The 62,535-nt window shown below is 35.0% G+C and overlaps 1 protein-coding gene across 4 annotated transcripts; it reads right to left on the bottom strand.

Annotated features, from left to right (window-relative positions):
- Nucleotides 1–27,667: 27,667 nt before the first annotated feature.
- Nucleotides 27,668–54,089, bottom strand: LOC145804324 (uncharacterized). Of its 4 annotated transcripts, none has more exons than XM_082898014.1 (2): nucleotides 53,791–54,089; nucleotides 27,668–28,372 (listed from the first exon to the last, which is right to left on the bottom strand). In XM_082898014.1, exons 1-2 carry the CDS (start codon nucleotides 54,070–54,072, stop codon nucleotides 28,370–28,372), a joined length of 285 nt encoding a protein of 94 aa, XP_082754140.1. In that variant the 5' UTR covers nucleotides 54,073–54,089; the 3' UTR covers nucleotides 27,668–28,369. The 4 variants fall into 4 exon arrangements, with proteins under 4 accessions (XP_082754140.1, XP_082754139.1, XP_082754137.1 ...); XM_082898013.1 differs by lacking the exon at nucleotides 27,668–28,372 and adding an exon at nucleotides 28,458–28,611; XM_082898011.1 differs by lacking the exon at nucleotides 27,668–28,372 and adding an exon at nucleotides 28,879–29,008.
- Nucleotides 54,090–62,535: the final 8,446 nt, after the last annotated feature.

Raw genomic sequence — 62,535 nt, 5'->3', positions numbered from 1 at the left:
CAAAAAATTGACCCAGTTTAAAAATTAATACAACTTTAATGTTTTATATATTTATTAAATTTGATTTTGCGTTCTTCAAATTGTAAAACATAAAGAATTATTTTGCCAATTTGTGAAAACCAAAATTGCCAATTTTGTGAAAACACTAAACTAAACAGGTTTTGGAATTTGGAATAAGTTTTCAAAAGCCCTAAACCAAATAAGTTTTGGGTTTTGAGTTTTGAATTTTTGAATGAGTTTTCAAAAATCCTAAACCAAATAAGTTTTGGGTTTTGAGTTTTGAATTTTTGAATGAGTTTTCAAAAATCCTAAACCAAACAAGTTTTGGGTTTTGGATTTTGAAAAACTGATTCAAAAATTGAACCAAACGGAAGTGTTTAACCCTTAAAGCAAACTAAATTTTGATTTTTGAACTTTGTTAAATCTAAATTTTTTTAATTATTTTCAATCTAAACTATTTATCTATTTCTATTAGTAAGTAAAATCAATAGAAAAAATGGTATTTTAATTATTAAACTTAATAAAAAATGATATTTTATATATAAAACAATGAGTTTAATAACTAAAATATTTTTTTCTATAGGTTTTACTCAATAAAAAAATAGGTGAATGATTTATACTAAAAAAAAATAAAAAAATTTGGATTCAAATTGACAAAATTGAAAAGTTTGGGTTTATTTTATTACAAGGCTCAAACCTTGAATTTTTTATTTTTTTTTTAAATTATCTCAAAATATTTTCAAAAAAATTATTGTTCTATATAAACTCTATATAATACATTAATTAAATACGGATCCTATAACAATTTTATTTATATTCTTGTGCACTAATTTTATGTACATACTTTTTTTTCAAGAAATTTGAGTGATGCTTGTAGCTCTTTCGACATCTAAATAATTTGAATTCTTTTTTAAATAATCATCTTAATTCTAATTATATATTTCTTATAATATCATAACTTGTATATAATACACATCCTTTTGAGAGTGTATAACCATAAAACGACATTTTTGGGGAAATCACAAAAAAAAAAAAAAACTCAAGCTCTAACTATTGTAATAAAATAAACTATGAGCTTTTAATTTTGTCAATTTAGACTCCGAATTTTTAATTTATTTTTAATCTAAATCATTTGCTTATTTTTTGTTTAGTAAAATTGAAAAATGAGTATTTTAGTCATTTAACTCAATGCAAAATAATATTTTATATTTGCCTATGTGAAATTTATTGACTAAAATACTATTTTTTCTGTTGATTTTACTTAATGAAATATGAATGATTTAAATTAAAAATGAATCAAAATATTAAAATTTAAATTAATATAATTAAAAAATTATTTTATTAAAAGACTTAAACTGTGAGATTTTTTTTATATAATTGTCCCAACTCAAAATGATTTGATAGTCTTGAAATAATAATTTTCTCTCTTAAATCCCCATCCTTTTAGCCTATCCAATTACGGACAAAACACAACCATAAAATGAAAGGACCACCTTGGCACATTAATGTATTGTGGATATTTGTGAATGGGAAAAAAATAAAAAGACAAAAATTAAAATTTTACTTGGTTTGATTTTATAAAAATTGTTATTGAATGGGTTTTTATTTATCTTTCTTGAAATTTTGCATAGTTTTTTTTTTTTTTTAAATTCACTTAATCTATATGTTTTTTAAAAAGATTTAAAAATAACTAAAATATGAAAAAAGTTCATTAACTTTTTTTCTATTAAAAAAATCCATCTAAAAATACACAGGTTTTTTTAGGGGAAGACGGCTATCCTTGTACTTTGTAATTTTTTTTTTTTTATCATAGTAAAAATCACATCAATCATGCAGCTCTAGTTTGGAATAAACCACATAAATCTATATATTTTTCATGTTTGTTTGATTTATCATTTCTTATTATTATTCTTATTTATATTTCGTGTCTCACCGATTCTAATTTATATCAATTTCTCACAGAATATTCTCTATTTCTCACACAATTTCTTCTAGACTTGTCAAAATGGAATTAAAAAAGTTCTATCAATACCTCACGTGATGAATATATCATCAACAAAAATTAGTTGAAACTACGGTTTCAAATAAAAATATTATTGATAATGCAATTTGATCAATGAAGGATGGGTCGGACTGATCCACATGTTCCACGAGTTTGTAGGCCACTTCAAGCTTATTTAATTCCACATTAACAAAAGTGATCGAAAAGGCAACCCATGTGACCCAACTTCTTAATATATTCTAAACCCACTATCTCTCTCTCTCTCTTTCTTCATGACAGCCACTTTTTTTAATGACAGCCACTTTCATATATAATACCACTTTTTTAATGACAGCCACTTTCTTCATGACAGCCACTTTCATATATATATTTATTCCGGCAAATGATACCACTTTTTTAATTTCTTAATATATTCTATATTTTAATAATATGAGTGGTCTCACTTGTTTCCACCACCCCAATACGCAATATCAACTCACAGATTCACACACCATCACTGGTTTTTCAAACCATTTGTTGGTGTGAATCCAATCTCTTCTAAGTAAAGCACTATACTTAGCATTGTTATCGATAACGAAGAATGTTGTCATGCAGTCCCTGGTTCCAACACTCAGGTTGATGGGCAGAATACCTTGGGCCATCTATTTGTCTCCCGTAAAACCAGCAATGGCTGTACTGGTTGGGATTAGTCTGGAGTTCTTCTTTCCTAATTTCTTCAACGAAGATTTTGAAAGTAGGTTTACTGCTGCCCCGTTATCCACCAGCACCCGATTCATCGGTATTCCATTGAAGAAGGCCTTGATATACAAGGGTTTGACATGCTGTGTCATAGACGCCGTGGGATACTCAAAAAGGTATGAGAGGTTAATACTTATCTCTTCCTCACTCCCATCTTCAGTTTCCATTGGTGTGGCTGCTTCGAATTCGTCTTGCACCGTACTTACTAGTGAGTCTTCACTGGAGACTGGAATTGGGTCAACCTCCTGACCTTGGTTTTCATCTTCAGCTTGAAACTCCTGCAGTAATATAAGTACCATATTCACTGACACCGGAGGGAACGAGCCAAATTGGACAATTGGTTGTACCTGCTTTCCCTCTTGGTCAACTTGTTCAATTACTATAGAAGCGTCTTCCATGCTGCATTCTGGCACTTCTGTGTTAACAACTTCCTTCGAATAGTCTGTTTCCGTTGGTTTTTCGACCAAAAATGTCTGTTCAACCATGAAGGCTTCAAACATTTCTTCCTCAACGACCCTTTTCCTTTGGCTTGGGATGACCTCATCTTCTATCTCACTATCACTTTCCATCAGAGCTTTTTCCAATCCTACCAAACTGGATCTTTCCTTGGCCTTTAGCTCGAAATGAACTTTGGCCAACTACTCCCTGCTATAACTCCTTTTGTCTGGGAGAGTTGATTTCAGACAATGGTCTAGATTTGAATCTCCTCCTCCCTCTGCCTAGTTCTTTGGCTGAACCAATGAAGAACTTTCTCCATCTTCCTTCAGATCCTTCAGGTACTGAGTGTACCTTCGTTGGATCTTCCTTCTTTGGGACCTAGAAATCACTGGAACCATATTTGGTTCTTTTATTTTCGGGTGCTTAAGTAATACCCAATTGTTTGGAGCCACCAAAGGAGGTTTGACCATCCTACCTAGGTTCCCAACCGCATTTCTTTGGGTAGACATCTCCTTAGGTTTGTTCTCCAGGACAAACCAAACTAGAACTCCATATACCTACGAACCTACTGACCCAACTGTCAAACTGTTCCTTTCTTCCTTCAAAGCTGGCTGTGAAGGCCACTGCTTGGCCTTGACTCCCTGCCTCGAGCCTGACTTAGGCCTTTGATGAAGGTAGCCACTTTCCATCCTACGTGAGGTTGGTCTAGGAGGCCAATCTCTGACTTTGATCTCATAAACTAAACCCTTCTCCGGCCTCCTTTCTGTAATAATTAGGTGGTCTGGATTCATATAAAGGCCTCTTGCCTTTAGAATGCATTCTAGCAGCTGTTGGCTTAGCCATTAATGGCTACTGCTTAATGCTAGTTGGATATGGCCTTTTGTTATAAGCACTAGTTGGTTTAGGACGCCTTTGCACATCCCTGTAGTATTGCTTCCCATCAATTGGAAGTCTTTTCAACCACTTGTAACTCAGCCTGCATCTGGGACACACTCTTTGCATAACAGCTGCCTCCAAAGAATCATCATCCAGTGCCTCTTTATCAGAGTCCTCCCTCTGGTCTGAGAAACCTTGTCCAATAGCTGGTAGATTTCCAGTGTCTTTCTTGACAGTTGTCTGGCTGGCAACATGCATCTGCACATTGACTTCTTCTAATTCTTTCAAGGATAAGTTTTGGAAGTTTGGCATGATAACATTGGCTGGCACTTCTTCAATTTCTGGAAATGGGTTAGTATCAATCCCCATGGCCTTTTCTGCTTTAGCTGGGAATTTTAAACTCCCTTTTCGAATCTGCTCTTGGATCCTATCTCGAAAAACAATGCAGTTTTTAGTTGAGTAAAACCAAGAATTATGCCATTTACAATACACTTTTCCTTTAAGTTCCTCTGGAGATGAAATTTTGACTCCTTTTGGTAACTTCAGGAAATTTGCAGTAAGCAAACGATAAAAAATATCATCTGCCTTTGTTAAATCAAAAGAGTATTTCCTATGAAGGTTTTCTTTTTAAACTGCTGGTCAATCGTTGTGTCTTTATGAATTAATGCTTCACAGATCACAGGTTCTTTCCCTACAATCTCTGCTACATCAATCTCATAATTAGGATCTCTATAATATGTCTTGTATGATGCATTACTCCGATCTTATTCTTCTTCCAGTAATGTTTCATACCTAGACACCTTATAGGTTAATTCCACTAAGTCTCTAAACTCAATTGAGTCAAACTTCTTTCGAAGCCTAAACTCTAGACCATTTTGAGCCAATCTCACAAATTCAGGCTCTGGTAAGATGATCCTATATTTATTTCGTGCTCTTTTAAATCTGGCAATAAACTGAGTAGCCTTCTCATCAGGCCTTTGACTCAATCTTGCCAAGTCTGCCATGGAAACCTCTGGTTCTGTTTGGAAGAATTGGGCATGAAATGCCTCTTCTATTTGTTGCCAAGTTTGGATATACCACACAAATGCTCCTCCAGTTAGAGAATTTGGAAATAATCTTAACTTCATATAGTCATTATTGGTAAATTCACCGCACTGAGCCGCGAATCTAGCAATATGTTCTACCATTGACTGGTTCCCATTCTCATAAAAAATGGCAAAATCTGGTATCCTGAAACCTCTTGGGTATTCATGTACCCTATCTACCCATTCTGGATATGGTTTCCTGTAGACAGGAGTCTGAACCCCTCGAGCCATTGGTCCACATATCTCTCTAACAATGTCAGCAATTTGGTCCCTATGGACCATATTTTGTGCCTGTTGAACCACTACTGGAGGAACAAACACAAGATTTGGTGGACAACCTTGTGCTTGGAGTCCTCTTGGTCCATAGGGTGGTATATTTGGGACTGGTTGTCCCTGTGGTGCTGGCTGCTGTTGAGGGTATGGATGACCTCTTTGAGCCTATCCTGCGAAAGGTGCTGGCACAGGTGTTGTGTCTCTTCCAGTTGTAGGAAAACCTTCCAACCCCCCGGGTATAAATTCGAATAAAGGGTTAGTGAACCTGTAACGACCCAGAACCGTATACTATGATTACCAGTAATTAATTATGTGTTAGCATGATTTAATTGAAGATTATCTGTTGAACTTAGAAGAATATCTGTTGAGATGAGAACTTTGGGACTGAAATTGATGACCGTAATGGGTTCGGAAAACGAAATTGAACACGCCTATGTGATACCGGGAATTTGTAGAACCATTTGGGAAAATAAATTGAGAACTGAATTTCGTCTGATTCGTTAAGCCTTGTTTGGCTCAAGATAATGGCACAATTCTATTTTTATGGTATATATATATATATGTATATAGATAAAGATGTTGACCATGTTTTGACTCAAAACCAAAGAGAAGAAAAATCTGGAAAGGAGAGAGAGAGAGAGAGAATTCGTGAGAAAGGGGAAGAAGAGGAGGAAAAAGAGAATCAAGCTTAAATCTTCCTCAATTAAAGAATCAAGGTAAGGATCTTCTCTAAATTCTTGAAGTAAGGTTGATGCATCAATGATCTCATGTTAAATAAGAGGATTGAAAGGGGAATATGTGTTTAATTTGAGCATGCATGGCATGAATAGATGATTTATGGTTATATTTGTCATATTTTGAGGAAGAACCTCCATGGATATGAAGAAATGAAGCTTTTACATGAATAGTTATGATTCTTCACTTTAAATCATGGTTTGATCTTGTGCATGATGCATTTGGGTTTGTTTAGAAGCTAAAATGTTGAAATCAAGTGGGTTCCAAGTGTTTTGGGACTTGGGTTTTCATCAATGTTGAAGTGTTTTTGCAAAAAGGAAAGGTTAAAGCTTGAGAAGAGTCCAGAATTTCAGATTTTCGCGCGGTCCGCTCGAGCGGAGGTATTCTCGCTCGAGCGTGAAAATAGGCCTCCCAGCAGTTTCGGAAAATTGTGCAGTCCGCTCGAGCGGACAAAGTGGCGCTCGAGCGGGGACCTCTTTTTCAGGAAATTTTGAGAGGTTGAGTTACTTGATTTTACCATGTTATTGACATCATTTAGCATCTCATAATCATAAAATAGAGTAAAGAAAGGATAATATGGCATGTATTAAGTGATTTAATGATAATGTGTATGGAGAAATGTGTTCTAATGTTGATAATTGCAGGTCAAGAGGCGAAGACCGTGCAATCGGTTTTGGAAACCCACTGTGAGTAACATTTCTGTAAAAGATATGTTAGTATGATCTATGTTTAAAAGTGCTACGTTATGCTACGGTTTTGAAATGATAAATGTTTTCTGTGAACGAATGTCCAGTTTGCAAATCTAGTATGGCATCCATAGATAGTCCTAAGTGGACCAGTTTACGAGATCTCGGCATGTGTTTAATCGGTGTCCGGAACCGGTTACTCTAGTCGTTGGACGACAAATGTTATGTTCTATGGAGTATGCCATTATGTATGTTCTGATATGAGATGATTATGTTTATGGATGATTTATTTTATGGTATATGAATGTGGAATCCGTTCACTACCCCTTTACGTTAATGTTACTTGCTGAGCTTTAGCTCATTGTTTGTATATATGTATTTATAGGTGAGCACCCTGGGAGTCAAGCCTAGGCGGGGTCCGAGCCGAGCCGCCGTTTTGAAGCCTACCCGGTGTTTTGGTGCCTCCGAGTTGGGGCTAGGCCTAGAAGGCCGTTAGGAAGCTTGGTTTTGGCTGTGCATGTGGCGTGAGCCTATGTTTTGTACATGAATCTTGTTTATATGTGATGTACAGTTAGTGGGTAAATTAACCACATTTTTGGCATGTAATGTATGTTCATATAAATGCACAGCTCTTTGGACTATTAGTGGTTATTGTTTTCGCTTCCGCGAGCCCCTTTTATTTATGTTTTGTATAGCAAGGCCTGTGGTAATCTAGGATTACTGGCCGGTCTCGTTACCAAACTTCTAGGGGCGAGTTTGGGGCATGACAGAGTGGTATCAGAGCGCACGAGTTAATTTACCCACACACGTATCCATCAGAGCTGTAGGGTGTCATAGAAAAGAAATAGAGCATGGCATATATGTGTGCATGTGTGTGTGTGTTTGAAAGAGAAAGAAACGAGAATTGTACGATGAGGCAACAGAGGAACTGTTATGTGAAAATGAGATGTTGTATTTTCTATGGGTTCTATAGACCAATGGAGGACGCCAATGCAAGAAATGCAGATGAAACAGGACCTTCTGATGCTAGAATGACTCGATTAGAAAGAATGGTTGAAGCTCTGACTGGATTGGTTAGACAACAGCTAGAACAAAACCAACAACCACAACAAAGACAACCTTTTCCACCACCTCCTCCACCACCTGTTCAAGTGGAACCGATCAATTATGATGACATCATTACAATGACACAGAAATACAAGAAATTGAAACCGCCAGAATTTGCAGGAGGTATTGAGCCATTACAAGCAGAGGCATGGGTACTTGAGACTGAGAAAATTTTTGAAGTGTTTCCATGTAATGATACATATAAAGTTCTATTAGCCACATTCACTTTGAAGGAAGAAGCGAGAAGATGGTGGATGCTCATTCGAGATATGAATAGGGACTTAACATGGGATCGATTCAAAGAGACGTTTTATGAAAAGTATTTTCCACAATGCATGCGAGATAGAAAAGTATCCGAATTTGAACAGCTGAAGCAAGGAACCATGTCAGTAGCGGAGTATGAAGCGAAATTTACCGAACTAGCCCGTTACGCTCCTCATATGGTTGATACGGATTACAAGAAGGCAAGGAAATTTGAGGGTGGCCTACATGTTGAGGTACTTGACAGGGTGAATGTGTTGAAATTAGAAAAATATGTTGATGTACTTGACAGAGCCTTGATGGCTGAAACAAATATTGCTATCTTGAACATGTCCAAGTCTATAACTACACCTGAACCAGAAAGTAAGAAATTCAAGAAACAGAAAGTAGAAACAGTTAGTGAATCCATGGGCTCCGTGAATGAAAATTTGACTTCAAAGTTTAGTGACAACACAAAAAGGGAAAGTGGTGGCAGTATAGGTGTTCCTACTTGTAAGGAATGTGGGAAGCTACATTGGGGTATTTGTCGCCGTGGAACTGGAGTCTGTTTCAAATGTGGACAAAAAGGACATATAGCTAAAGCTTGCCCACAAGTTTATGTAAGAAATGAAGGACCCATTGCTAGTGGAGTTAACTCAACAATGACACCAAAGACAAACGTAACATCTGCTCCTGAGGGGAATACATTGAGGCAATGAAGGGTTTTCACCCTAGTTTCAGAAAAGACACAGAATACTGGAAAAGCGAATACAGGTATGATTTTTTATTATCTACTGTAATGTTAGCACTGTTCTCTATGCGATGGCTATGTTACTTATGCGGTGGAAATATGAACCTATGACCATGACGGAATAATATACCTTTGTTATTACTTGTTAAGGAATGATTATGTCTATATGACTACTTTTATATTGAACATTTCTGACGGAAGAATTATCACGTACAACCGAAATTTCTGATTTGAATATTATCAGCATGAGCTAAGTTTGGAGGACCAAACTTTTTAAGTTGGGGAGAGTGTAACGACCCAGAACCGTATACTATGATTACCAGTAATTAATTATGTGTTAGCATGATTTAATTGAAGATTATCTGTTGAACTTAGAAGAATATCTGTTGAGATGAGAACTTTGGGACTGAAATTGATGACCGTAATGGGTTCGGAAAACGAAATTGAACACGCCTATGTGATACCGGGAATTTGTAGAACCATTTGGGAAAATAAATTGAGAACTGAATTTCGTCTGATTCGTTAAGCCTTGTTTGGCTCAAGATAATGGCACAATTCTATTTTTATGGTATATATATATATGTATATAGATAAAGATGTTGACCATGTTTTGACTCAAAACCAAAGAGAAGAAAAATCTGGAAAGGAGAGAGAGAGAGAGAGAATTCGTGAGAAAGGGGAAGAAGAGGAGGAAAAAGAGAATCAAGCTTAAATCTTCCTCAATTAAAGAATCAAGGTAAGGATCTTCTCTAAATTCTTGAAGTAAGGTTGATGCATCAATGATCTCATGTTAAATAAGAGGATTGAAAGGGGAATATGTGTTTAATTTGAGCATGCATGGCATGAATAGATGATTTATGGTTATATTTGTCATATTTTGAGGAAGAACCTCCATGGATATGAAGAAATGAAGCTTTTACATGAATAGTTATGATTCTTCACTTTAAATCATGGTTTGATCTTGTGCATGATGCATTTGGGTTTGTTTAGAAGCTAAAATGTTGAAATCAAGTGGGTTCCAAGTGTTTTGGGACTTGGGTTTTCATCAATGTTGAAGTGTTTTTGCAAAAAGGAAAGGTTAAAGCTTGAGAAGAGTCCAGAATTTCAGATTTTCGCGCGGTCCGCTCGAGCGGAGGTATTCTCGCTCGAGCGTGAAAATAGGCCTCCCAGCAGTTTCGGAAAATTGTGCAGTCCGCTCGAGCGGACAAAGTGGCGCTCGAGCGGGGACCTCTTTTTCAGGAAATTTTGAGAGGTTGAGTTACTTGATTTTACCATGTTATTGACATCATTTAGCATCTCATAATCATAAAATAGAGTAAAGAAAGGATAATATGGCATGTATTAAGTGATTTAATGATAATGTGTATGGAGAAATGTGTTCTAATGTTGATAATTGCAGGTCAAGAGGCGAAGACCGTGCAATCGGTTTTGGAAACCCACTGTGAGTAACATTTCTGTAAAAGATATGTTAGTATGATCTATGTTTAAAAGTGCTACGTTATGCTACGGTTTTGAAATGATAAATGTTTTCTGTGAACGAATGTCCAGTTTGCAAATCTAGTATGGCATCCATAGATAGTCCTAAGTGGACCAGTTTACGAGATCTCGGCATGTGTTTAATCGGTGTCCGGAACCGGTTACTCTAGTCGTTGGACGACAAATGTTATGTTCTATGGAGTATGCCATTATGTATGTTCTGATATGAGATGATTATGTTTATGGATGATTTATTTTATGGTATATGAATGTGGAATCCGTTCACTACCCCTTTACGTTAATGTTACTTGCTGAGCTTTAGCTCATTGTTTGTATATATGTATTTATAGGTGAGCACCCTGGGAGTCAAGCCTAGGCGGGGTCCGAGCCGAGCCGCCGTTTTGAAGCCTACCCGGTGTTTTGGTGCCTCCGAGTTGGGGCTAGGCCTAGAAGGCCGTTAGGAAGCTTGGTTTTGGCTGTGCATGTGGCGTGAGCCTATGTTTTGTACATGAATCTTGTTTATATGTGATGTACAGTTAGTGGGTAAATTAACCACATTTTTGGCATGTAATGTATGTTCATATAAATGCACAGCTCTTTGGACTATTAGTGGTTATTGTTTTCGCTTCCGCGAGCCCCTTTTATTTATGTTTTGTATAGCAAGGCCTGTGGTAATCTAGGATTACTGGCCGGTCTCGTTACCAAACTTCTAGGGGCGAGTTTGGGGCATGACAGAACCCCCTTGTGCCAGGTATGGCTTCGAATATGGGATTTGGAACTATCCTTATGCCATTTTCTTGTACTAAGCCAGATCCACCAGTTTGCATGGTTCACTGTTAAGTAATGAGGCATTTTGACTTCCCATAGGCCTCGAAAGAGGCTCATACCAAGATTGAGGTGATGGTCTTCCATAGTTTTGATTGCTATTTTGACCATTAGAATGTCCATTAATTTGCATAGGCTGTTTATCTCTAGCCAATCTTTGCTGAGGGACATTTGAAATTTCCTCCATGTGTCTCGTGTTTGTTGGTTGGTGGGTATTCATTCGATCCAAAAAAGATGTTGCCCACCTTTCCATTGTATTCATTAACTGTTGTCCCACGGCATCTACTAGGCCACCCCATGGATTCATTGGCTAAGTAGATGGAACAGTGGATAGTCCAATTCCCTGGCCTCGTCCAACATTATGAACATCTGGTACTTGTTCCGCAGTGCTGGTCTGTTCGACCATAGATTCTAATAAAATAGGTGTCTCCACAGGATGTGTTATCACATTATCCTCTGGATTAGGTATTTCTACCTCTCCATAAATGCCTTCTTCCAAGCGTTCATTTTCTCCTTGTCTCCTACGTCTAGCCATTTCAATTAGTCCCACCGGGCGTGCCAAAAATATATGTTGGCTTTTTGGCTTTCGAAGGTTATTATTGTAATTGTGAGCGTGCCAGCAAGAATCAATCAGTCCTTACAAAAAATTAATTGCCAACCAATTATCAGACGATTCTGTTTTAGTTCTTTCAGCCTCAATGAAGAGGACTTTCACTGGTGGCTTGATTTAGGAGAATTAAGTAAACAATAATCAAATGAAGAACAATTGAAGCATTTCATTAAAATGAAAAACTTACAATGATCCAATTCAGCCTTGTAGAGGTTTACAGCAACAATCTACTTGAAACTACTCCTATGAACGAAGTGCAGTGCAGGAATTAAAGTACAGAATGTAAAGAACAGGAAATGTAAAACTGGAAAGGAAATAAAGTAGAATAAACTGGTTTTTTGGATCTGAGTCTGGGGGCTTTTTCTAGGGCCTTCTCTGCTATTTATACTTCTCAAGGATGACCATCGAACTGCACTTCTAACCGTCGAATCGTTCCTCCATGATCACTGATCATGTTGCCTTATAGTTAGCTCGACTATGCCATCACTTGCAGTTAGGCTTCCCTCCTAATTTTGAATTTGAATGTGGGTAACCGTTGGAACCACATCACTTTGCATCTCTTTGCTGATCCAATGCTATGCAGATCTCATAAGAACCAATGCTAACTGCCACGTGTACGGTCACGATTGAAGACTTGAATAGTCCTCCCGTATTGCCCTTATTCTGCCACGTGTTGAATTGTAATTGGCTTATACAAAATATGTAGCCAACAATATCCAATGTATATTTATAAATCTATATATTATCATTTCCCATTCTTCCAACTCTATTGACATGTCAATATTTTGAAATGCTTCCATCATTCAAAATTAACTTTGGATTGGGACTAATATCCTCATAGCCTCAGCCACCACCATCACCTCTTTAGCCCCGTCATCTCTCTCAACCTTTCTCTGGTCCCATCCACCCAGGGGCAGAACAGTATAGGGACAGGCAGTGGCCACAACCCCTCCCAAGTTTTGGAAAATTCAAATATTACCCCTATATTTCATGATTATTTATAATATATAACGAGATTATTTATAAAATATATAATGAGATGATACCTATTTTATAAAATCACTCACTAATTTTTTATTTTATCAGTATTTTATAATATATAATGAGATGATTTTTAACTATTTTTAATTTTAAAATAAAAAAAAGGACTTGCTAGATTTATTTAATTTCATCCATGTGAAATTATGTTTTCACAATGTTTGTATAAAAAATTGTTTTTAATTAGTCATATACCATAACTAAGTCAAATCTTTTTATACACACACCTTGGCCAACCCTAAACAACATTTCTGGTCCCGTCCCTACATCCACCCTCCCCAATCTCTGCAACCTTCGTCCTTCCCTTTTCCAGCCCAGTCGCACTGCCATCGCACGACGTAGAGAGAAAATCGCGAGTGAGTGAGAGTGGGTGGAGATGGGCAGTGTCAGTGTGGGAAGATGGTGGTGATATGGATGGGCGGCGATGGTGGAGTCACTGACGGTGGAAGTTAGGGTTAGGGTTGGATTTAGGTTAGGGTTAGAAAGTTCAGAAGATTTTTTAAAAATTGATGGTGTGACTTGAGAAAATATCAAATAAATCAAAACATGTGTGGTGTGGTAAGAAAGTAGTGTGTAAGTGTACTTAGAGATTGTGTGAAGTGAAAATATAGAAGAAACTCCCAAAAGATAGTGAAGCGGGAGGGGTCAAATTGGTGAGCGAACCAAAAAAAGGGGCTCAGATGGATGGGTCATTGGTTCAACCGTCAGGTGGAAGTAGTCGAACCTTAACGTCATAATTAATAATATATAATTAAAAAAATAACTATAAATTATAAATAAATAAAAAAATATATATTGAAATAAAAATAAAAATTATTGCATAGTAATAATATTTAATAAAATCATAATTGATATTAAAAAAAAAAGTCACTAATTTTAAAGAAATTAAAAAAATTTAACTTTTCCGTATATATAGATGCAGAGGCGTTGATGATATAATCGACGGATCCAATGCTTCTCTCTGCAACACTCCACAACTGGAAGATGGGTTTGGTTTGATTGAGGAGATGGCTTTCGGTTTGTTTTTATTACAAGTCGTTGTCTACTCCTCGTTTCTGTGTATATCATTATTATTATTTTTAGTTGTATCTCACCATCATATATATATATATATATATTTCTTCAATCTTGTTTTCATATATATATATATATATATATATATATATTTGCATTCTGACAATAATGACCGAAAGTTCGTGTGAAGTTGCTTTCTTTAATACACTAATTAATTTGGTTAATTTTAGGGCTGAGAGTAGGAAATCCTTGGCTATATATATATTTGATTTATATATAGCCAAGGATTACAAGTGCTACAATTATAATTGTTTAATTTATTTGGAAAATATGTTTTTATGTCCTCCTGATTTTGATGATATACCTTTTTGTTCTAATTTTCTCTCATAAAACACAGAAATTCAGATATTATTATGGAATGCCCACTTAAGTTAATGGAAGCTGCTGTTTCACAACCTCTAGGAATTTGTAATGAGAGTAGGAAATGTAGATTCAGTGATCTACCCAACCATGTTGTGCACCACATCTTCTCCTTCCTCTGTTTTACAAATCTCTTCCGATTCAAGTTGGTATCAAAAAGATGTAGAGAATTGTATTTGACCAATCCATTCCTGACTTTCTATGTACTCAAATTCAGGTTATATTCTATTTTTCTAGATGGCAGACTGGATTTCTTGGATAGGTTACTGGTGGAACGTGAAAGGAGGAAAATATGTCGCTTTTGATTCGATCTGGGTCCGAAGTAGGTGTGAAACTCTATCGCATCATTACATGGTTTCATGTGGCAGTGGAGTGTAATGCTGAAGTACTTGATCTTGAGCTCCATTATTATGAAGGCAAAAGCGGTAATTTTCCGCTTTGCTTATTTTGTTGGGAATCCTTGAGGTCAGTAGCGGTGAATTTGCATGGTTGCTTTCGTTGATTGCCATTCTCTCTTGGGTTTACTTGTCTCCAATCCTTGTCAATAACATCGGTTAAAGTGGACAAGTCCTTCGGTGAGTGGATCTCATCCAACTGTGTCTTTCTTGAGGAATTATGGCTTGAGAATATCGAGGAGATATGCAAAGTTAGCATCACAATTCCATCTCTAGTGCGTTTTACGTTAGTGGAATCTTGTTCCTCCCAACTCTGCCATCCTAGAATTGTAGGTGGGAAATTTCAAGTCATAAATGTGGAGTGGAGATTCAATTCCTCTATAGGCAAGTCTTTGAAAATTTTTGCTCCGAATCTTAAATAGTGGATGTGGAATGGAAATCCAACAGATGATAACCGTCTGGAACCCTTGATGCAATTAGAAGTTGCTCGACTTTTTCTTGAACCCAAGGAAGATACTGATAAGAACTTGCATAAGATTCTTCTTGGTGTTAGCAAAACTAAAGATCTTGATGTACGTGACCTTATGATTAAGGTAAATATACTTTGCTTTATGCTCATATTGGATTATTTATGTGCGATGTAAAGTCCAAATCTTGTTAATTTTCCATTTTCATAGGGAAAGTAAGGTTGTTTCGAGAATTGACTATTTTAGTTTTTTTTTTTTTTTTTTTTTTTGACTTTTTACAAAAGGACAAAGTAGAGAGGACTTTTTTGTAGTTACTTTTTGGCTATTTTAGCCAATTGTCAAAATAAGTCTAATATCATTGATTTGTTCTGTATTTTTTTCCCCTCCAACACTATAGTACATTTGTCCACAAATAGAATCAACTGGTCAACAATTTTTAGCTTTACTACTGTTATTGTCACTCTATGTATATATATATTTATTCCCTTTCTGTAAACAAATCAAGGGTGCTTTTGTTTTTTTGGGAAAAATTCACTTTACCCATTCATGGTTTGAGACGGGAGCACTTTACTTTGTTATGGTTTAAATATACAGACAAATTGCCCCCCATGTACTTTTGGACTGATTTGTAGTCTAACATCTGCTAAAGCTAGTAATCAAAAGACTATTTTAGCCTTTAATGAAAGGACGTTTTTTCTTCCCTCATGTCTTCGTTGCATAGTTGGACTTGACTGACTAAACTGCTTTGTTGGGTGAAACTAAAAAGAACTAATTGGGGGGAGAACCTAGCAGTTGCAAATTAGTCCAAAACAGCAATGGAGAGTTTGCCCATATTTGAACTACATTGAGATAAAATGTCCCGGGCTCTAGCCTCGAACCACAAGGGGATAAAGTGAGTTTTGCCCTTATTTTTTGTTCCATTATTACGTACAGTGACAGCCTTCTCCTTAATCTTTAGAGCTGAGCTAGCACTTGCTATAGGGAAACTGGTCAAGAATCTTTCTTATTTTTCTGTTTTTCTTTTTCTTAATACTTACAAGTTTGTTTTCATAATGTTGTAGGTTTTGTATGAGCAAGGTTACCGATGTCCTAGTTTAAATCATGTACGTAGATTGTATATGTACATTAGCAGTTTAAACGATGACCTAGTTCCAGCAGTGATCTCTCATCTTTTTGGAATGCCCAACTTAAAGACTTTAAGCATAAAATCTTCCCCACCGTTGTCGGCTAACACCAATATAAGCAGTACAAGAATACATTGCAACATGACGTGTTGTAAATTATTTACCAACTACTATGTGAAGCCCTCTTTAAGGTTTCATCGCAGCATAAAATCATCAACACCCTCGGCTAAAAACAACATAAGTAATATAGTTCATTGCACAACCCCTTTCTCTCTCTTTTGAAGATGGATGATATTTTAAATTAGTAAATTTTTTCCCTATCTTGTTGCAGGCATCTGGGTTTAATGCAAGATATTGGGAGTCTCAAAACCTGAGATTTATTCATCATCTGGAGATGGCAGAGATAGGGTTGTCTAATGGTGGAATGAATGAAGTGGAGCTAGGATTATTTTTGCTTAAGCATGCCAAAAGTTTGAAGAATATGATTTTCTTTCACTTGCCTTCCTCTCTGCCATCAGATATTCGTATGAAGATACACAATTGCGCTATGGATTTTGCTGCCACAGTTGTTTTTCAGGACGTATGAATTTCTTTGAATGGTTATTTATTTTTATATATGTAAAGTTGTTTCCTAGAGATAATTATGTTCTTTAGATGTTTATGAGGATTTTTTATAAGTTAAGTTGGAGACAGTTTGAAGTTTAGAATTATTGGTGTTAAAGTTGGGTTGAATTGTGGTAGTAATGTAAAATGAGCGGGTTCAATATCATGAGTTGAAACAGAGATGCTCTGCAATGTTGATGAGCATTAACGTTCCAATTAAGTTATGTTTCTATAGCACAAGGTAAGTCACCATATTTAAAAAAATGAGAAATGTTATTTGCCATTAGATTTTTATTTCACCATTGTTTCATTACTCATCTTTATTATTATGTGATAAAAGTCTTATATGAATCATTGTATTTTGAAAATGGGAAATCATTTTTCAGTACGTACCATATGTCTCAATTATGACGACGTGATTTTTAGTTATGATTTATTTTGATGTTCTAATTATATATAACAATTTCACACCAAAGGTGAAGCGTTCTAAGGAAAATATTCTGGTTATATATAACAATTTTCTTTGTTTACTATGTGATTTGTTATTATCACAATACTGGAAAAAAAATATATTGATAATACTTCCAATTAAATCAATGCAATGATAATACAAAATAATAAATGCAACGTAGCAATGATAGTATCATAGTTCTTCAACAGATATCATCCAACCAGTAGATCAATTAACAAGGCAAAGGCTTGGTTTGTTTGACCCTTTAGAATCTTGTTTCTGTATGTTGTTTTTAATATAAATGTTTTTTATGTTCTTAAAACAGAAAAAGACAGAGGCTTAGCCTAGTGAAAATGATTAATGAAAAAGACAAAACTAACTAGGTTAACCGGTGATAGAGTAGAGTTAAGAGTTTTTCTCTGCCAAGACAAATTTCATTAAAGGTCTTTCTAGTTTGGATAGAGCATTTATCACAACAAAGTGGATGGCATTTTTGGTAGATGTGTGGCAAAAAAAATAAACCATCTTTTACTGTAGAAAACTCTAAGCAACGCTTACAGTATATAGATAAATATGACATAAGATAGATAAACATATGATAATACAATGAAAGTCAATGAATTACAATCATAACAAAGATCACATACAAAACATAATTCATCCCAAAAATAAAAAAGTTATCAAATAATTATCAAAAGGGGTCTCTCATTAACCCACAACAATGAATTCTTTCCCATTTTACAATCAAGGCCAATTTAATCTTCAACTTTAAGTCCAACTTAGTCCAAGCTAAATTAAAAACAATCTCCGAGAAACACCCAAAAGACTTCATGTCTTCTGGAAAACAACTGTAGTAGCAGAAGCCAAAGCACAATGATGCAACTTTGCATGCACATTTTGTGGCAAAGGGGGAGAATAAAAGATGGCCATCTTTGTTATTTCTTTGGCATGCCTAAGCAAAAACAATGCTAGCTCCAAATCATTTTTACCATCAAAAGCTCGATCTCTGCCACAAGCAGATGATGAATAAATATCAAGTTTTGAGACTCCCAATATCCCGCATCAAATCCACAAACCTGCAACAAGATTTTGATACATGAAAATTGTTACTCAATCTCGGATACCATCCTACAGGTACAGTGTGTTTGTGTCCCAATCAGCATGCATCCTATCCTGAAGTCATAGGCAAAATACCAGTAGTGGCTCAACCAATAGGCAGCTTAGGTATTTTCCCAGGGCCCCAATAAGAGGAGGCCCCATTTTTATAGCTTTAGGATACTATAGATAGGCCCTGTTTGGTAGAAATTGTGGCAAACTAAATAAAATTAGTAATCTAAAAACATAATATGAAAGGCACTTACTCCAGCTTTTCAATAATCAATTTTTTCAAGCTTACTTAAATCATACGACCCAATATCAAACAATTTGGCACAAACTCCTGATATAAAAATAAAAATATTATGATCACACTTTGTAAATTTGCACCAAATGAGGCCACATTAGGTATGCAATAGATAAAAGTAAAAGCACAGGTAAAATTGTCTTGACATAAACGGGCAAAAGAGAAAGTGATAAAATCTCAAGTATATCAACTGTCACAAGAAAAATGAAAATGAAAGGTCATCAAAACATAAAGATAAAAACCTAATCACTAATTTTAGATCACAAAAAAATTAGTAAATTTAATTATAAATAAAAAAATTACAATGTAAAAATTTACAAAAGGGCCTCACTTAAAATTTAACTTCAAAGCCTTAAATATGTTTGAGCTCCCTCTGCAAAATGCATGCCCACGTGTGCACACAACACACACACTGCAAAGTACAGTTTTACTTACATGGGTGATAGTAGAGTTTGGGGACGATTTTATGCTTAAAATCTTTAAATTAGGCATTCCTCTAAGAAGGGAGACAAATGCTGGGACTAGATCATCCTTCAAATTGCTAACATGCATACACAGTCTGCATATATTACTGAAGCAAGTAGGCAAGCAACCTTGCTCATATAAAACCTACAAATTGTGAAGGAATATTTTCATCTTGAAAGAAAGAAACAAAGAAAAAGAGACAACCAAAAAAAAAAATTGAGCTAAAACAACAAGAATAATAAAAATTCATCAATTCATGCAAACTATTGAAGGTTAGACTAGAATCTGACAATAATAATAATAATAATAGAGTAGCTGCAAAACTAAAGGAAATAAAAGTTGAGAATAGCAAAAGGAGTCAAATAAATTAATAAATTTATGTGCAGTGGTTACTCTAGAAATCCATTTATAAATTGAAATTATATTGCAGAGACTATTTATTTAACATCCCAAAAAAGAAAATACACAGATTGTGACTACAACTTAACAGAAAGCATTAAAAAAAAAGGGTCATCAATAATTAAAGTAAGGTCATCTAAAGTAAGGTCTTGGATCCAACTTATACCATGAATTGCCATCTGTAAGTTCTCATAGGTTGGGTTCAAGAAAAAGTTGAGCACCTTCTAAATTCATCAAATTTCCCAAACAATTGTCGTTTGTTGGATTCCCCCTCCATGTAAAATATTTAAGATTGGGAGTAGAAATTTTCAATGACTTGCCGGTAAAGGAATTGAATCTCCACTCCAAATTCACGACTTCAAGTTTCTCACCTGCAATGCTGAGATGGTCGAGTTCAGTAAGAGACGAATTTAATAATGTAAAATACACTAGCGATGAACTATTAATGTTGATACTGTTCATCTTTTCAATACTCTCAAGCCTTAGTTCCTTAAGGGATTTGCACAAGGATGAGATCCAATCACCAAAAGACTTGTTGAGCATTTTAACGGATGATACTGATAAGGATTGGAGATTAGTAAACCCGACTACGGAGGGCAATACAAGAGAGCAACTGTTCAAATTCAATGTTAAAGACCTCAAGGATCCACAAGAAAATAAGCATAGTGGCAATGAAAACTTGGTATATGGTGGATAACCAAGGAGTTCGAGCTCAAGCACTTCCACATTACATTGCACTGCAATATGTAACCATGTAACAACACGATAGATTACACCCACGTAGCCCAAAACACACCAACGAATACATAAGTTACATATCTTTCTCCTTTGATGTTGCATCAAGGACCTACTTATCGCATTCATACAGATCAGACGTTGGCTAAGGTTTCATCCCATCAAAAGTCAAAAATGGAGTAGTCATGCATAACTCTCTACATCTTTTGCAAGTGAACATGAACCGAACAAGTTCTTTCATTGTCAGGAAGGAAAGAATGTGATGAGCAATATGGTCACGAAGACTGTTGAATCTGTCATTTCTCCTCCCAATGCACATTGTCAGACCTCGTGACATAGCAGTTGCCATTAACTTATATGGGCGTTCCATGATATTTGAATCTCCTCCTTTTAGCACTAGATGGACACAAGGGCACGAGAAAACTTGTTAAAATCAAGAACACATAAATTGGAGAGAAAAAAACTTAGAATAACAAGAAGAAAAACATCAACCATAAGAAGGTCGAGAATTTTGAAAAGCTTTATCCATCTTTTAATCCAGATTCCTTAAATTACGTATTCTTACTTCTTGCACCTGATTCAACCCAATTAAATTTAGTTTGAGTTCAATTAAAACCAATCATATAATATTATACTCTTTTTTAATATATCTGACTTCCAAAGAACAAATAGTCTAAATTACATTTAAATGGTCTTCTATTATTTTAGATTATGCTTTGTTAACCTTTTTACTTCTTTTTCCTAATTTTTCAACTTTATTACTAAAAAAGAGATTATATTAACCCTTTTTAAAAATTTTAGATATGATTTTTGAAAATGATATTTTAGAAAAAGTAAATGTGAAACAAGACAATAACCCAAACATGCTTTTAACTTATAATTTTTGCTTTATAGTAAAAAGCAAAATTTATAGAAGCTGCTTTTAATAAGAAAGAACCAAAATATGTAATCAACTTTAGTTTGCATGTGTGTTAGTTGGCATGTGAGTATTAGTTAGTGGTGAGTTAGTTAGCATGTGCATGGCTTGTGAGTATTATTTAGCGATGGAACTTATGACTATAAATAGGTGTTGTGGTGTCTTGTAACACTATTGATCAATTTGAAGTAAAAATTTTCTAAGATTGCCTAAGAGCTTCTCACTCTAGGATTTCTAGAGTATCGCATCTCTTCACTATTGCCTCTGTTGGTCGCCGTTGAATATGACCAAACCATCTCAATCGATTCTCTCTCAACTTATCTTCTATCAATACTACTCCTACTCAATCTCGAATACACTCATTCCTAATTCTGTCTTGCCTAGTCTTGCCACACATCCACCTTAGCATCCTACATACCATATGGATATAATTTCAAGTTAATATTAAGAATTTTGGGTAGAGTTACTTTAGTGTGAACAAATGGGATATTGCAATCAATTAATCACATGCACATTGTTCTTATGGCTTCGACTAAAATGTGTATGGAATTTATTCAGCCTCTTTATAAGCCTATAGATCTTGAGCTAGATTAACCAATGTTAAGAGGCTTTCCTATGGCAATTTTCCCCCGACAAGCATGGTGATACCCATGGTAGACGCTAATCGATGTAGAAGAGTATCTCCTTAGGGAAGTCATTCTGAGTCTTGTGTTCTGATTGCACCTTCTTTTGTCGTGTTTTACCTCTTTGAGTCGTGTTATTCCTAGTTACTCGTTCTTGTGTTTTCCTCTTCAAGAGTATTTCCCTTCATGTTTATTCGGTATAATGCTTAGAATACATCGAGTAACTAGTACAAAATTAAAGTTTGATTGAGTTAACATTTTTAATGATCTTTTTCACTAGTACAAAATAAGAATAATAATCTTAAAATTCTGGTCTAATTGAAAATTTCTAGATCACAACATCTTTGGATTATCCTCCGGTGGCTTTGATTTCTCTTTTCGTCTTCTTTCTTAATGGAGAAGTTGAGACAACTTCCTCACATGCTGTTGATTTCATTTTAAGCCTCATTTGGGAATAGGCTTTTTTAGTAACTTTTTGGCCTTTTAGCTAAAATGTGATGTAAAAAAAACTAGTATCTTTAGGATGACTTTTTGGCTTTTTACGAAAAGATGTGCAAAAAGTAGAGAGAAAAGGGAATCTTTGACTTTTTGGTATGGGTTGTTGACTTTTTGATTTTTTTAGTAACTTTTTGGCTTTTTGGCTAAAAGGGGCACTTGCCAAACGAGGCCTTAGATAGATATTCATGGTGTGGGTGTTTTAGTGGTTTAGTGGTTTAGGTGTTTCTGATTTTCAACATACTTCTCTACACATGAGAAGCCCTCATTCTCTTCTTCTAGTTAAGGAAGTCAGTATTTTTCAAATGGAAAATGATATCTAAGCCCACTTTTTAGATCCATTTTCTGGACCCAATGATGTGTAAGTCATATGATAGGTTGATGATTAGAAAAGATATGAGAGAAAGTATTACCTTTAATGTCCTAATTGATTGCCACATATTGGACTTGAAAAGTGATTCTAATTTTTTTGTCTTGAATAGCAATGTTCTTTTTCAAGTGCTTAGTTTTGAGGACCTCAGCCAAAAAGTTATTTCCGTTGTTGAGAACTTTCCAACTGAGTTTTGGAAAATAAAGCTAAACTATGATGTTTTGTAACTGTTTTGGTAGATGGATGCGGAGATAGGCCGGGTTATGATTGTTCTAGCTAACATATCGCGAAATTTTAGTCTTACCATATCTGACCGAGATTTGGTTCACACTTATTTGGTCCCGTTGGTTAATGGCATTGGTGTTGGTAATCTATTTTTCGAATCTCTACTATTTGAGGATTGCACCACATGAGTTCCAGTTAGATCCTTGTCAGATGGACCTAGACTTGTGTACTATTTTCGTAAGAGCAGGTGCACTGTATTTTTGCCTACAAGGTGAAATAGATTTGAACCCCGACGGACAAAATTATAGACGGCAGATGTGCGTAAAAGGGGAACAACCCGTGACCTAGGGGTAGTTTATGAGGGGGATTATCTGCTAGGAGAGAAAGACAAGTATATTCAAATGGAGATTTGAAAAACTGATTGGTATATGGATGTCTTTAGGGCAGTACCTCAAGTTCCAAATGCAAATATTCCAGAAGGTTGGAAAATTTTGAAAATTTATACGAAGACACCATTACAAATCGAAAATGTTCAAAGAGCTGATGATCAAGGTTTTGACATTCAAGTCGAAACACAAAGGATTTGGGGATGTTACACACAATACACTTTGGATGGGGAGTGACTGGACAAGTGGACACGACATACGTTTTCAATAGAGTTGTGAACATCAACATCAATGAACTTGAGAACACCCCATCTTTAGGGTTTTCTCACTAGATTTGCCTATGAACCCTACACACCTGAATCAAGCAATGGTTGATATTTATAACTGGGTAGGAAGCTTATACTTCTTGTTTGCGCATGAACCAGCTATTCATATTCCAGGACAATATGAGTGGCATCAATGCTCGTCAATGAATGATGTTGTAATTGGAGCACAAGTCGCAACAATCTCAGCTCGGTCCGTCACATACTATCACTTTGATAGACATGAAGGTAAAAAGACAAATTGGCTGATGAAAGTGTATCGGGCTACTTATCTTGGAATTGAGCAACATCAATTAGGACAAGACAATAATCAACCGAATCCAGAATTGAGTTGGAAGTTAATACGAATTTATCGGAATAAGTTTCAACTAACTGTTTACAACGGTGATGATGATGTGAACCCCAACAACTCTGATAATAACTCAAACGGTGAAAATGGCTTTGATGGTGAGGAGGTAAGTAATTCTAACAACTTGATTTCTTTACTTTTTTTTTTTGTCTTCTTTTCATATATGTGTTTTTCTATGATTTACATTTTTAGTTGTTTCGATATATGGAAAGCAGGTCGCAGGAGCTGTTGATATTGCTAGCCTCTCTCTTGCTGATGATGTAGAAGAAGAAGAAGAAGAAGAATGATGGCGTAGAAGCAAATAGTGCATGTGAACTGGTCAGAACAATGCAGACTGTTTGGGTACGGGAAAGATGGAGCTTGTACTTGAAATTGTAAGTAGGAATTAGAACTTCATCAGCCATAGGATACTCTCCAACAACCTTTGATGACAAAAAATGTACAATTAGATTTTTAAGGCGGCTTATTATAATGTTATTTAGTCAATGTTGGTTTCTATTTCAAAGTTCCTCATCTTCTACATTTTTTTTTTTTTTTCTCGTGGTAATGGGGCTCAATCAAGGCAATTTCATGTAGCTTGCATGCAGTTAAGTTGAAAATTTGAGTAATCTATCTGGGTAATTTGGCTTTATTTGTGTAACAGGTGAAGAAAGCTTTGGGAGGAGTAAAGGTTGAAGTCACAAACCAAGGAAATATGTGTAAAAAATGTCATACATCTGGTTTGACTTCATTGTACAATACTAAAAAAAAGCACTTTTTGGAACCGCTATAAACTGTGGCAAATAATAAGAAAACAGTCGCAAAAGACCTTTTGCGATGGCCCATGCGACGGCAAATGAGAGTCACAAATGTGGGGGTGACAAATACTTTTTGCGACGGCAAAGCAACGGTCGCAAATTATTCGTGACTGTCTAAACTACTTAGTGCATGTGAATTGGTGACAATTTCTATCCAGTTAAAATCAGTCACCATAAGGTCGTCAGGATCCACATTAAAGATTTGTAGGGAAAAATCAAAGAGCAGGGCAATTCAATAACATACAAAAGGACCAAGAAACATGATGCGAATAATTACCCCATTATTTGATTCAGAAAAGTAAATTATGTTCCAGATAACTCCAACTAACATGTAAATAAAGAAAAAGTATGCGCACATTTAAGATTGAATTTATTGGACAAGAAAACTTTTCAAGTGGGATCATGCCATTAAGTCAAGTTTCTTAACTTTCAATTATTAAAGGCTTTAATGTCTTATTCACCTAAAAAAAAAAAATTATTAAGGCAAAATATAGAGACCGCGGGCATAATTTGCCCAACAATATAAGTGCATTGAGCATTTTAAGCTCCCAAAGTACTCCAACTAGTCTTTCAGATTTATCAGACCAAGGAATGTGTAAGAATCCCTATGTCAAATGTTGGACCATGGAAGCAGACTTTCCCTTTATAAGTAGATGTTATAGTGACTTCGCTTCTTGGCTATGGTATTTATGTACCACAGGTTATCCTCTCACAGAATTTATCAATGCAAAAAAAAAAAAAAAAAAAAAAAAAAAAAAGAGAGAGTAAAAAAGATTTGACATCTTTTTATTTGTATATGAGTACGACAAAATGCAGCTTTACAACTTACTAGTGCAGCTGCCACGCCAATGACTATTTGTAGCCTTGTTCTCCAATTCAAGGGAGTCTTAAGAGAATCTGCCAAGAGCCACACTTTGATAACAGAATCAAATTAGGCAAACATGTAAATTTTGTGCTCCAAAAGTTACCATTCAGATGCGCCTTCAGGGTTCCATTTTCTATGTCTTCAAACACTAGAAACCTGAAAAGGGAACAGTTAAATACATCAAAACGAGAAGTTTCTCAAAACAACAGTTAAGGCCCTTTAAGGGTTAAAATCTTTGTTAACCCAGAAATAAGGACAAAACGAATATATTTCAATCTAAGCAATGGGCAATCTATGAGACTTATAATTTCACAGGATATCACTAATACTAGATTCCCATCCAATTAGGAGAAATATGAACTACTCATGTTGTTTGCTATGAAACTTATAATAGCAATCTATGAGACTTATGTTGTTGTAATGCAGTCCCACTAGCCAATTAGGAGAAATACATATGAAACTAAGGGCAGCATACATCTCACATAAGTATTCACCTGCCATGTCAAGTCCAACAACACTTATCATGTAAGGTTTTGTTCTGAGCTTTGACATGCACTCAGCAACATTTCTTGCTACACCAACTAGTATATAATGCACCTAAATAAAAGAACTCCACATTATAGGCAAGTAAAAGAAAATTATAAAGAAAGTATTTCCTATTTTACTATCAAATTGTTCACCTACAGTTTGAATGAATTAAATTGAATCTACACCTACCTTCATGTTATGATGAAAACTTAGTGAAACCATGCACTAGAAAACAGCACATAAATTAACTAGAGAAAAATCTCAATCCTATATGTAAGGTAATAATCAAGACAAATAGAAACACTAGCGAATAATAAAATTAACAACTGCAAAATCTAAACACAATCTAAAGGAATTCAATTGCAATCCATAGCAACAACTATAGGTATATCAACGAAATTAATCAAAGGTCCACAATTCTATATATATCACCATTGACCTATATATGTAGCAATTTTTGCATATGTTGAAAAAAATATTGATGCTCAGAAATCACAATAAAAATTATCAAGAATTGAAATATAAATATGGCCTCAATGAGCAACAATTGAAATATAAGAAGTAGATAGAAAGAGGAAACACGATGTTGGAACACAGTCCTTTTAAAGCAAGGAGGCTTTTAAAATGAACATAATTGACATAATCTCTATCCTAGTATAGGCTAATACTAGAAGGAAGCAACAAGAAGAAATTTGACTTCACTATTTAGAATTTAGCAATAACAAAGGATTACAAAAGTGATTTGCATCACACTCCAAATAGATGAGAACACTTGCCTTCTCATACACATACACACACACACCTCACTGGAAATTGATGAAAAGCCACACTAAGAAGACTTCCTGCTCAGAGAAGTGAACCCACAACAGGGGCTGATAGTTAAAGTTCTATGGAGAAGTGAACCCACAGCACTTTGCAACCCTTCAAGAATGGCTAAGAAGAGGGAGCTTTAAGTTAACATTTCCATAGGGAAAATGAAGCAAACCAATAGAGGGAAAGCGGAAAGACAAAATTTCGCAGCAGCAGGGGTTGTTTTGAAAATAGATAACTATTGCAACATTTTATCTAAAATCCAGCAGCTAATCAATTTGAAAATAGAACTGATCCTACAACCTGCTTCCACCCTTTTTGAATTTTAAATCCTAAACCCATTAGCCTTCCACAAACAAAACCATTTTTTTTTTTTTTGGGTAAAAGCTTCATTAGGCATCAACACTCAAATTGGAAACACAACTTTTTCTCATAAATATAGGTGTCACTTTATGACTAAACTCTCTAACACCATTGGTTGATCACATTCATTTAAGTTTCAGGTTCTATTAAGATGATTACTTAAAAATTCAAGTTGTGGTCTAAAGAAAGGCAGCCTTTTCTAATTCAATCAATTAGAACATGTTCAAATCTCACACATAATGTATTGTGTGTTCAATTCAATGCATGCAGAATGTAGATAACATAACAGAATTAGATTTTTTTCACTTAAGTGAATCACAAAATTGAAACATTATCTAATTATTACAGACATAAGAAAATTATTTGAAGGCATTGTTTCAAATTTTAATCATTCTTCATCATGATGGCTATATTTTCTTGATTATTCTAGTCTACAGATTTCCATTTTCATGGAGCATACAAACAGAGCATACAAACAAGTTCTTAGTCCATTTGGGTTTCATAGTGAGTTAGTGACTACTAGTTGGGCTCTGGTTTTTATATAATTAATCAATCAGCATGCTGGAATATTCTGTGAATGCATCACAATCTCGTGGAAAGGAAATAGGAAAATAATAATGCAAGCAGCTACAATTGAAAGTTATGTAGAATTATATGATCAATTCCAATAGTACTAAATTTAAATTTCTTCTCTGAGCATTGCCACATCATTCTTGTAAAGTTTTTTGTATGAATTTTAACAAATCGAGGCTCAAGTAACATAAATCCCTTATTATCAATCATCTATCCAAAGCACCAAACAACTAACCTAGAATTTAATATTTCATCATCTATACACGATTATAAACATAAATTGAACTTTAGCAGTAAAGTTTACCTTGTAGAAGAAATGGTGGCAACACTAGTTTGGCCAAATGAGTGTGCAAAAGATGCTAGGGTTTCAGCTTGAATTTCGATTGAATGTTTACTGCAAAACCTAGAACTTTAACTCAAAGTCTGCAAACCTAAGGATGCACAGAGAGATCATAAATAATCCAAAATCATAGATAGAATATGTAAAGCTAGATAAGTAAATTGCTATTCATATTCTGGAAGTGTCACACATGGTAAAATGGGAAGGCAGACAATATTAACAACACAATAGCACCATCCCTTTTTAATAGAACACAAATATTGCACAATATATTCACTAACGTCTGATCATACCTGCAAAGCCAAAGAAAAAGGAATTAACAATATATTCACTAACGTCTGAACATGATTTTCGTAAGTTGGCAATATCAATGAAAATAAGAATTAATACTTAAATATCTAATTCATGATCTCAATACACACCATTTGAAGGAAAAGAAAAAGAAACACTACAAGCAACAAGCAATTATTAACATAATCATAATTCTTAGCCTCTTTCCTCACAACATCAAGAACATAATCAATAAACTCACTGTTCAAAAAAAAAAAAAGAATCAATAAGCTCACTATTCAGATTATGGACTGCTCAATGTTTGTTTCGAATAGTGGCATACTGTTCATCTTCTTTTGAAGCTTGTTGCCCACTAGATGCATCCAGCACCTATAATCTTTTCATTCTTCTCTTTCTCACCTAGGTTACCAAATGGACTGTTAAAGTTATCAAGACCACATGAAGACAAGCTTGCCTACACATACGATTGTGCCTACATATGAAGAATTCCATGTAATAAAATTGTGTCTACATATATGAGAACTCCTCATAACTAGCAGTATTTTCAAGGGACATAAACCTGCACTACACAATAATATAATACATTACAGGTACTTCCTGTGAAACATACAGAAAGGGTTTAAAATCAGATAAAAACTATGCAGGGTACATTTTCCTATCCTCCAAAAAAAGATCTTATCAGACCAACCTGTCTGAGCTTAGAAATCCGTTGTTTATTTTCTTTTTATTCTTCAACTGAATGAAACTAAGTTACTGTTTGACTAATTATTTATAGTAAAAAAAAAAAAAAAAATTTAAAAATGAATAGAGTTAACTTGTTGTGTTCCTAGATAAATGAAATGCAAGTAAAAAAAAATAAAAACATTAAGTAGTTTGATTGTCATTTGGCTTTTTGCTGTTGTTTACCATTTATTTAGTTTCTTTTATATATCATTGCTAACCTTTCCACAAATTTGTAAATTTCTTGTAAAATTAATTGGTAACAGCAAGATTTTGATCTTATTTTACAATGTAATCAGGAAGCAAGAGTTATTTGTTAGTGAAACTGAGCATATACATATATATATATATATATATTTCTCATATTTGTCCTATTTTATTTCAACACTAGACATTTTATCTTCCAATTTCAAATTTGCCAGTTCTTGCCTCAACGAATTCAAACTTGTTGATAATCAATGAAATAGCAAATTCACAGATGCTATATATTGAACTCACAAAACAACAAAATTCCCCAAATGCAGCAATAATTGAAGACTGAATGGTGACAATAGGAACTAGTTGATTTCACAAACATGAACAATATACATACAGAGCAATTCAATTTTCCAATTTGGAGTAGGTTCAAATGAATATTCGATGTAATAGAGTAACTGAATTCAAATCAACAATAAAACCTAAAAACTAGTAAAATCCATTAAAAAAAAATGCCCAAGCCATAAAAATGGAGAGAAGATGAGATTACAGAGAGAGTGAGAGAGAACTCTATACCTATTCATTGCCCTTGGTCATTGCTCCATTTCAGAAATCAAAGCTCTAATCGCGAACAGAACAATAGCATCACATTAGATTAAATCAGATCATCTAACGAACTAGGGCAAAGCAATTGCATCAGACTATCCAGATCACTAAGGCCTAAAATCGATTCAAATCAAAAGAGATCCAAATCATACGGCCTCGATCTCCTTCTCTCTCTCTTCGATTCTCATATGTGCTTTGTATATAAGAAGTGAAGAGAGAGGAGAGCGAGCCAGAGAAACCACGATCGATCACGATCTCTTGGATTCTCCTCTGTGTCTAGACAATTGTCCTTCTCTCTCTTGGATTCTCCAAATCACAATCGAGCGAAATCAGATTTGGGAAACGAGAGTCTAGGCAAGTTTTACATAATCGGGGGTTTAAATAAAATGGAAAATAAATAAAAGAAAATAAGAAAAATAAATTGCGCACATGAATGACAAGTAAAAGGAAGTGATCTTTTTTCCTATTCCTAATTTGCTTCGGCTGATTTGTTGTGGCAATAAATTTTTTTGTTTTTTTTTTTTTTTTTTTTTTTAAGGGCCAAACAATTAGTCGCAAAAAAAATAGACGCAAAAAGCTACATTTATAGAAGTGGTAAGGGTCTAGTTTATGATTCTTAATGGAAGAAATTACCTTTGTATTATGCAACTTCACACATGTCTTGAGATTCTTTTTGCATGTTCCTTGTCTGACTGGTTTATTGTTCATGTTTATTAGATTCCCAGTTAATGAAAGAGGCACAATGAAGTATGTTGTCGAGTACTTTGCAGAGATTTATGGGTTTGTCATCCAACATACTCAATGTCCTCATCTAGAAGTTGGGTACCAACAGAGGCCAAATTGTTTGCCTATGGAGGTCAATACTCGAACTTCTATCCCTCTTCCCCCCTATGTGGTGATGTGCCAACTTTTGCATCCCTAAAAATGTTACATTATATTAGTTGTACTTGATTTGATTCTCTATTGCACTTCATGGCTCCTGATCTTGCTAATGTTGATGAAATGATGTTTCTATTTGTAACTTGAGTATGTGCTGATCTCTATCTATTAAAAAGATCCTTCTTTCTTCTTCTTCTTGTTTTTTTTTTCTCTCACTCTCTTAGACCATCTAGTTTCATGCAGGAAATACTCTGCCTGAATCCAGCTAGAAGAATATCAGCTCTTGATGCGCTTGCGCATGCATACTTCAAGAATGATGATGATGATGATGATGCTACTTCAAGAAGAAGAAGAAGAAGAAGAAGATGATGATGATGAAGAAGATGAAGATAATGTTGGTGATGATGTTGATGATGATGATCCTTGATTCCAAGTCCATAACTTTTCTTTGCTGTTGTTGTTTTGTTGACAGACTATCTCTAGGTGATCTTTCTCTCATTCACTGTAAATTTTCTCCTAACTCAAAAGGTTTTGTTGCAACCAATTTGTGCTAGGAACCGGGTTTTATGCAATTAGATTGTAATTAGGTTTTATAAACTCAGATCTCAATCTAACTCAACTCGACAAGTTTGTCAACATCCCAATCCATTGGATTCGGCTTCAAAGAAATATTTTGTGTCCCTTAAATTTCTTGTTTGGCAACATTTTTGTTTTTTGTTTTTATTTTTTAAGAAACATGTAATCTTGTTTGATGACTTGCTCCTAAAACTACTTTCAGGATTTTTTTTCCCCTTCAAATTTTAGTTAAAAAATGGATTCCATTAGGCCTGAAATATATATGGAGAACTGAGGCCTTCAGAGGATTATTTAAAGGCAATGGTACTAATTGTGCACGTATTGTTCCAAATTCAGCAGTCAAGTGCTTCAGCTACGAGCAAGCTTCTAAGTATGATGGTTTCTACCTATAGTTCCTTCACAAATATAAAAGAACATTGATTAGATTTCTAGTGTTGGATGTTCTTCTTTGGTTCTGATTTTTTTTTCTTTTTTAATTTGACAAGAGATTCCAAAATTTAATTTTAAATGGTACTTACTGTGTTTGTGGAACATGTTTTGTTTAGTGAATTTAATCTTTTTGGTTATGGCTTTGATGAGTTTTATGTGTGTAAATATATGTATGTATGTATTTATGCTAAATGGCCATATTCAAGTCTTCTATATGATTTACTAGGCTAACTTTTATGCGTATTAGCTATCTAGGTTATACCTACTATTACTAAGTTTTTTTTTTTTTTTTTTTTTTTCTTTGTCTTAGGACAATACTATTACTAAGTTAGTTGCAGTGCAAAGTTTATCTAATACATTTGAGGATAGAAAAAATAGCTTGAATTAATCACTTCTTTGCATTCGACATTAGTAGTTTGGTGAGAAAGCGAACCGAGAGGAAATAGTAAATTCTATATTACATAGATTATGGAATCTGACGCATCTATAAAATTGTTTAGTCGTTACCATTATCTTCTCCCCTTATTTGATGCCTTAGTGGCACGTTTGTTTTGCTGGTGTGGAAGGTTCGGGGTAGGAATTTCATTCTACTTTCTGTCCATACCAGACCTCGAGACAGGATTCTAGTGGCACACAAAAATGTGGCAAGTGCAGGATTGAAGTACCTTTGAAACATGGGTATCTGTAACTCATTATGTGGTGATTATCTAATACTCATTCCAATAGGAATGAACTAAAAGAGAAGAATGTAAAAAGTTTGCCCTGCAAACTACTGAAATCCACAATCAGCATGACAAAAGCTTAGGCAACATTTGCAAGAAGTATAGGAGAAAATGACAAGAAACAAAGAATCTTTGTTGCCAACGCATACGTAAGCAAGCTGTTAAGGAGGGGTTGACACCAAAAGTTTAAAATTTTCTGTCGACAAAGGGTCGAACACGTTCAGAAGAGGGTCAAGAATAAATGAGGTAAAGTTAGTGGCCCAAGAAAGAGGAATGCGGAGGCAGTACATGGCAGCAGTAGGAAAAAAGAGAATTCAGAGGCAGTTGCAGCAGTTGCAGTTCATGGGTAGTTATAGGAGCATGGTAAATAGGCATGTGGCAGCACAGCATGGCCATTGAAAGTCATATAAAAGGTGGAAGTTCAAAGAGAAAAGGACCTTCAACAAAATTCACAACCCATGTGGAATTAGGCGTAACATAACTTAATTAGAAGTAGCTTTTGTACTTAGGAGTAGTTTGTTTGTAATTCAGCCTCTGTGGCCAAGTTTTTCTCTGTCGATTGTTATGCATTTTGAACTTGTAACTTAATTCTTGTAATTAAGTGGCAAGTTTACTTGTTCTCCAACCAAATTTCAGTTTATTTACACTTGTTTCTTCACATTACAACCTCCAAAGAAGTCCTTGAAACTGTCAAGGCATAGAACACCAACCACAATTGTTTGATCTGTTGTTGTTTGTGGAAGTTTGGTTTCTCTATCGATTTGATCCAAACCAGATTTTTGCAAACATATTTTGGCACGCCCAGTGGGGACCTGTCTAATTTGGAGTGATGGCTAGGAAGAAACAACACGAAGTTTTTGAAGACCCTGAGAAAAGGGTTGAAGATGGAGAAGAGTTGGATGGTGAGGTTGAGGGAATGCAAGACAACCTAGGTGATGGCCATTCAGTGACCAGACAGGAAATAGCCAAAATGTAGCCAAAGCTAGCCAATCCAGTTGCCCTCCTGCTGATCCAAGAAGGGCTCTTCTACTGCATACTCAGTAAGCAATTGGCTCCGTATCTGCATATGAGAACCAAGTGATGGTAGATGACTTGCTGGCTTTGTTTGAGAAGGCTAACGTCAAGCCCAGCCAATCAAGAAGGGTTGGGGAGGAGACTCAGGTAAATAAAGCACAATTCATAACTCCAGTGGTCCCTCCACAACATACAAATGTAAATGAGCATGTATCATTTCATAGACCTCCCACACTCCAAGAAAGATATGAGGAGGGAATGACTGTAAATCCAAGACTCCACTTTTAGTTTACCCTTCCAAAAAGAGGACAGGGAGCAAAAGGATTACACCAATATAGTATATACAGAAATCAGCAAAATACATAGAAGAGGAAACCTCAGGAGATTACAAGGGAGATAAATGACAGCACGAGGGACGAAGCCAGGATTTCAAGATGGGGGGGTGGGGGGGGGGGGGGGCGCCAAACAATATGTATATCCAACTCCAGCTACATTTACGTTTTCATAGATTCTAGTTTGAAAATAACAACGTATCAAAATATATCAAATAGTTAATATAAACAAAGATACTTTAAAAAAAAAAAAAGGCAAAAAATCGACAAATCAAAACTAAATAGTTTTTTTTTTTTCTTCAATTACATCTATCAAAATTGAACTTAGCGTTCTTTTTTATAACAGAATTCATCTATGATTGAATTTGTACTAATTATTTAGCAATTTTCTTTTCAATTTACGGAATTAGTTATTGCCTTCTAGTCTTATGTCTTATTTTATATTTATTTGGTCAAAATAAATAATATTTTATTAAACATATATGCTATATATGCATAGGTTATGGCAAACACGGGAGGGCCATGGCCACCTTTGGCCATAGTGTGGCTACATCCCTGGATACAAAATAAATAAATAAAAGTGGAAATCAAAAGTGAAAATATTAAAAAAATAAATAAATTACAAAAAAATATCAAGGTGATTAAAATATTAAAATAAAATAAAATATTAAAGCCTCAGGATTCTCAAAGAATTGAAGAATTGATTCATACACTCAATGATGATCTTCACAACCATATAGACAAACCAGTTAATTGTGGAGGATGATTAATTCAAAAACTGAAGTCTCAGGATTCTCAAAGCAAATTTATAATTTATCATAATTTTTATTTAATTTTTACAAATTACATTATGATTCATGTTATTGTTATTTAGAACTTAAAACATAGCATTAATGGTTGGGGAAAAGAAAAAAGAAAAAAGAAAAAAAAAAAAGCAAAATTGTGATAAACATAGTTAAAATTTAAGTAATTTTATGTTTTTTACTGTTTAATTTTAATTTTAAAATTGATTATTAATTATTTATTTGAAGCTAGTACAATTTAATACAAAATACATATTATATCTTGCAACAGTGGGGTATTAATATTAGGAAAATGTTATAAACTCTAAATAATCTATCAATTTTTTTACCAAACTTCTCACATGAGTGTGGGACCCACACAAACCCACGTGTGTGGATCTCATACCCATGTGAAAGATTTAGTAAAAAAGTTGGTAGATAATTTGAAGTCCTTAGTACAACTCTTATTATTATGTGAAATTACTATTCAGAGAGTATTTTCAAAAATTATAAAAAAATAGTAATAATAATAAAATTATAATTTTAAATATTAATATTGATAATATTTACTATTTTTTATATATTTTTTGTTGAAATCCTCTGATATCTAATTGTCCCTTAATATTATGTTATGTAGACCACCATTTGCAGCCAATTACTGAAGAAGCTCTAAAGGAATCAAAAACAATCACTACAATTTACAAAATCCCATTCCATCTTTGTCTTTCTTTCCTGCCTTTTTGATGATTGTCAATTTTAGAAAGTAAAAGTAGCAACTTAATCACATAAAACACATAATCAATCCCATAAAATATAAGTAAAATGTAAAATTGTATCTCTCGTGATAGATTCCACCATAGAGTATGTGTGGTCATAACTATTTTATGTGATTAATTATTTTGCCAATTTTGTATGCATAGTTTTATTAATATAGAAATGAGCAAAAATATAGACAAAAAATCAATCACATAAAACAATCGTGGTCATTAATTCTATAGTAATTTTCAATACTCCACTAATTGGGCAAGATCACAATCAATACTTGCTTTCCATAAAAAGGTTAGAGATTTTCCATAGTTGTAGATACAAAGTTTAGGATTATGATTTCTTTAAGCACCTAAAACTGAAGCCTCAGGATTCTCAAAGAATTGAAGAATTGATTCATACACTCAATAATGATCTTCACAACCATATAGACAAACAAGTTAATTGTGGAGGATGATTAATTCAAAAACTGAAGCCTCAAAATTCTCAAAGCAAATTTATAATGTATCATAATTTTTATTTAATTTTTACAAATTACATTATGATTCATGTTATTGTTATTTAGAACTTAAAACATAGCATTAATGGTTGGGGAAAAGAAAAAAAAAAAAAGAAAAAAAAAAAAAGAAAGCAAAATTGTGATAAACATAGTTAAAATTTAAGTAATTTTATGTTTTTTACTGTTTAATTTTAATTTTAAAATTGATTATTAATTATTTATTTGAAGCTAGTACAATTTAATACAAAATACATATTATATCTTGCAACAATGGGGTATTAATATTAGGAAAATGTTATCAACTCTAAATAATCTATCAATTTTTTTACCAAACTTCTCACATGAGTGTGGGACCCACACAAACCCACGTGTGTGTGGATCTCATACCCATGTGAGAGATTTAGTAAAAAGTTTGGTAGATAATTTGGAGTCCTTAGTATAACTCTTATTATTATGTGAAATTACTATTCAGAGAGTATTTTCAAAAATTATAAAAAAATAGTAATAATAATAAAGTTATAATTTTAAATATTAATATTGATAATATTTATTATTTTTTATATATTTTTTGTTGAAATCCTCTGATATCTAATTGTCCCTTAATATTATGTTATGTAGACCACCATTTGCAGCCAATAACTGAAGAAGCTCTAAAGGAATCAAAAACAATCACTACAATTTACAAAATCCCATTCCATCTTTGTCTTTCTTTCCTGCCTTTTTGATGATTGTCAATTTTAGAAAGTAAAAGTAGCAACTTAATCACATAAAACACATAATCAATCCCATAAAATATAAGTAAAATGTAAAATTGTATCTCTCGTGATAAATTCCATCATAGAGTATGTGTGGTCAAAACTATTTTATGTGATTAATTATTTTGCCAATTTTGTATGCATAGTTTTATTAATATAGAAATGAGCAAAAATATAGACAAAAAATCAATCACATAAAACAATCGTGGTCATTAATTCTATAGTAATTTTCAATACTCCACTAATTGGGCAAGATCACAATCAATACTTGCTTTCCATAAAAAGGTTGGAGATTTTCCTGATGATGATTTGGTTCTATATATATAGAACCAAACATCCTCTCCAACCAACCAACATCCTCCCTCTCTCTCTCTCTCTCTATATATATATATATATATATATATATTACACAATTTGAAACTTAACTACGAACAGAACTAGAGAAGCAATTTCATCCAGTAAGCTCCTCTCTCTCTCTCTCTCTCTCTGAAACTATCATTTTCAATTTTTTTTTGATGTTTTTTCATAAGTCCTTGATGGAGATATATGCATATTTCGATTCATATATCGTTTTCAATTTCCTTCAATAATTAAGATTCAAAAATGATTGCGAAGAGTAAAAAAAACAAAAAATCTCAATCATTGTTGGGGTTTTATATGACCTGCATGAACCAATTGTTGCAAATAATATTCATGGTTTGGTTGCAATTTTTGACCAATTTTTTTTTTAGTGAGTTTTTTTTAATATTTTAAGTAAATTTTTTTTATTAGATATACTTAAAAAGTAAAATATTTATAAAAAAATATTTTAAAAAATACATAAGATTAAAAAAATGTGTTGAATTTTTATATTTTTGGTATTTAATGAATTTTGTAAAGATTTTTTTTACAAATATTATATTTTTTAGGTTTATTTATGTTAGGTGTATCTAAAAATAAATAAATAGAATATTAAAAAAATTGTAAACACAAAAAATATAGAAAATAAAAAATTCAAATTTTTAAAAGTGGATTCAAAAGTCTCAAATCAAATAAGGTGATTAATTTTTTTTAAATCAAATAACTTTCTTTTTCTTTGTTTTATGCACAGTACACAGCATAACTTTAACACAAAAATATTTGGACAAATTACAACACCAAAAAAAAAAAAAAAAATTATGTGTTTATTTTGTTTTGAAATTAGTTTCGCTCTATTTTTGGGGCAAAGTTTCACTCTATATCATTTCATGCATCTAATATAATTTATAGGGCAAAGTATCACTCTATTTTTAAAATTTTTTATGAATGTTTTAAAAATTTTAATACTTCTTTTTTAGTTTTATATCAACTCAATTTATATACAATTAAAACGTTTCAAATTTAAATGTAACTTTTTATAAAATTATTGAAGAATAGAAAATTTTAATATAACTTTTTATTATTATCATTACTACTAAGAACTATTTTTATTAAAGTTTTTTTTCAATCGTGGTCATTAATTCTATAGTAATTTTCAATACTCCACTAATTGGGCAAGATCACAATCAATACTTGCTTTCCATAAAAAGGTTGGAGATTTTCCTGATGATGATTTGGTTCTATATATATTGTAAGAACCTAAATGTTTAGACAACTAATTAGTTTATTAATAATAATATTAAGCCAATCAATAGTGATTGTTAAACCATTAAATTATAATATTAATAGGACCATAATTAATATCAATATTAAATTCTTTTAAACAAAATTATTTATCTTGATGTGATTAAAATTCTGTATCAAAATACAGTTGTAAAAAAAAAACTAAATGGATTAAATTGATAGTAAATAAGCTAGTTAGAATTTAGTAGGAAGAAAACCATCCAGTTGAAAATAATAATATTAAATAAGTAAACAAATAAATAAATTATATATACATATTAATATTGTATTGACACCAATTTCAATTCAATTCTATAAAAAAAATGTGATCAAGTTGCAAGGAAAGTGGCTGACTGCCACTTCCTTTTCTTTTTATCTAGGTTACCTGGCTTGCATGCATATTTTTTTCCCAAGTCCACACTCAACCTCCCTAAGAGAAGTAAGCATGCAATAGCATTCCAAGCCTTGACTAAGACAGCCACGGCAGGCACAGTCTGTAAGCTACCATCTAAGCATTAGATGAGAGTTCCTAAGCAAAAAGGAGAAATAAAGTAAAAAATAAAAAATAAAAAAATAATAATAATAATAATAATAAATAAAATAATAATAATAACAAATTAGGCCCTCAAACTCCTATATTAGGAGCACTATTCAGCCTTATTACACACACTTGTAAGAGCAAAACAAAGAGAGAAGAGAGAGAGAGAAAGCAAGAGAGAAGAGAAGGAAAGAAGGGCCTAACACTTGGGTTTTTTTTACTTCACTAAGGTAAGAATACATCACCTCTATCCTCCCTTAGATACCTCTAACTGAATTTATATAATTTATATATGCAAGACTAAGCATGGTTAAGTCATATATAGCAAAATAGTCCATGCATGTTTAAAACTCTGATAGGATGAGGGTTTCATTATGTTATAATTTCATATTCCTACTTACAAACATAGATATATGGCTTAGTTACTGTTTTTGTGTGTTCAATATTCTCCATTGTTGAAATAATCTTGCAAGAGAGTAAAATGAGATGAGAATGGCTTCCCTTTACTTGAAGCTTAGATTCTTCTCACTGTTTCACACTTTATCGGGTGAAAAGGGGGCTCTAATAAATTGAAAATAATGGATGTTAAAAATCTGTGTATACTGGAAGTATATTTAGATGTTATACACTGTAAAATTTTTATAAAATCATCGGACACCATTTTCTTACCAAAACAAATATTTTCCCTAAACATCACTTACAACACAGCAGAAGCAGCGACTTCAAACAGGTCCCATTTTCTCTACAAATAGTATTTTTCTGCACAACCACTTGGAAAAGTTATATTTTTAAGTTATATTTCAAACGCCGCTGGTTTCATAATTTTTTATTAAGTATTGAGAGAGAAACACTAATTTTTCCAAAATGTGACAGAATCTGTCCAGTTTTCTTATAAAAATTATTTAACCATCTTCGACTGGTTTTCAGTCTTCACACTCTTCTGTAAATATGTTCTAAACTCAAAAATTTAGCAAACCTTTCTGATCATTCCTCTTTTCGACACCGTTTGAGGACCCTTTTTATTTTTCAAACACAGAACATCTGTGCTGGAAGTGAATGAAACTCACTGTCCAGAAAACCAATTTTCTTCAAAAAAAATATTCTCCATTTTAAAATCGTTTTTAGCCCTGATGTTCTTCTCGAAATATTTTCCTAACTCGATGAACTAGCAGCAGTTTAAATATTTTAATGACCTAAGACCATACTGAGAGTGTAACAATGTTGTATTCTCCTTGTAGGATGTCAAGCCCATCTTATAACGAGGACTGGCTCTCGGATCCCGAACCTGAAGAAGAACCCTTATTAACAGACCCAGAAGTAGGGGCAGAAACTGAGGAGGAGGACCCGGATGAGGATCCGGAAGAGGAGATGATGGATGAAGAGGAGTCCGAGCCTGAGGAGGAAGGTCCGGAGGAATATCCAGAAGAAGAACCGCTAGACGAAGAAGATGCAGAGGTAGACGCGGAAGTGGAAGTCGTGGAACCCTTGGCCGCCGTTCCACCAGAAGAGTTTGGTTGGGCAGGAAGTGACACTGAGTCTGACCCCATCTCCTCAATTGAATATGCCTTCGAGGAAGGTGAAGCGGACTTGGGGGACGTAGTGCAGATGGGGGCATTTCCGATAGGGCTAGAGGCGTATGTTAAGCTAGAACCCCTAATACCTTGCGAGTGGAAGCACCGAAGGGGGGATGACAAATATCTGGGGCCTGTGCAAGTTATCCGGGAGTTGACAATGGCCATGTATGAGGTAGGACCGCTACCACCAGCCCTGGAAGACAATTACACTAATTTCTTCCACCAACGAGACATCTTCCTGGCAGCCCCACCAGCTGAAAAGCTCGTACCCACGAATGGGACAGTCGACTTCTTCGACCCACTCACCTACGAAGAAGTCCCTATAAGGATCTTGGGCCAACATGCGGGAATGGGAGGGCTCAAGCTGCTAGTTCGTTGGAAGTGCTACGGGTTGTATGATGAGAGTTGGGAGTATGCCTGGCAAATGCATCAGCACTACCCATGGCTTTTTGTTTGAGGGGAGGAGGGACTGAAGAGGGTAGACTAGGCGGATAAACAATTTTGTTGGAATTTCATTGTAAAAGCCTAGTCTAATAGTGGTTATGAAATGGGGTGAAATAATCCCCTTGGTTTGGTAATAAATGTAATTTTTGGTCATGTAACCGATCCTTGTTGCAATGAAAAGCTTTTGTTCTAGTTAAACTTAGTGAATACTTGTTCGCATAAATTAAATAATTAAATAAGTACTTACATCGTGCCGATAATAAACAATTAATATCCTTCATGCAGAAAATGGCAGGAAGAACTAGGGGAAATGGATTCAATGACAACAACGACAACAACACCAACAGTGACGTCATGAATTTCGTTCGAGCAATTACTAATGAACTAAGAAACCAACCCAGGCGTGAAAACAACAAGGCAGAACTAATAGCGAAATTTCAAAAACTCAAGCCCCAGAAATTTTACGGAGAACCCAATCCCTACGCGGCGGAGGCATGGATAAGGCAAGTAAAGAAAATATTGGAGACGCTAGAAATTCAGAATGAGCAAGACCAAGTGTCCCTCGCCTCATTTCTCTTCGAGGGGGAGGCCGATTTCTGGTGGACGATGATCAAGGAAAGTCGTCGAGTGGCAGAACTGTCTTGGAGACAGTTCGAGGAATTGTTTATGGAAAAGTACTTCCCAAACTCGGTGAGGCAAGAGATGATCCAAGAATTCCTCCAATTGAAACAAGGGGGCATGATTGTGACACAGTATGCCAATCGGTTTGAGGCCCTTTCTCGCCATGCCAAAGCTATAGTGGCAAATGAAATAGATAAGGTAAGGCGCTTTGAGTGGGGACTCAACTCGGGACTCCGAGACAAGCTGGTCGCAGTGCAGCTATCTACTTATGCACAAGTAGTAGATAGGGCTCTTGCTCTAGAAAGAGAGAAGATGGACACTGCAAAGACTCAAGGTCAGCAGTCTAGAGCCAATCAGCAAAGAAGCGGAGGACCCTCAAGGAACAATAGGACCCTTGCCACTTCGGTACCTTATACTAGGGGGCCACAACAACAGCAAGGGTACAATACCGAGCAACGTAATGGGGAAAGGACTAGAAGGTGCTATGAGTGTGGCCAAGAAGGTCACTTCAGGAACAACTGCCCTCTAAGGTCAGGCGGCTATATCAATCAAGGAGGGGCTGTTCAACGGAACAAATGCGCTCCAACCCAGGGAACACGAACTGTGCAAAATTCCCAATCCAGAAGAGGTCAACCGCCAACTAATCGGAATGTGGGACAATCGAGAACTCAACAGCCAGGAGATGCCAATGCAAGGAAACCTTGGGTGCCAAATCAGGGTGCCCCCGGGAGAGTCTTTGCACTCCAAGAAGGAGAAGACACTGGAAATCCTTCAGTGATCCAAGGTATACTCATCCTTATGAACTCGTGTGAACAAGTCTTGTTTCATTCTGGAGCATCACACTCTTTCATATCTGCTAAATGTGTTACAACTTTGGGATTAGAACCTGAACGATTAGAAATGCCTATGAGTGTAGCCTCACCGCTAGGAGGTCAAACTCGAGTAGATCTTGTATGCAAATCATGTGAACTAGGAGTCTCCAGTTTGCGTTTGACTTGCGACCTACGGGTTATGGAAATGTCAGACTTTGACGTTATCCTAGGAATGGACTGGTTATCAGCCCATAGAGCCACCATTGATTGCTATCAAAAGACGGTGACTGCTTACTCTCAGGACGGAACGCGATTCCAATTTAAGGGGGATAGACAAGATTCCCTATCACCGACACTTCGGAAATCAAAGTGGCACGACCACCTAGCTAGATGGTTAGCTAGCTTAGTTCTGGAAGACAAGGACCGTATGGAACTAGGGTTACCTCGTGTGATACGCGAGTATACTGATGTATTTCCGGAGGAATTACCAGGACTACCTCCAAAGCGAGAAGTACACTTTACCATCGAACTACAACCTGGCACATCACCGATCTCAATGGCACCACATCGTATGGCACCAGCTAAACTGAGAGAGCTAAAGACACAGTTGCAAGAATTGTTGGACAAGGAATTTATAAGGCCAAGCACGTCCCTATGGGGAGCACCAGCCTTATTCGCTAAGAAGAAAGATGGGACGCTTAGGTTATGCATTGATTACCGCCAACTCAATAGAGTCACCATTAAGAATCGGTATCCAATACCTAGGATTGATGACCTCTTCAATCAGCTTAGAGGGGCAAAGTGTTTCTCAAAGATAGACCTCAGATCTGAGTATCACCAGTTGCGTATTCGGGAAGAAGATATTCCTAAGACAGCATTTCGAACCCGTTACGGCCACTATGAGTTCGTAGTGATGCCGTTCGGCCTAACCAATGCACCAGGTGTGTTCATGAGCTTAATGAACAAAACATTAACGCCTTACTTAGATCAATTTGTGGTAGTTTTCATTGATGATATTTTGGTGTATTCCCAGTCTGAAGGAGACCATGAACAACATTTGAGAATAATACTTCAAACCTTGAGGGAGAACCAATTGTATGCTAAAGCTAGTAAGTGTGAATTCTGGATGAAGGAAGTAAAGTTTTTGGGTCACGTGGTGTCTGAAAAGGGAGTATCGGTGGACCCAACTAAAGTAGAGGCAGTGACAGAATGGAAGCAACCTAAGAACACATTCGAGATTCGTAGTTTCTTAGGGTTGGCCGGTTACTATCAAAGATTCATTCAGGACTTCTCAAGATTGGCCAAACTAATGACACGCTTGACTCAAAAAGGAGTTAAGTTTGAATGGAACGAGTCTAGTGAAAATTCATTCCAAGAACTTAAGAAAAGATTGACGAGTGCCCCTATTCTCATAGTACCAGAGCGTGACGTTGGGTACAATGTGTATTGTGATGCTTCCAAAGAAGGTTTAGGGTGCGTGTTGATGCAAAAAGGCAAGTTGGTGGCATATGGATCAAGGCAATTAAAGAACCATGAGAAGAATTATCCCACTCATGACTTAGAGTTAGTAGCCATAGTTCATGCACTTAAAATTTGGAGACACTACTTATATGGTGAAAAGTTTGAGATATTCACCGACCACAAAAGCTTGAAATATCTGTTCACCCAAAAGGACCTGAACATGCGTCAAAGACGTTGGATGGAGTACCTCGAGGATTACCAATTTACCCTTTCTTATCATCCCGGCAAGGCTAACGTTGTAGCAGATGCCTTAAGCCGCAAAAATAGAGGGATTGTTGCTAGTTTAGCCCTTAGAGAATGGAATATGATTGGAGTGCTCAATGAATTTGGGGTACAAATGGAGGTCCAAGATGAAAAGGCTTACCTTGGTGCTCAAATTGCTATGCCTAAAATTTTGAGCGATGTATTAGAATCACAACAGTACGATCAGGAGGTGGCATTCATCAAGGCACGAATGGAATCTAGTGAAACCATGCCTGGTTGGGAAATTCACACAGATGGGAGTTTGAAATATCAAGGTCGAGTGTTCGTGCTGAGTGACGACTCACTAAGAGAAAAGGTACTTAAGAAATTTCACTATTCAGTATTCGCAGTACATCCAGGAGGTACTAAGATGTATCAAGACTTAAAACGCCAATATTGGTGGGGCGGAATGAAAAAGGATGTAGCCAAGTTTGTGTCTTAGTGCCTGACATGTCAACAAGTAAAGGCTGAACACCAAAGACCGGCAGGAACCCTTCAACCTTTACCAATCCCAGAGTGGAAATGGGAACACGTAACCATGGATTTTGTGACGGGTTTGCCTCGATCACCACAGAGACATGACGGCGTATGGGTAGTGGTAGATCGACTAACTAAGACAGCCCAATTCTTACCTGTCGGGTCATCAGATACGTTAGACTCACTCAGTAGATTGTTCATCAAAGAAATGATCAGATTACACGGAGTACCAGTGAGTATCGGGTCTGATCGTGACCCTCGATTCACTTCCCAATTTTGGCAGAGCTTGCAGAAGGCAATGGGAACGAACTTATGTTTTAGCACGGCATTTCACCCACAAACAGATGGACAGTCTGAAAGGACAATACAAACCTTGGAGGATATGCTTCGAGCTTGCGTTATGGATTTTAATGGAAGTTGGGAGAAACACTTACCTCTCGTTGAGTTCGCTTACAACAATAGTTTCCAGGCCAGTATTGGAATGGCACCGTATGAAGCACTTTATGGGCGACCTTGTCGATCACCAGTCTGTTGGACAGAAGTAGGGGAAGAAACCTTGCTAGGACTCGACCTGGTTCAGGAGACCACTGAGAAGATATAACTGATCAAACAACGACTAATCACAGCCCAAAGTCGCCAAAAGAGTTATGCGGATAAAAGGAGGCGGCCCTTAACCTTTGAGGTAGGCAATCATGTTTTTCTCAAAGTTCGACCTCGTCGAGGTATTACGCGATTCGGAAAGAAAGGAAAGCTGGCACCTTGTTATGTGGGACCCTTTGAAATTCTGAGCAAGGTAGGAGAGGTAGCATACCGTCTAGCACTACCACCACAGCTCGCAACAGTGCACAATGTTTTTCACATCTCGATGTTACGGAAATATGAGCCACACCCTTCACATGTTATCAATTGGGGGGAAATTGATCTCAATGAAGATGCAAGCTTTGAGGAAAAACCCATAAGGATTGTGGACCGACGAGAAAAGAACTTAAGAGGCAAGGTCATCTACTTGGTGCGAGTGTTGTGGCAGCATCGAGGAGTGGAGGAGTCTACTTGGGAAAGAGAGGATGCAATACGAGCCAATTACCCTCAGTTGTTTGAAGATAAAGGTACGTGTTAAAATTTTGAGGACGAAATTACTTAAGGGGGATAGGTTGTAAGAACCTAAATTTTTAGACAACTAATTAGTTTATTAATAATAATATTAAGCCAATCAATAGTGATTGTTAAACCATTAAATTATAATATTAATAGGACCATAATTAATATCAATATTAAATTCTTTTAAACAAATTATTTATCTTGATGTGATTAAAATTCTGTATCAAAATACAGTTGTAAAAAAAAACTAAATGGATTAAATTGATAGTAAATAAGCTAGTTAGAATTTAGTAGGAAGAAAACCATCCAGTTGAAAATAATAATATTAAATAAGTAAACAAATAAATAAATTATATATACATATTAATATTGTATTGACACCAATTTCAATTCAATTCTATAAAAAAAATGTGATCAAGTTGCAAGGAAAGTGGCTGACTGCCACTTCCTTTTCTTTTTATCTAGGTTACCTGGCTTGCATGCATATTTTTTTCCCAAGTCCACACTCAACCTCCCTAAGAGAAGTAAGCATGCAATGGCATTCCAAGCCTTGATTAAGGCAGCCACGGCAGGCACAGTCTGTAAGCTACCATCTAAGCATTAGATGAGAGTTCCTAAGCAAAAAGGAGAAATAAAGTAAAAAAAAAAAAAAAAAAAAAAAAAAAAAAAAAATAATAATAATAATAATAATAATAATAATAATAAATAAAATAATAATAATAACAAATTAGGCCCTCAAACTCCTATATTAGGAGCACTATTCAGCCTTATTACACACACTTGTAAGAGCAAAACAAAGAGAGAAGAGAGGGAGAGAAAGCAAGAGAGAAGAGAAGGAAAGAAGGGCCTAACACTTGGGTTTTTTTTACTTCACTAAGGTAAGAATACATCACCTCTATCCTCCCTTAGATACCTCTAACTGAATTTATATAATTTATATATGCAAGACTAAGCATGGTTAAGTCATATATAGCAAAATAGTCCATGCATGTTTAAAACTCTGATAGGATGAGGGTTTCATTATGTTATAATTTCATATTCCTACTTACAAACATAGATATATGGCTTAGTTACTGTTTTTGTGTGTTCAATATTCTCCATTGTTGAAATAATCTTGCAAGAGAGTAAAATGAGATGAGAATGGCTTCCCTTTACTTGAAGCTTAGATTCTTCTCACTGTTTCACACTTTATCGGGTGAAAAGGGGGCTCTAATAAATTGAAAATAATGGATGTTAAAAATCTGTGTATACTGGAAGTATATTTAGATGTTATACACTGTGTAAAATTTTTATAAAATCATCGGACACCATTTTCTTACCAAAACAAATATTTTCCCTAAACATCACTTACAACACAGCAGAAGCAGCAACTTCAAACAGGTCCCATTTTCTCTACAAATAGTATTTTTCTGCACAACCACTTGGAAAAGTTATATTTTTAAGTTATATTTCAAACGCCGGTGGTTTCATAATTTTTTATCAAGTATTGAGAGAGACACCAATTTTTCCAAAATGTGACAGAATCTGTCCAGTTTTCTTATAAAAATTATTTAACCATCTTCGACTGGTTTTCAGTCTTCACACTCTTCTGTAAATATGTTCTAAACTCAAAAATTTAGCAAACCTTTCTGATCATTCCTCTTTTCGACACCGTTTGAGGACCCTTTTTATTTTTCAAACACAGAACATCTGTGCTGGAAGTGAATGAAACTCACTGTCCAGAAAACCAATTTTCTTCAAAAAAAATATTCTCCATTTTAAAATCGTTTTTAGCCCTGATGTTCTTCTCGAAATATTTTCCTAACTCGATGAACTAGCACCAGTTTAAATATTATAATGGTCGAACATCGTATGGTATGGGTTTCATATTTTTTTTGTTTAACCATACAGTGCTGAAAGGAGAAGTATGCGAATTCGTAAGAAATCTTGCGATGACTCCTAAGACACTCTATCACATTTATTTTGGTTGCCATATGTGATCGTGTTGTGCTATATAAACCTTATGTCACTGTGGTTCTCAAACTAAAACTCACACATGCATTAAAATGTGAATTCGATGAAGTAAAGAAACACGAAATTGAATAGATGCATTAAAGTTTACGAGTGATGGGGTGAGCCCGGTTTAGAATCTTGCGCAAGTGAGTTGCGAACCCTAACATGGCACGAGAAGGTATTTCGGCTTTTATCGGTGTAGGCGATATAAGGTTGGTGGTGCGGGTGTCACAACATAGACCGTTCCCTTGGGGCAGACCGTGATGTCACGACTCGGGTACATAACCCTGGTGCGTGGGCATCATTGGTAGTTACAGTAAGTAACATTTGAATATTTGACCAAGGGGGAGTCAGAATTGCCCGTGGCCATTGCTTAGCGGTTGAGTGAAAATAGTGCTCCGCGGGGAGTTACTTAAATTTATCTGATAAACTGAATCTATGAGAAATTAGAAAGAAAAGCATGCATTTTCCTTATGATAAATCACTATTTCCATTTGTCATTTTTATTTATTTATCTATTGTTATTATTTTAACTATTAGCATTTCTGTTATGCTTATTAAATGCTGCTTATTATTTTGTTATTATACGATATTTATTATTTATGAGTATTATTATCGGGGTGGGTATTTTCGGGTTGTGGTATATTACTGAGCTCGTCGCTCATTGGCATTCTCGTTACCCTGGCGTTTTATGCCAGGTACCGAAGAAAACGAAGGAAACACCGAGGCCGTGCAAGGTAACATTCAGCCTTGGTTAGCTTGAAGAGTCCCCAAATTCCACAAACCATTTCCTATATTTCTCTATCTTTTCTTTCGCGGCTGTTTTAAATTTCTTTTTGTGTACCGAGACCAAGTTTTAAGTTTTATTAGAATTGTAATTTGAAAACTTTAAAATTTTTGGGTTGTTAATTAATGGATATTAGTGATGTTTGATGGCAACATTGATTTTAAGTCCTAAATCTTATTATGATGTCCAAAAAAAAAAAATTGGGGCGTCACATGTATAGAACCAAACATCCTCTCCAACCAACCAACATCCTCCCTCTCTCTCTCTCTCTCTCTATATATATATATATATATTACACAATTTGAAACTTAACTACGAACAGAACTAGAGAAGCAATTTCATCCAGTAAGCTCCTCTCTCTCTCTCTCTCTCTCTGAAACTATCATTTTCAATTTTTTTTTGATGTTTTTTCATAAGTCCTTGATGGAGATATATGCATATTTCGATACATATATCGTTTTCAATTTACTTCAATAATTAAGATTCAAAAATGATTGCGAAGAGTAAAAAAAACAAAAAATCTCAATCATTGTTGGGGTTTTATATGACCTGCATGAACCAATGGTTGCAAATAATATTCATGGTTTGGTTGCAATTTTTGACCAATTTTATTTTTAGTGAGTTATTTTAATATTTTAAGTAAATTTTTTTTATTAGATATACTTAAAAAGGTAAAATATTTATAAAAAAATATTTTAAAAAATACATAAGATTAAAAAAATGTATTGAATTTTTATATTTTTGGTATTTACTGAATTTTGTAAAGATTTTTTTTACAAATATTATATTTTTTAGGTTTATTTATGTTAGGTGTATCTAAAAATAAATAAATAGAATATTAAAAAAATTGTAAACACAAAAAATATAGAAAATAAAAAATTCAAATTTTTAAAAGTGGATTCAAAAGTCTCAAATCAAATAAGGTGATTAATTTTTTTTAAATCAAATAACTTTTTTTTTCTTTGTTTTATGCACAGTACGCAGCATAACTTTAACACAAAAATATTTGGACAAATTACAACCCCCAAAAAAAAAAAAAATTTATGTGTTTATTTTGTTTTGAAATTAGTTTCGCTCTATTTTTGGGGCAAAGTTTCACTCTGTTTCATTTCATGCATCTAATATAATTTATAGGGCAAAGTATCACTCTATTTTTTAAATTTTTTATGAATGTTTTAAAAATTTTAATACTTCTTTTTTAGTTTTATATCAACTCAATTTATATACATTTAAAACGTTTCAAATTTAAATGTAACTTTTTATAAAATTATTGAAGAATAGAAAATTTTAATATAACTTTTTATTATTATCATTACTACTACGAACTATTTTTATTAAAGTTTTTTTTTTTGATGTAAAACATCTTTTTAAAAAAAATATTCTATTCATTTTTTATTGTTTGGTGAACAAAATATAAGTAAAAATGTTTTTCATTATAGTTTCAAAAACTTCTTGACATTAAAAATTATGTAATCAAACTCTTTCAACGCATTTGACTTTTCAAATAGGTATCCTAACTTTTTCATGCAATATAAATTTTTCGTTTCAATTATGAACTAAACGTCGAAAAACAAATACAAAATATTTTTTTGTGTGTAAAATCGATTTATATGAAAAATATTTTGTATCAAAACAAATGGAACCTAAATCAACTTATTCTTGGTGTAAAAGTAGAAAATCATCGAATAGGATCTACATAATTTTTTAGTTAATTTTAATTAATATTTTTCATGGTGTGAGATTCTTTCAATAATTTGAAAGTTATTTCTTTCTTTTAATTGATTTTTCCTTTCTCTCTTGCTTTCCTTCTTAATTTTGCTTGTTTGTTTTTATTAAACTGAAGCATTACTTGATCTAAAGAAAAGAAAAAAAAATTGAAGCAGTATAAAAATAAAAAAAAATAAAAAAACTGAAACAGTATAGTTTTTTTTTAGTTATTATTTTCAGATTGTATTTGGTTCATGAATTTGAAAAAAGATTTGAAAAAAAAAAAATGTGTATAAAATCTATCCAAATCGGTCCTCAAATTCATAAACCAAACATAATCTTAATCAATTTGGTGTTATTTTCTAGTTTTTATTTTTATTTTTTTATATATTGGTGTTATTTTATGTACTACGACTAAGTTGTAATTTAAGAACTTACAATTTCCGGGTTGTTAATTAATGGATGTTGGTAATATTGGTGGCATTATTGATTTTAAGTTGTAAATCTTAATATGATGTCCTTAAATTTTGGGACGTCACAACATGGTATCAGAGCCTTGGTTGAAAAACCCTTGTGACCTAGAGGGACCGTAAGCCTGCTTGTTAAATAACTTATTAATGGTTATAGTAATCATTTTTAGTTACTAAGTAGAATTTTGATTTTTGTAGATGGCAAACGAAAATCAAAATGGATGGTTGGAGGAAGAACCCGAGATGTTAGAAGAACCTATTGACTGGGAAGAGGATCCAGAGGAAGAGCCAGAAGAGGATTTGGAAGAGGAATTCGGAGTGGGAGCTGAGGGTGAACTTGACTTTGATCAAGAAATGGAAGAGTCTGATCCAGAATCCTCGATAGAGGACGGCCCTGAGGCGGCTTTGAGACACATGATTGTGCCACCTGTCCTGCCATATGGAAAGGCAGTATTTGTGAGGGTTACCCCAACTAGGCCGTGCTATTGGAGGAGCTCGCCTAGGAGAGACATGTTTATCGGGCCTGTTCAAATAAGAGAATATCTGGACAAAAATTTCTATCGAGTATGGAACTTACCACCGCAATACGTCGCCAACAAGGGTGATGCGTTTCTACTCCAGGATATCCGGAGTACCCGACCTCCTTTCGGTCATGTTGTCCGAACCCTAGACCCATTGGTAAATTTTTATAGAGCTTCCACATATCACGAGATCCCTACCTGCGTGATTAGACGAATGGTGGGTCAGAATGGGGTGTGGATGGTCCTTGTCCGCTGGGAGTGTTATGGCCTACCCGATGAAGCATGGGAGTTGGAGGAGACAGTGCGTCAACGTTGTGTCCATTTGCTTGGATAGGAAATGGCAAGTGTGGAAGCTAGGACAACAACAAATTTTGTAGCACTTAATTGTAATAGTCCTAGTTTCTAACTTACGGTTGTTGGCAAAAGTACCACAACGAGATAGGAAGGGTTAGAATGAATTTTTCTTGTTTTTGTTTTTGTTTTTCTTTTTATGATTTATTATTATTAATGAAATCCTAGTACTTTTTCTGTATTCAACTAGGACTGTTTTATATGCATTTTATCAATAAATAAATAACGATAACAATAACAATAACAATACCAATAATAATAAATAAATAAATAAATAAACAGAGGGTGTAACCACAATATCCTTCATACAGAAAATGGCAGGAAGAACTAGGGCAAACGGATCCAATGACGACAACAACAACAACGACAACAAGAAGGGTTGGGGAGGAGACTCAAGTAAATAAAGCACAATTCATAACTCCAGTGGTCCCTCCACAGCATACAAATGTAAACGAACCTGTATCATTTCATAGACCTCCCACACTCCAAGAAAGATATGAGGAGGGAATGATTGTAAATCTAATACTCTACTTTTAGTTTACACTTCCAAAAAGAGGACAGGGAGCGAAAGGATTACACCAAACTAATATATACAAAAATCAGCAAAATACATAGAAGAGGAAACCTTAGGATATTACAAGGAAGATAAATGACGGCACGAGGGACGGAGCCAGGATTTCAAGATAGGGGAGGCCAAACAATATGTATATCCAACTCCAGCTACATTTACGTTTTCATAGATTCTAGTTTGAAAATAACAACGTATCAAAATATATCAAATAGTTAATATAAACAAAGATACTTTTAAAAAAAAAAAAAGGCAAAAATCAACAAATCAAAACTAAATAGTTTTTTTTCCCCCTTCAATTACATCTATCAAAATTGAACTTAGCGTTCTTTTTTATAACAGAATTCATCTATGATTGAATTTGTACTAATTATTTAGCAATTTTCTTTTCAATTTACGGAATTAGTTATTGCATTCTAGTCTTATGTCTTATTTTATATTTATTTGGTCAAAATAAATAATATTTTATTAAACATATATACTATATATGCATAGGTTATGGCAAACACAGGGGGGGCCATGGCCACCTTTGGCCATAGTGTGGCTACATCCCTGGACAGCACCGGAGGCAGAATTAGAGGAAAATTATAGATAATTATGGGGTTCTCCCCGTGTACCATACAAGGGTTAAAAGGATGTCTTCTTCACAACCAAATTGAGGTGATAAACCACTTAACATGCCAAAGCTAGATGACCATAGTGCGGGTATAGCAGCTTCGCAGAATCATGTAATCATACTTTCAGTTATTGATGTAAAGGACACCGTGTGTTGCATCAAAAAGATGGGTCAAATTGGCTTAATAAGCTTGAAAAAAAAAGGGAAGAATTTCTTCTGAAAAAAAAAGACGCAGGCGCACGAGGTCCACATCAGAATGTCAAAGTTACATAATCCCACTAAATCCATAAAAATCCTAGTTAACCGAAAGAATCATTTTCTATATTCTTTTTGTCCATGAAAACCCACCACAGCCTTAGTTAAATACAGACAAGAATATTACTCTTCCCTAAATTCCAAAATAAGTTTCCCAAAAGGGTTATTCATGAAATTCTAAGGCCTCTAATCTCCAACTTGCTTCAAGCAAATCTCATCCTGATCAATTAGGTGATTCCAACTCCCGTCTTCAATCTCATGAGACACAAAGCCTGAATTGCTAAAGCCCACTGACCAACAGCTTACATAAGAAGCACTCAAGGGACATCACTACACTATCTCTTAGCAGAAGAATATAAGAAAATTTAAATAAATATTCGCCTATCCGTATCGGGATTTTGGAATTCAGATACACATATTCACCAATATATCATGTCTTATATCGGCTGATATATGACCGCATCATCAATACTAAATTCATAAAAGAGGTTTCACTACACTATCATATCTTCAATTCACCAAGACAGACATATAAACAGTGGTTAAATCAAATTACTTGCAGATAATCAATCATATTTAGATCACAAAGTAAATAATCAATTCATAAAAATAAAATAAAAAAGCAAATCACAACAAAAAGTACATATATATGATGAAGAAAAAACAAAATAGGTACATTTGAAGTATATTACCTTGTTGACATTGACATTGGGGGGCCAATAATGAAGGAACTTGTAGAAGTAATCGAACATCTCCACAGAGGATCCGACATTCTTGGGTCCAACGCTGACCCGATCCGACTCCTTATCTCCCTCAGTTCCTTCCAGTTGATCCAATCGGTCTTCCTTGGCGGACTTCTCAACTTTCAGCTTCTTGGCGCCGCCGCTATCCTCGCCGGAATCTTCCCCGAAACGTTTCGAGTCGGCGGCGGGGAGTTGTTCTTCGGTGGCGGCGATTGGGGTTTCAAGGTCCATGTCTTGGGCGGAGGGCTCTGCTTGTATACGGGTTTCGGAGGCATCAGTTGTTGCAGATTCGGCAATGCCTGAGAGAGATCTTTTGCGAAGAAGAGACGCCGCACCAAAAACCCTAGACAGACACTAATCCTCTTTCTTTTAGATGCCGGATAGGTCCATAACTTTTTTTTTTTTTTTTTCATTTCATTGATGTAGGTATGAAATCCATGCATATCAATAATTAAGATTCAAAAATGATGTAGGCATCAGTTGTTGCATGAATCAATTGTTGCAAATAATATTCATGTTTTCGTTGCAATTTTTGACCAATTTTTTTTTAGTTAGTTTTTTAAAATATTTTAAGTAAATTTTTTTTATTAGATATACTTAAAAAAGTAAAATATTTATTAAAAATATTTTAAAATATATATAAGATTAAAAAAATGTATTGAATTTTTATATTTTTGGTATTTAATGAATTTTGTAAAGATTTTTTTTACAAATATTATATTTTTTAGGTTTATTTATGTTACGTGTATCTAAAAATAAATAAATAGAATATTAAAAAAATTGTATAGAAAATAAAAAATTCAAATTTTTAAAAGTGGATTTAAAATTCTCAAACCAAATAAGGTGATTAATTTTTTTAAAATCAAATACCTTTTTTCTTTGTTTTACGTACATAACTTTAACACAAAAATATTTGGACAAATTAGAACCCAAAAAAACAAAAAAGCTTCTTACGTGTTTCATTTTGTTTTGAAATTAGTGTCGCTCTATTTTTAGGGCAAAGTTTTACTCTGTTTCATTACATGCGTCTAATATAATTTATAGGGTAAAGTTTCACTCTATTTTTTTTTAATTTTATGAATGTTTAAAATTTTAATACTTCTTTTTTAGTTTTATATCAACTCAATTTATATACATTTAAAACGTTTCATATTTAATTGTAACTTTTTATAAAACTATTGAAGAATAGAAAACATACCCACAAAAAATTGACCCAGTTTAAAAATTAATACAACTTTAATGTTTTATATATTTATTAAATTTGATTTTGCGTTCTTCAAATTGTAAAATATAAAGAATTATTTTGCCAATTTGTGAAAACCAAAATTGTCAATTTTGTGAAAACACTAAACTAAACAGGTTTTGGAATTTGGAATAAGTTTTCAAAAGCCCTAAACCAAATAAGTTTTGGGTTTTGAGTTTTGAATTTTTGAATGAGTTTTCAAAAATCCTAAACCAAATAAGTTTTGGGTTTTGAGTTTTGAATTTTTGAATGAGTTTTCAAAAATCCTAAACCAAACAAGTTTTGGGTTTTGGATTTTGAAAAACTAATTCAAAAATTGAACCAAACGGAAGTGTTTAACCCTTAAAGCAAACTAAATTTTGATTTTTGAACTTTGTTAAATCTAAATTTTTTTAATTATTTTCAAACTAAACTATTTATCTATTTCTATTAGTAAGTAAAATCAATAGAAAAAATGGTATTTTAATTATTAAACTTAATAAAAAAATGATATTTTATATATAAAACAATGAGTTTAATAACTAAAATATTTTTTTCTATAGGTTTTACTCAATAAAAAAATAGGTGAATGATTTATACTAAAAAAAAATAAAAAAATTTGGATTCAAATTGACAAAATTGAAAAGTTTGGGTTTATTTTATTACAAGGCTCAAACCTTGAATTTTTTATTTTTTTTTTAAATTATCTCAAAATATTTTCAAAAAAATTATTGTTCTATATAAACTCTATATAATACATTAATTAAATACGTTTTTTTTCAAGAAATTTGAGTGATGCTTGTAGCTCTTTCGACATCTAAATAATTTGAATTCTTTTTTAAATAATCATCTTAATTCTAATTATATATTTCTTATAATATCATAACTTGTATATAATACACATCCTTTTGAGAGTGTATAACCATAAAACGACATTTTTGGGGAAATCACAAAAAAAAAAAAAAAACTCAAGCTCTAACTATTGTAATAAAATAAACTATGAGCTTTTAATTTTGTCAATTTAGACTCCGAATTTTTAATTTATTTTTAATCTAAATCATTTGCTTATTTTTTGTTTAGTAAAATTGAAAAATGAGTATTTTAGTCATTTAACTCAATGCAAAATAATATTTTATATTTGCCTATGTGAAATTTATTGACTAAAATACTATTTTTTCTGTTGATTTTACTTAATGAAATATGAATGATTTAAATTAAAAATGAATCAAAATATTAAAATTTAAATTAATATAATTAAAAAATTATTTTATTAAAAGACTTAAACTGTGAGATTTTTTTTATATAATTGTCCCAACTCAAAATGATTTGATAGTCTTGAAATAATAATTTTCTCTCTTAAATCCCCATCCTTTTAGCCTATCCAATTACGGACAAAACACAACCATAAAATGAAAGGACCACCTTGGCACATTAATGTATTGTGGATATTTGTGAATGGGAAAAAAATAAAAAGACAAAAATTAAAATTTTACTTGGTTTGATTTTATAAAAATTGTTATTGAATGGGTTTTTATTTATCTTTCTTGAAATTTTGCATAGTTTTTTTTTTTTTTTAAAATTCACTTAATCTATATGTTTTTTAAAAAGATTTAAAAATAACTAAAATATGAAAAAAGTTCATTAACTTTTTTTCTATTAAAAAAATCCATCTAAAAATACACAGGTTTTTTTAGGGGAAGACGGCTATCCTTGTACTTTGTAATTTTTTTTTTTTTATCATAGTAAAAATCACATCAATCATGCAGCTCTAGTTTGGAATAAACCACATAAATCTATATATTTTTCATGTTTGTTTGATTTATCATTTCTTATTATTATTCTTATTTATATTTCGTGTCTCACCGATTCTAATTTATATCAATTTCTCACAGAATATTCTCTATTTCTCACACAATTTCTTCTAGACTTGTTGTAACGCCCTCAAAATAACAACAATAAACCCATCTAATAAGACATACATTTACATATAAACTAACCACATTCTTTCATTCATTAGAATTCCAAGACATAAGTATTACATGTTAACCTCATAACAAAATGCCCTACGGGCTTACAGCTTTCCAAGTTAACACTTGGTTACAACAAAGAGTTCTAACTCGTTTACACATTAAGCCCTTGGCTTGAAATTACATGTAATACATCAAAAGTAAAACGACAAAACTATGCCCGCCACTAGCCTCCCAGCTATGTCCTTGGAGGTGGCATGCTTCCTGTACCTGAAAATGATATTCCCATATAGGGTGAGCCACAGCCCAGTAGAAATACACTAAACCAACCATGGACAATGACTAAAACATTAGCAATTGATAGTTGGTCAACACTGATACAATCACATAAATTACATATTTATGTCAACGACTTACAAGTCCCAATTACTTTTCATTTTCCCTTTTTCAACAGATAAGCATGCTAGCTCTATCATCATTTCCACAGATATGTATAAAAACTATATCTCACATTCAGATAAGCATAAAAGCTATATCCACATTCTCAACAGATATGTATAACTACAATATCCACAGATAAGCATACAAGCTATATCCACATTCTACAACAGATATGTATATCAACAATATCCACAGATAAGCATACAAGCTGTATCCACACTTCACAAAGATAAGCATATAAGCTCTATCTTCACTTCTCTAGACAAGCATATGAGCTCTGTCTACGGAGTTCATCCCCTATCTCCTCCCAATACCTATCCGGTTTAGAGGTACATCCCCTATCTTCCCCTAAACCGCGGAGTACATCCCCTATCTCCTCCTCTACACATAACGTATATAAACACATTGGTTCTATATACAATCACACAATACATACAATTAATGTATTCTATCAACCGTCAAGTTCCATGACACATTCCATTGATTAGTTTCCGTTTACCTAATCATCATGCATTGTCTACAACAATCTCGACTATCCTCCACCGATAGCCCAAAGCAGTTATTTCTAAAACAGAAAATAAATGCACAAATGGATATTCAATCAACATTTCATTTCCTCATTTCTCACCAATTAATTATCCCAATTAATTAAACAATGTAATTAGGCCATTTTCCATAATTACCATTTCAACCCTTAGGTCCCATTTTCATCAATGATTCAACAATCATTCTATTTTTCTATGCCAAACATGCATCTAGGTTTATTATGAATAAAACCCCAACTTTTGTAAAATTACACAAAAGCCCCAAACTTTCACAAAATTACCAAACCAAGCCCAACATCTCAAAATACCAAAATTTAAAGACAAAACCCATAGAGAGGAGTAGGATATCCCTACCTCGAAGTTTTAGCCCAAAAGGAGATGAAGACTCCAAGATCAACTTGCTCCAAATCCAAACTTTTTCAGATTAAATCGAAGCTCTCAACGCCCTCTATCTTTTTAACAAAGGCCTTAGGCTAGATTCACACCCTAGGGAGATCAAATCTTAGAGAGAGTGCAAGTTTAGAGAGAGAGGGTGTCGGATTTAGGGTTTAATCAAAGAAAAGGACTGAAAAAGTGATGTTTTAGACGCTGCTGTCCGCTGATATAAAACACGCTCGCTCGAGCGAAGGATTGGTCGCTCGAGCGACCAGACACAGAAAACTCTCGCTCGAGCTAAGAAGTTCTCGATCGAGCGAAGAAAAACCCAGACCGCTCGAGCCACGAAAAGCTCGCTCGAGCCAGAAACTACAACTCTCAGGTCCAGAACCGGGGCAACACTACTCTCGCTCGAGCGACATACTCCTCGCTCGAGCGAAGGACCAAAAATCTGGGCAGCAACACTAGGCTCCCAAACGCAACCAACCTGAAACAAACCTGCCCAACGCATCTTATAACTCAATATACAAAGTAAAGAGGATGCAAACAAGATAATAAACAACATCCAACATCCACGGACACATGTCCGGATCACTGTACAACAAGGGTAAACCCGGGATCGCTATAACCTCCCCCCCTTAAAGAATTTCGTCCCCGAAATTAAGTACAAGTTTTCAAAAACAAGTTTTTTTTTTTTTTTTTAAACAATGTTACACTTGAACATTCAACAATTCGACCCATTACCGGTCATCCCATCCCTTTAACAAGAGACATATCACAATATGTAAACAACATATGTATTATCAACATGCATCAACATTATGCACTAACTTTCCAATGTCAACAATATACTTAACACCTATAATGTTACATTCAACTTCCATATGAGGCAAGTTCCAAAACATACTTCCAATAACTAAAACATTTTCAATGTTTCACAACTTAAGACATATATAAAAGCTCTTAAGTTCAACAAAATGTAAAATTTATATACAAAATTACATATCAATAAACAAGTCCGGATATTTCTCTCGGACTTCCAACTCACGTTCCCAAGTGGCTTCCTCCACTCCGTGATGTTTCCACAAGACTTTCACCAAAGGAATGGTCTTGCCACGCAGGACCTGATCCCGCCTATCCAAGACCCGAACCGGTCTCTCCTCATACGAGGCATCCTCATCTACCTCTAAATCGCTCCAATCCAGCACATGTGATGGATCTGGCTCATACTTCCGAAGCATACTCACATGAAACACGTCATGCACTCCGGACAACTGCGGCGGTAAGGCTAACCGATAAGCAACCTCACCTATCTTCTCAAGGATCTCAAAAGGACCAATAAACCGAGGGGATAACTTCCCACTCTTCCCAAACCTCATCAGGCCTCGCCTAGGTGATATCTTCAGAAAGACATGATCACCTACCTCAAACGCCAAAGGCCTCCTCCTACGGTCAGCATAAGATTTCTGCCGACTCTGGGCTGTAACAAGCCTCCTACGGATAAGCTCAACTTTCTCCGTCGTCTCCCTAACCAACTCCGGACCTAACAAAGGTGCATCACCCACCTCGGCCCAACAAACTGGAGACCTACACGGTCGGCCATACAAGGCCTCAAACGGTGCCATACCGATGCTAGACTGAAAACTGTTGTTGTAGGCAAACTCTACCAATGGCAAGTGCCTCTCCCACGTCCCACTGAAGTCCAGGACACAACCCCGAAGCATATCCTCGAGGATCTGAATAGTACGCTCGGACTGCCCGTCAGTCTGAGGATGATAAGCCGTACTAAAGGTCAACTTAGTGCCCAGTGCACTCTGCAAACTCTGCCACAACCTAGCAGTAAAACGAGGATCTCTATCTGAGACGATCGTCACTGGGACCCCGTGCAATCTCACTACATCCCGAATATACAAATCGGCAAGATGATCTACCGAATCTCTCACGCGCATAGGAATAAAGTGCGCCGACTTAGTCAACCGGTCTACAACCACCCAAATAGCATCACTACCCCGCTGAGTCCTCGGAAGACCTGCAACGAAGTCCATAGTGACATGCTCCCACTTCCACTCGGCAATAGGCAAGGGTTGCAACAAACCCGCTGGCCTCTGATGCTCGGCCTTCACTTGCTGGCAAGTAAGGCATTTCGATACGAAAACAGCCACATCTCTCTTCATACCCCGCCACCAAAACTGGCGACCCAAATCCTGATACATCTTAGTACCTCCCGGATGCACCGCAAGGCGCGAATGGTGAAACTCTCGGAGTACCTCCTCTCGGCAAGCCTCCGGTACAAACAAACGGTCTCGGTATCTCACACTCAGGTCGGGATACACCGTCAAACCCTTCTCAACTTTCCCACTGGAGATCTTCTCTCGGAGGGATTCTACCTCAAGGTCACCTCTCTGTGCCTCTAACACTCTAATCACAAGTGTAGGCTGCGCAACAACAGAAAACAAGGCCGCAGCCTCAACAGATTCGCCCAGTAGCAAATCAAACTCGCCAAGTGCTCCCAACATCTCCCATTCCCGGATGGCTATACAAGCTACATCACTAATGGTTTTCCTACTAAGGGCATCGGCCACAACATTGGCCTTTCCCGGATGATAATGCAACTCAAAATCATAATCCTCGATGAACTCCATCCATCTCCTCTGCCTCAAATTCAAGTCTCTCTGTGTAAACAGATACTTCAAACTCTTATGATCCGAGAATACCTCGAACCTCTCACCATAAAGGTAGTGCCTCCAGATTTTCAAGGCAAAGATCACTGCTGCTAACTCTAGGTCGTGAGTAGGGTAATTCTTCTCGTGTATTTTCAACTGACGTGAGCCATAAGCTACCACTTTCCCCTCTTGCATCAACACACAACCCAAACCCTCTCGTGAGGCATCACAATAAACCGCATAACCCAACCCTCTCTCCGGAATAATCAACACCGGAGCGGTGGTCAATCTAACTTTCAACTCTTGGAACGACTTTTCACAAGTCTCACTCCACACAAACTTGACTCCTTTCCGAGTCAGTCTAGTCAACGGTGACGCTAACCTGGAGAAATCTTTCACAAACCGACGGTAATACCCAGCTAATCCCAGAAAACTGCGGATCTCAAATACACTCTTAGGCTGTGCCCAATCTTGCACTGCCTCAACCTTGGATGTATCAACAGACACCCCTTCCCCGGATACCACATGGCCTAAGAATTTGACTTCCCCCAGCCAGAACTCACACTTCCCAAACTTGGCATACAGCCTATGGGCTCTAAGTAACTCAAGCACCACTCTCAAGTGTGCCTCGTGCTCCTCCTCAGAAGACGAATAGATAAGGATATCGTCCACGAAAACAACCACAAATCGGTCTAAGAACTCCCGGAAAATCCGGTTCATCAAGTCCATAAAGACTGCCGGTGCTCCCCACGGTGAAACACTAGGGCGAACAAAGCCCTTATCAAGCAATTCCTGGAGCTGAACTTTCAACTCAACCAACTCTGCTGGAGCAAAACGGTAAGGTGCCATAGAAATCGGCGCCGTACCAGGCACTAAATCAATAGAGAACTCTATCTCTCGGTGAGGTGGCAAACTAACAAGATCTTCGGGAAAAACATCCGGATACTCACAAACCACCATCGGCAACACAAGCTGGGTCTCACCACTCTCACCACTCTCAAAGCTAGCAAGTAGACTACTAAGCTCACTTCGCCCTCGCGAATCATACCCCGGTGGCAAAACACTACCAACCCGGTCTCCCAAGAAATGGAACCACTCCCCGCTCAAGGTACATAACGTGACCCTCTGGCGGTAGCAATCAATAACAGCCCGGTATGACGATAGCCAGTCCATACCCAAAATAACATCAAAACCCTTCATGGGCATGACAACAAACGGAAAAGGAAGCCTATAGTCGGCGACCTCTATATCACATCCTCTAACACCATGTTTCAGGATCAATTCACCACCCAAAGGTGATACCACACAAATAGGAGATGCTAACTGTGCTAACTCCAATTCCAAAACAGATGCAAATGCAGCAGATACAAAAGAATGAGATGCACCCGTGTCTATCAACACACTAGCAACTGAGTTGCAAAACAGAAAAGTACCTCTCACTACTGATGGAGCTGGTACTAAATCCTGCGCGGTAACAGCAT

This window comes from Camellia sinensis, chromosome 12, assembly GCF_055761805.1.
Source record: "Camellia sinensis isolate YWXY chromosome 12, ASM5576180v1, whole genome shotgun sequence".
Lineage (NCBI taxonomy): Eukaryota > Viridiplantae > Streptophyta > Magnoliopsida > Ericales > Theaceae > Camellia > Camellia sinensis.
This window is presented reverse-complemented; position numbering and strand designations above follow the sequence as displayed.

Excerpts from the sequence above, each read along its gene's own strand:
- LOC145804324 (XM_082898011.1), bottom strand. The coding sequence starts at position 54,072 with ATGGACCTTGAAACCCCAATCGCCGCCACCGAAGAACAACTCCCCGCC. Across the intron at positions 29,009-53,790 it reads CCAATGTCAATGTCAACAAG|GTGAGAAAGAGAAGAATGAA; the intron begins GTAATATACTTC and ends TTGGTAACCTAG.